The 72,089-nt window shown below is 39.9% G+C and overlaps 3 protein-coding genes and 1 long non-coding RNA gene across 5 annotated transcripts; 3 read left to right on the top strand and 1 right to left on the bottom strand.

The window, feature by feature from the left end:
- The first annotated feature begins 1,931 nt into the window (after window positions 1-1,931).
- Window positions 1,932-6,033, top strand: LOC137282440 (uncharacterized). Its single transcript, XR_010956812.1, has 4 exons — window positions 1,932-2,089; window positions 3,032-3,119; window positions 4,098-4,233; window positions 5,319-6,033. It is a non-coding gene; the product is annotated as an uncharacterized lncRNA (long non-coding RNA).
- A 35,768-nt stretch (window positions 6,034-41,801) lies between these two features.
- On the bottom strand, window positions 41,802-46,694 carry LOC137282439 (protein Hook homolog 3-like). The gene is made up of 4 exons (XM_067814187.1): window positions 46,046-46,694; window positions 45,157-45,448; window positions 42,438-42,476; window positions 41,802-42,203 (listed from the first exon to the last, which is right to left on the bottom strand). Exons 1-4 carry the CDS (start codon window positions 46,370-46,372, stop codon window positions 41,917-41,919), a joined length of 945 nt encoding a protein of 314 aa, XP_067670288.1. The 5' UTR covers window positions 46,373-46,694; the 3' UTR covers window positions 41,802-41,916.
- Window positions 46,695-46,742: 48 nt separating this feature from the next.
- LOC137282473 (uncharacterized) lies at window positions 46,743-51,356 on the top strand. The gene is made up of 4 exons (XM_067814229.1): window positions 46,743-47,111; window positions 48,344-48,575; window positions 50,722-50,760; window positions 51,060-51,356. Exons 1-4 carry the CDS (start codon window positions 46,818-46,820, stop codon window positions 51,314-51,316), a joined length of 822 nt encoding a protein of 273 aa, XP_067670330.1. The 5' UTR covers window positions 46,743-46,817; the 3' UTR covers window positions 51,317-51,356.
- A 3,780-nt stretch (window positions 51,357-55,136) lies between these two features.
- Window positions 55,137-62,002, top strand: LOC137282442 (protein PML-like). Of its 2 annotated transcripts, none has more exons than XM_067814192.1 (6): window positions 55,137-55,181; window positions 56,669-57,726; window positions 57,986-58,029; window positions 58,231-58,279; window positions 58,741-58,800; window positions 60,595-62,001. In XM_067814192.1, exons 2-6 carry the CDS (start codon window positions 56,670-56,672, stop codon window positions 61,275-61,277), a joined length of 1,893 nt encoding a protein of 630 aa, XP_067670293.1. In that variant the 5' UTR covers window positions 55,137-55,181; window position 56,669; the 3' UTR covers window positions 61,278-62,001. The 2 variants fall into 2 exon arrangements, with proteins under 2 accessions (XP_067670293.1, XP_067670294.1); XM_067814193.1 differs by lacking the exon at window positions 55,137-55,181 and adding an exon at window positions 56,104-56,172 and having other exon boundaries at window positions 60,595-62,002.
- The last annotated feature ends 10,087 nt before the right edge of the window (window positions 62,003-72,089 follow it).

The following is a 72,089-nucleotide window of genomic DNA, read 5'->3' as shown; positions in this document are numbered from 1 at the left end:
CTTGCTTGTTTTGTGGCGTGTGACAGGCAAACTTTGTGTAAAGGAACCTCGTGGGAACCCACACTCATTCAAGAACACTGCTACACATACAACCATACAGTCAATCACAAACAGCGAGAGAGGGGGGCAGGATGGTGTGTGGGGAGTGGGGTGGGGGTGGGGTAGGGTAGGATGGGGGATGGGGGAGAGAAGGAAGGAAGGAAGGAAGGATGGATGGATGGATGGATGGATGGATGGATTAGGCTGGCTGGCTGGCTGGCTGGCTGGTGAGGTGAGGTGAGGTGAGGTGAGGTGAGGTGAGGGTTCAGGTTGTGTGTGTGTGTGTGTGTGTGTGTGTGTGTGTGTGTGTGTGTGTGTGTGTGTGTGTGTGTGTGTGTGTGTGTGTGTGTGTATCTATTATCTATTTCTTATCCAAATTCAAACTCCACCCTTCAAAACAAAGGCTGAACTGGCCATGTATGACGTTGATACATGCTCGTGGGTCGTTTATCCTTGGCCTCAGGGACAGTTTGCAGGCATACTTCATCCCTTGACCCACACCTGTCTCAACCTGAAATGCGAGAGTCGCCATGTGTTTGTTTTTCAGTACTATAGCACTGGGTATAGTGGTAATTTCGGTCCCTTCGGCTTAAATACTGTTTAAGATGCTTCCGCTTTCCCTTAGTCCTGGGTGTAAGATTCACTGACAACATAAATCTCAGTCGAGGTCGTCTTCACCATAGCTGTAAACACAATCCTGCTAGCAACAACCACCTAGGTCACTTTCACAATAAATCAAAAACACCACTCATATGACAGCAGTTTGTCTAATTTTATTAATGTATACATTGGCATTTCTTAATTATACTGAGTTCATGCCCCTCGTGTGTTTAAAGTTTCATTAACTCTCATGAATGGTCCTTGATTGTGGTTGATGTAAAGAACGTATTACGTCCTCGTAACACTCATTTACATTCTGTCTTTCCATTCATTTCCAGCATAGGTGTAGCAGTACACAGATGTCCCCCAAACAGTGTACACTCGTTTAGAACATGAGCTTCGGCTGTATTGCTTCTTGAACGCAGGAATGAATTAAAAACTGCACACTTTTATAGTTCTTCAAGTTAAAATATATTTTGTCTAAATTGAATTAAGGCATGCTATTGTCGCAATCACAACAAGAACAAAAAAACATTTCCGGTAGTTTCTGGATCGGATGCATAATTTAAGAAGTGTGACCCGGAAGCTGTCGTGTTTACCACCGATTCCATCGTGTGACTGCGCTTTCCGGAATCAGCTTAGGGTCCAAAAATTCCACAGCCCGAGGTCTTGACCAAAATTCTTGGCGTGAGCGCCAAATCGGCATCCCTGACTGGAACCATCGACATCGGTGCCAGAACACATCACAATCTGTGCCCTTTTTGGTTTTCTTGAAGGCACTTTCGGACACCTTCCCACCTGCACCACCTTCCCACCTTCCCATTCGCATGCCAACCGACCAATCCCCTTCGGCCACATCCTCAACCAGACCACTCCCTCCCCTCCGACACACATCCGAATCTTTCGCAACCAACCAACCAACAGGTATCTACCACGCATCTAGAACACACTGACCAAGTAACAACAAGGTTACAAAACCCGCAAAAGACTTCAAACTAACAAACCCCAACTCGCATTTCGCACCACACTGCCTTCATTTCATTCATCTACCATATATGGTCACGTAGTACTATCGCCTCCTCTCACCCACACACGCCTACTACGTTCGCGCTTTTCAGATACACTTCACCTGTATTCAGCCCTACCACCATTAATTGTGCAGAAATTCACTTTATTTTCTCTACATACACCCATATTTTACAACGTTTTCTCATTTTTATCAGAGTTCCAATTCATGTCTCCAACACATTTCCACTTTTCACATTAACACACAGCAGGTCACTGTAACCTGCATTCCCAGGCATTCCTCCGGAACCCGGAAGCAGCATGCCGCAAGTGCCAATCACAGGCCACATCCCAATGTTTACCTCCGTCAGCTGATCATGGCTGCGAAGGAACGGAGGGCTTCTTGTCACTTCCGGTCAGCGACGAAGGTGACATGAATCTGGAGGTAAGAACATTTGTGTCTTTCGCTCAACTTTTTAGTTTTCATAACGCCCGTATGACTGGCGTCTTTCTGGCATTGCCATGTTTTGCAAGGCCAGCTGTTGTACGTGTACCTCTTTCGTGGAAGACAGTGTCACCCATTTTCGTGCTTTTCGTGGACAGGATGCAGGAACTTCTTATGCTCTGCTGTGTATAATACATGAACCACCGTGCCTTTCAACGTAGAACCCAACAATTCAAACAGAGAACATATGTCATATATGTTCTCTCATTCCCTAAATGTTTTACTTACTTTTTGGTTCAGTGCCCAAAGTTATTTTTCGAGCGCTTCGTTTGTTTTGTATCAGTGTTTGCTTTATGTATTTTAGGAGTCTACGCATTGCACCAGCTAATATCCCCGCGGTAGTTCGTGGCACACAGCATACAAGGTCCATTGTCCCTTATGAATATTACCCACTTATGTCGTGTTTATGAAAGCCACATCTAACACATGTACTGCCCATATTGTGTTTCCTTCTCTATTTGTACGTCACCTACAGTACTTCATTTATACAGTTAAAAACACACTGCAGTTTCTCATCATTGCACATTGCTCTGTTCACGGACGTCTCTTTCTTCCATTCCGCCCTACCTAGATCAGTCCTGTTGCTGAACCTATGCCCCTCCCCTTCCTCACCAGGAAAACATGTTTACTGTGATACCAATACACATCTGTTTATTACAGGTGCTAAACTTGACAGCCAGTAATGTACTTTGTGATGTAATGTATTCTGTGTTCCCACCATCATGGAACCTTTAACACTATCACTTTCAGTCACATTACATGTTTATGTCTACACTTCCAAGAAAATATGCAGAATCAATGCTTTGGGTTGCAATGTGAGGGGTCATCTTTCTTTATTTGGCTACTAGTAGGTTATGCTCATTGTGTTGGATGTTGTTGCAGACCCTGACCTAGATGACTGTGCCGCCACTGACACAACCTCCGGACACGCATCTACACAGCCCCTGAGAGGGAAGATTGTGCAGTGCAGGTAAGTTTGTATCTCCTGTCACTGTGCCCAGTAGCGTTAGACGTGTGATGTACAGTATTTACTGAATTGTGCATCGCCTCTCCTACTGTATGTTACAAGGGATGCATTTTGCTGCCAAGCTCAGCATATCTTCACAAGCTGACCTAGACTGCTGGCTGTGGGGTATGGTGGTGAGTACCTCTGCTTTCTGCCTCCTGGGTTTTAATGGTGTTGTGGGGAGCACTGATGTCGGTGATGAGTGGAGACATAGGGGAACCCACAGACACTCTGTGTAGTTGTAGTTGTCATTGAAAGTGTCAAAAGCAAGGCTCATGAAGCTGTGGGTGGATTATAGGTCGTCACTTCTGGTTTTGTAGCTTGTTCTAATTTGTAGACGATGTGAAGGACTTCTTGTAGAGGGATATTGGTGAGGAGAGTGATGACATCATCCCCAAGAGTAGGTCACCCCAACTGTATCCTCAGCCCTTGGATCCCCTCTCCCATCCAACACCCCTTTCCCATCCTCAGGGTTAGTTATGTTAGGGCCAGTGTAGGTCACCCCAACTGTATTTACTGTAGTGTAAGGTGCCGACTTCACCCAGCCACGCTGTGTGTGAGAACAACCTTGTGGACTTTGTAAGATGTTGTGTTATATTGTGTGCTATGCTATCACCCCTGCTCACTGTTGATATGCTATTGTGTGAGACATGCTGGTGATACCATTGGTATCGGATGTGCAATGTGTCACCTCGTCCTCCATACATGATTGAATTATTACACATCCATCCCCAGTGGATGTGTTTCATTGTGGCCATCCTAAAGTGGAATACTGCTGGGTTCTTCTACAAAGATGCATTGGAATAGTTCCACCTGCCTCAAAAACAGCTCAAGGGCTGTTAATATATCTCATATGTGGCATGTAATAGTTTCTTTGGGTACTGGTTCAGATTAATCATTACTGTGAATGTATGACTTGAACGTCACTTTTATCAACTCCAGAACATCAGACGAACTCCACTGTACCTTGTCGGAAAGTCCAGAGTCAAGGTGTAAACGGGACTGTCCTCAGTGCTAACACTGGCCACAGCAACACTGGCCACAGCACCAGTTACAGTGTTCATGTTCACCCTTGGAGGTAGGTCATGTGATCGCTCATGATTTGACTTGCCTCCCTTACACTATTTTGTTTCTAATATTTCTGTGTGTCATATTTAAATTGTATTACTAAATTTCACTCATTTAATCCAATTCAATTGTTTACAACCTACTGAGGCATTACAGTCTGCTCTACACAATGACATTTTTCATTAATAACTCATGACAGAGACATTTTTCATTAATAACTCTTGACAGAGACATTTTTCATTAATAACTCTTGACAGAAGTTTGGACATTGTATGTTTAATGATTGATTGGGTTTGATTTCATCCCCCAGTGTCCACGTGTAACCCTTGAATGTTTCTAACAATTCATGTCCTTTCGTGCACACATTATTACCCTGAACTCGTCATCTAAGCCTCTGCCAAAGTCAGCAACCCTTACATTACCATTACATCCTTGTGTAACTGTGAAAAGATGATGAAGGTTGTTACCCTTCCAACTGAATATGTTTATTCGCCCTGAAGAAATATTACTTGGCTGGACTTGAGACTAGTCTCCAGACACAGACTGTCAACTTTTCAATTTGTGCAGGCAGCGTACATGGTTCTTGCTTTCTTTTACAAACATCCATTTCAAACAAATGTCCATTCCTCAGATGTATTCGTCATAATATGTCCAGTGTGATGATATCTCTCTCTCTCTGTCTCTCTGCATATTTAAAACGCATATGCACATCTTTATACATGAACTCACACGTTCACAATTTGATACTAATGCTGAAAAACTTACACACAAACTTGGTACAATTATCAGTTGCACTCAGTACACACACCCATGCTACCTAAATGCAGCCACTCTATACATTCGTACCAACTTATATACAAACAACATGAACCTGTTACCTGCACACTACATAACTTTTGAAAATTGTTTTGTGTGTTGTGTTGAAGTGAAGTTAAGAAATTTGTCCTCTGCAATTCCAAATGTTTTTAATTTCAGTATGTCAAGAAAACATTTAAAGCTTGTGTGGAAGGTGCCTTAATGATGGTACATGTTGAGCCTCTCATTGTAAATATTCTACTTTAGTAAGAAGATGACTTTGTATGGTTACTTGAGCAGTTGCAGGTTGGAAGAGGCATGGATGATGCCAATTCTGCTGCATTTGAAGCCAGGAGGCGGTGAAGGAGCAGAGACATGGACGCGAGACATGGACCTCCAGAGAACGTTCACCCTTGTCCACGACCTCTTCGATCCCAACTGTTGAATATTCCCCATTATCTCTCCAATGAAAGAATAATTTGTCCACATCATCATGTGCGAGAATCAGTCATTTTTAGCAAAATGCATATTCAAGGCCTCAGCTGTGAGACAGAAGTGCTCCAAATACCTGATGCAAGGGAGATAACTCCATCCTATTTCACAGACCATTTTGTCCACCTACAACTGTTAGGGTTCAGTTGTTTGACTTGTAACAACTGCAAAGTCTTGTGCTCATTGATCACTGTATCAAAATATCATTTGCCATGACTCAATATTCTTTTTGTCCAAAATTTTGTGTCAAGACTGTTATACATCAGGCTTCTTTTCATCAAATCTTGCATCCAGTTGTTATGCATAGCTACAACTTTCCTAATGCAAGGGAGTTAACTCTATCAACTTTTGTATTATCATTCTGTCACCTTTGAATTATTATTATCCAGTTGTTCGATGCATCTGCTTGTATAATTATGCCATTCCTACTCTCACGCAAAAGCCACCAAAACAAAATGTTATATATTGTTTGTACTCTGGCCTAAGGCCACTACTGCTAAAATAAACTGAACTTGAACTTGAACTTGTACAAGTAATTTATGTGATGTAGACAAATCTAAGAAATTTAAAGTTATGGAGGATGCTACTCTGTCTGAATCTTTAGCACTGTGTATTCTTGAGTCCACAAACACACAAGACAGGTAATGTCAACTGCCAAGGGAGACAACTCATCATTTTACCACCGCTTCATCTACTTTCGGTTCTGAATCATTTTTATTGTTCATGATGGATATTGTGACTCGAATTTGAATGTGTCTGCAGTTGAAGACGAACTGCACATTGTTACTTCATGTCATAGCTGCATAACAAGTTCACAAACAAGTATTTGCCAAGTGTTTTTGCAAGTTGAGCTCATAATGCGAAGTTACAATTTTTAGGACTGCATTTTGAAAAATGCACACAAATCACACAGCTGTCTGTGCACAGTAAAGGGAGACAACTCACCATTGTACGAACGCTTCATTTACTTTTGGTGATGGAAAACCTTAACCATTATAAATGATGATAATATACTTTGTGACTTACACTTATGTACACCATCACTGAAAAGGAAAAGGCAATAACCAAGACAGAATACTGTAGGCCTAAACAACAAGGTGGCCGTTACATTTGCAGCAAAGGTACTGGTAAACACATATAAGATGATCCACGGCCTGACAAATGACCCAAATGTGCATACTTGGGAACGCCCCACAGAACGAGCCACTTGAAACAAGTGGGAAACAGGTTGTCTGATAAATATCCAGAAGTTCATTTTCCCCGTGCGTTTCACGCATGAATTGTTTTTTCCTAACAAAATTGTTGAATATCTAAAATGCTTGTCAATGCCCCAATCATCTATTTGTCTTCGTCTTAACTAAAGGTTAGCGTGGAATATCAGTATCTTATGCCTGAAATTGCAGTCTTATCATGTTAATCAGTAGCGTTGTTGATTTCATGTCATGGTTAGCATGTATTGCACGTGCATAATCGTCAAGCTATCTATAGCAGCCAAGTGTACTCGCCCAATTCGTTGCACCGCCTCTCCTGTCACAAATGCGTTTAGTGCGCAGGATCATCTAATGTGTCCAGCAGTAGAGTGATCTGCAACTCAAGAAATATAGATGTGTTTAATGCTTCATCAACGGACAGAAACATGTTTTGAGTAATTTATAAACACAAAACTGAATTCAGACTAATTAGTGGCAGTGTGTTTATTGAGTCTTTGAGTGAGTTAGTGGGTTTGTTTTCACGCAAGTACAAGTCCGGGGAGTTATGTGATGCTCTAGGCAGTACTCTTTCGCCAATAGAAACCGTCCAGACAATTACACATTCATTTCATCAGAGAAAAGATGTTTTAAATAGAGACAGAAAGCTGAGGCTGTTAATCTTATAGTGAGTGAGTGAGAGTGAGTTCTGTTTGATGTTGCTGTTTATAGTACTCCATTTATATCACGACCTTGGGAGGAATGCCTAGATGTTTTGTTTTTTCCTTCTTTTTCTTCTTTCGCATCAACTGTATCATTCCAGCATATAAAAACTGTTGCTAGGACAACACAAGGTCGTAATGGAATTGAACCAAAACAGACCATAAGTGAAACAACAGTGAACACCAAGAAAGCAAAGCATGAACATACTGAGGAACTCAGGAACTTGATTATGTCATCCAATTAGTATTTGTTTCAAAATGCTACTCTGCATATACATTGTCATCTGTATGACGGTGGTCTGTATATATTTCAGTCTGGAGCAGGCATTCTACTGACTGACATCATGAGTACCGATTCACTGGAAAACATATTAGTCTGTTTGGATATCGCTATCAGCACATGATAGGGTAACGTTTTCTGTTCAGTAACAATGCAGTCTAAGTGCTTCCATGGTGGTATATTCCCGTCAACATTTGTTGATCTGTCTTTATGGACTGGTCTTTATGTCTATTTGAAAGCACTTGGTTCTTGTGTTACCATTGGTAGACGGACGCGATCAATGCTTAGAGAACATACGTCTCAACTTACCCACTAACTCAAACACTCTCACATATGAAGACCTGACAGAAACGTCAATGATACCATAACAGTTAAATATGTCTCAAGCAGCTATAAACGATAATTTTCCAAGGGTTTAGAAAATGTCTAACAAGGGGAGGAACGGGATTGTGACATTTTGCAAATGTGAATAGCATTGGACGTTAGTTCTCAGTTCGCCTGAATAGAGGACTGAGCACAAAAGACAAATTTTCATCATTTCAATCCGACTGTCAAGTAGGTATGCGACAATCGGTGAGTGTATTATTTTTTCGTTTCGAATAGGTCAACACGGAGTTTTCCGAAATACAGTGAATTGATGCACGACTGATTTCGTCAAAATCACCGACTGTCTCTCGATTCAAAGTGATGAACACTTGAACGGAAGAGATATGGCAGTGGAAGTATCTCGACAAGTTTTCACAAACGCACGTTCCTTCACAAACGTACCCGTGCCCGAGAGAGAGAGAGAGAGAGAGAGAGAGAGAGAGAGAGAGAGAGAGAGAGAGAGAGAGAGAGAGAGAGAGAGAGAGAGAGAGAGAGAGAGAGAGAGAGAGAGAGAGAGAGAGAGAGAGAGAGAGAGATGGAATGTTACTGGATGTTACGTTAAGCATGAAGCCATGAACCAATCCCAACCGTACCAATGTGTGTCAATATTTCAATATAATAAATATTTCAAGTATAATACTCTGGGCAGGGCTTCAAGGATCATATTTCTCTACCTCCTTAGGTCTTAGTGTAGCATTTTCTGGCATATTTACTCTTGCATCTCATATGGCATTACTCTTCAGTTAAGATGGCCACATTGAATACAGTTTGCAATTACAGCATTACTTTTTTTTGTTATTCATTCATTCATTCATTCATTTTCTTTGGGGGTGGGGTGGGTTCACACCAAGTCTGTTTACCTGCTAATCCCATTTTACCTACTTTTCAACTTTGAACCTGAGATTCAACACCTAGCACAAGTTATATTGGCCGACAAGATCTACTTTAATGTAGAATGGTATACGTTGAAATTGTAGTAATGCCAATATTAATAAAACATCACCGTCAATAATGCAATCTAGTCTTCAATCCCAGCAGAACAAACATGATATATTGTGATTTGAGCAGTATACATTCAGGTTCTTACCGGTGTGTTTAGCGTCATGTACCTCGTTTAAAACATTGCTTGCCTATTGGCATTTAGCTCGCCAAACTAGTATGAATTACAGTTACTATCTTTTTAAGCGTAAATCCATATTGTTTATCACAATTCACGCTCTCATGTAACCAGATTGTGTAAGATGGCGCCGATTCATACGTGGTAGTTAAGTAAAGATAGATAGTATTAGATAGTATATTTCAAGGAAACGATATTTCGGGCATACAACATTTTTTCCCGATTTTCAGAGGCGAGATACTCGACACTGTTTTCACATGGAACCTTTGCATTAAGGTTTCAATAGGTTATATTCAAGTTATTGCAAACGAGAGTAGGGTGGTAAACAAGTCATGAGGTTTCCTTACAAGGTATTCCTTCTTTTAGAACTTTAATAGCCACTTTGATAATTTGGCACAGCGTTCTCTGAATCTTTCATTGTCATTCAGAGAGATTGCTTGTTTCAGTGTATCTTTGATCTTTTGGAAACACGTATTTACATTTCAATAACTCATTGTATAATCCGCTAGCTTTAGACACTTTGTATTCTTCATACAAAACACATTCAGACATGTACGTTTCAGTTTAAACATTACGGAGAACAGTATAACACCCCTTGAAATCAATGCTGACACGAAGAAAGGGTATTCTTTTAATGTTTTGACATAAATTCAATCTAAAATATTTCCTGGTAAAATTTTGAAAAGATAGATGAAACCAGAGATAATTACATCATGGAATATACTGTGACAAGATCCAGTGGCGGTTTTGGAGGTTCTTTGAGAAGAGGATTTCGATTGTCGGAACACTGGCAAGTGCAGAACCTGCAAGTCTTTGATTTCACCAGTAACTCCCTGGCTTTATAGTCAAATCTGTCTTTTCTTTTTAGTTGTCTTACATTTGTAAATAACCATATTCATTTCAGTGTTAGAGGCTTGCCACTCACTCACCAACTCTGTCATTTGCAACTCTTAGGAGAAAACTGTTTAAATAATTATCACCCGACAATGCATGATTATGTTATTTCTCAGCCAATTCAGTGTTCAATCGGTACTCTTTTATGCAACATTTGTTGCAAAGACGTCTTTTTCTGACAAATACAGATTACAAAAAGGATGACTCCAGCTGAGTCTTAGTGCAATTAATCAACATCAGTCTGAAGATTTTCTTAGAAATTCATTTCAGACGAAAATATACTGTATTGGAATAATTACAAAATGTAATTAATCAAACGTGTTTTCTTGACGTTCATCAATACCAGCCGTAAAGACTGCTTTTGAAGAAGATTAAGTACAAACATCAATTACAAGAATGGATATATCTATATTTGCATTTCAGAGCAACCGTTCGAGCTTCAAGGTTACGGATATAAATATAATATGTGCCTAGCTGTCGACAGTCTCCTAATACATATCCAGATGTTGGCACTGGCAACCAGCATTAGACAGTCTCCTAATACATATCCAGATGTTGGCACTTGCAACCAGCATTAGACAGTCTCCTAATACATATCCAGATGTTGGCACTTGCAACCAGCATTAGACAGTCTCCTAATACATATCCAGATGTTGGTACTTGCAAGCAACATCAGACAGTCTCCTAATACATATCCAGATGTTGTTACTTGCAACCAACATCAGAGAGTCTCCTCATACATATCCAGATGTTGTTACATGCAACCAACATTAGACAGTGTCCGTTATACATTTTCAGATTTTCTCCCTTGCAACCAGCATTCAGGAAATATTATAGACAACTGATCATGGCCTATATCATTTTGTGAAAGGAAACCTGTAATCAAATAACTGAGAAAAATATTTATTTGTTTTTTCAAACCAAGTGTATGTTGATAACTAGCAGCCAGTCTTTGGATCATGCGAACGCAGGGTCTGTTGCCTGCTTGAAAATCCAGGAGGCGCACTTTATAACCTGATGATTTTTGGTTGGTGAAGACAACAGTTACAATACGCACATGTCCATCTCAATGGCAGAGAGTATTCCTCAAACGGCATATGCATAATAATGTTACAGCACAATTGATAAATTTATTCAAATTACTTTTATAGATACTGCGTACATGGGACGTACATGAGTGAAAATGGTCCAAAAACGACATAAAATTCCCATGTGATCAATAAATCAATGGTCAAGCAGGACACATGCGATACACAACGAAGTCTTTCAGTTCATATTTACGTGTGTATGTGATTGCCTTTGTTTTGACATTACCAACTTCGTGTTGAATGAACTGATCACGGGCTTGACATTACTAGGAACTACAAAGGATGTCACCGTTTATAGAATTCTACATAAGATGCAATGTCAAATTCATTAAAAACGCAAGCGACCTCGGACGGTGGTGTATGGAATGAAAGTGTTTCGAACTGTCTTTAAAGCCCTAGCATAGAAACTGGAGTAAATAACCAACACCGATCTTTCTACAGTTACGAGTGGAGCTTCTCCACAAAGGTTTCTGTAGGAATGACGAAGTCGCGGGGAAAGGCGACCGCCCAACAAGTGACCTTGTCCCTAACACAAGCAAAGTGAAGTCAATTGTTTATGTGATAAAAACATAGCAGCATCGGATCTACGCGTACTTCCTTTGTGTCATCAAATTTGAAAGTGTCCTCCAGATACCTACAATAATACTGTGAGATTAGAGCCAAAGATTCTCGTCAAATTTAAGGTAGTTTCATAGAAGACGTTTTTCATGAATACAATGCAGAAAGGAAAGTAACTTGTTCAAACTCTTATGTTGATTCTGATAGTCAATCTTCATCTTTCGACATGTCATCCATGATTCTGAGCATATGAATATATAGCGCCGTGTTTTATGTAATCAAGGAAAACAACATTACATTTTTCAAGCTATGCGTTCGTGTCTTATCAATGGAAAAGATGTCACCTAATGACCAGTCATAACTGGTCCAAAGACATCACTGTTTGAGCCCCAGATCTCCAGTGGTGCAATGGTCCAAATTCAGTGTTCGTAAAATATTTCATGGCTGACGGATTTTGAATAGGACACAGAAGAACAGAGTGAGTTATATTTTACGCCAAAATAGCCGAAACGTAAATCAATGGTGGACAAGATATATTCTACCTTGTGTACACATAACCCTCCTGGTTTGTGGCTCACATGAAGTGTCTGGAGAGCATGTGGTTGTTTATATGATCATGTCCAAAGACACTTTGATATAGTATGTGTTGTTACTCTGCCCGGTTCCCAGACTGAACGGAATAAAAGAAATACGGTTAGTCTCGGAAATGTCCATACTGTATTCAGATGGGTTATCCAAGTCAATGTGCATCCTGATATCTCAGGGGTTTAGAAATCCCACTGGAGTAACTGTGGACAAGCAACCCTCCTCCGTCTCATCGAAATACCCACACCCATACACGCATATGAAACGCAAGTTTCTAACCAGGAATTTTTGCAGCGTTTTGGAAGGGCCGGGTATATACACATCAATAGAAGGATTCGCCAAAACGCACAATACCAGTGAATGTGTGGGTATCAAGCTCACACGTCTCGTGTAATGGAACATGCACGAGTGGCCACCTTTCTTGGTAGACATGAATCTGCACAAAAGTTGGGTGTACCTCTCCTTGTTCAACAATATCACCTTTAACTCAAAGAAAACAGGCGGTCAGGTGTTTGGTAGCTGGAGTGTCTGTCCAAATTATTGTCCGTCATTTTGACGTAAACATAACCAAGATTTACCGTTTCTGGCATCGATGCAACGCTACACAACCCATAGATGACCTTCCTTGGAGCAGTCACCCAAGGGTCACCATCCCACACCTGTGAGATCAGTTCTTGTCAAGCCATTTAAATGCACCTTTCGGAAACTTAAAACTATCACCAGTCTCGATAGCCAACGAAATGTCTTCATTCATTTTTTTGTCTGTCCGACCCTGTTTGTATTTCTTGTATTTCATGTAGAAACTTACATATATATTTTTAATACATGACTTGCGTTACCTTTGCGTGTGAGTAAATTTTGGCTGCACTCATCTATCATCCAATACATGCCCTCAACTGTTGCAATTGTCTTTGTTGAGCATAACATAGCAATTTAGGACAGCTAAGTCTTTGTGGCGTGTGATCTACATACCCTGAACTAGGGAATGCAGTATTACTTGTCTCGCCACTTCGTGATAAATTTTACTGGGGTCGGACTTTGATTTAACAATTCCATTCCAAACAGCATAGCACCGGGTTGAGTGTTCAGACTGATGTTTACGGAAGATAATTCCGTGAAGCCTAGTCAACACTGACAACCCCTGTCACCGGTTAACACATACGCTCTTCGAAACAGTCATAATTGTGGTCATAATCCTTTACATGGATGGTCACTTACTGACACTGTTCAAACTTGATTTTACTGTTATAGAGTGAAGAAGCATCAGAAACGTCACAAACACAATGTAAACACCATTTTAATGAATTCATTAAATGTCCGAAACTTTGAAAAAAATATTCCAAGACAACACGTTTTGTAAACCTATAACAGAATACGTGCATTAACTTTACAGGAGAGCTAAACATTCCTGTTCAAAGGATGGTTGTTATTTTTCGTCTGATTTGGGATATTTTGACAAACATTCTGCACGCAGAGCATGAAACGTCCGTCCTGAACCATCATTATTCTCGCGTACGAATGAAACGCATTACTGACATTATTGCGGTTATTAAGGAAACGCAATGAAGGCATACTTATATTTTCACATAAGCCATTTCACAAGATCAATGTGTTTACAGATGGTATATTTGTTCAACGTTTGTCTGGTGCTGTACATGTTCAAACACAGATCATTTATAATATGATCATAAAATTGTTAATTATTTTTCAAATGAGAAGTTATTTCCGTATAACACGAAAACCTCCGAATCAACAGCATTTCTAATATTGCTTTGCAAGAATCATAGATAGCTTCGTGTCTTCATCTCGAGTTCACGGACTTTCACTTCTATCAGCTCACGCTGTTTAACCTCTAACAACCGAAGCCAGTTTAACCGTGTCCTGTATAAAGGAGTTTTGCAAGGTTCAAAGAACACATTATTTCCCAACACTCTCGAAGACATCTCCAACGATAACTTGATTTGGTTTGGGTTATGTGTCCCATATTCATCTAGATCGTCATTTTTTGTGGGTTCAACGTGATACAAACAGGGCTTCAAGCAAAGACGTCGTTCAGATTTGTGAGGTAGGTCCTGGCTGTCAAATGCGATTTGGGCTGTTTCTAGGGTGGAAGTGAACAATTATCATCACACTTGAAAGGTATCTTGAGATTATGTCACTGAAAGAAATCCGAACGTTTGATAGTCTAGAATTTCACAGTCCCTCCTTCCAAGGTGATCTTTTATGGTCATATATACTATTATCAGGCTATGTCAAAAAGAACTTTACGCAATATTTCTTGGAATTTGACTGTAAATATTAACATTTAGGTATGCATATAATGGAGAAGTGGTTATTCACAAATTGTATTTTTTCTGTTCAGTGAGCAAAAATGGTAGCCGTGAAATAGATGGATATGTTTATTCTGGTAACTGATGTTTGTACTTAATCTTCTTCAAAAGCAGTCTTCACCTTTACTATTTATGCGCTGCTGGTATAACATTTGATTCATTCAATTTCGTAATCATTTCAATGCAGTGTAGTTTCGTCTGAAATACATTTCATAGAAAAAAGAATGACTTTGATTAATTACACTCCATAGCAGCTGAAACTATTACTCTTCGCAAAGTGCATTTGTCGACAACCTTGCAACAAATGTTGAATCATAGAAAACTGAATTAACAGTTAATATGATGAGAAATAATGTTAGCATGTATTGCCGACTGACAAATGTTCAAGCAATCTTCTTCAGAGAGAGTTAATTCCCAAATTTGATCAGCTATTGGCAAGCCTTTAGCTTGAAACAAACATAAGTATTTACAAAGCCTGTCAATCATTGGTGAAATCAGACACTATAGCTTCCACTTGCGTGTACTCCTCAACGTACTGCTGATCTTATGACCTCATCTCAATGCAGGCTTCTAAACCTTGACTGGATCTTGTCAATATTTATTCAACATCATACGTCCGCTAATAAGATCAATGATTTAATCAAAGTTTTCATTTTTTGTGTTGATTGAATTTATGCAAGATGTGTCAGCTTTTTCGACCAGGCATGGTATGTCCTTATAATAATATTCGTAATCAGAATGAATTTTGCTGTGCAAACCAGTGTTAAAATAATATTAAAACATATTACACTAAATCCATTAGTACAGAACTGTGAAATCTGAAGCTAACAAAAAAAAGGGAAATGAGCTTATAACATAAAGACTATTCAATAACTATCAAGAGCGCATTTAGAAGTCAGTCTATATAAATACATCTACACTTCCATGTAGAACTGTCAGATTAGCTGTTAACGATATACTGAAATCCATTAGAAACGCAACACCCAAATTCACACTCATCATGGGCAGTGCAAAATGAATTTTGAACCCAAACTTAGCTTGAAATAATCTGACTGGCAGATTTAAAATATACATACCGAGAGGCACGTACATTTCTGTGTGATCATGTGACCATTTAGTTTGCTGAAAATCACCTGTTCACGTGCAAATCGCGTGGAAAGGCATAAAACGTGACAGGTTTACAATGTAGTGACGGATCATTCAAATGCGTGAAAAAATCACATTTTTGAACAGCACTAAACTGTCGACTTTACACACTCTCACGTTCATCAGCCGTTGAGAGAACAATAGTTGTTTTTGCGCGTTTCTTGATTGACAAGTACGTTATTGATCAGGGAGAAAAGAAAACGCTTTTACCGGTGATGCTCTTTTAATGGATTCCAGTAAAGAGATCTCATGCTTGCACCACGCACAGCAGAAAACTTACATATTCTTTGCAGGAAAACAAGAATAAGTGGGACGGACACAGAGAACGCCTTCACCAGAAAGGCCTTTCCATTTCGGTTTGTGATGTAGGCTGGTGCACGTGAGGTACATATAACGATGCAATTGAGTCCGCGTGCATGCGTTTGCTGTGACGCGCCACGCGCTTCACCCACTGCACTTCTCTTGATTGCGGACAATCTGGGGTCTGTTCGCTCACAATGCAAGCGCCAGTGGGCGGCACTCATACATGCTTATACGGGTCAATTGTCAGGTCGGTGTTCAACTTATCCTTCTTTGCCACTATAATGCAAAATATTAGGGGTTACTTAATGTCTACATTTCACACCAATATTGCATTGACCTTTGGTGGTTCACAGCAGAGTAAACTGTTTTCATCTCACTTTACTCTTAGGAGATTTGAGATACATTCGTTCTGGAGTGAAACTGAAGTCCATTTGCCTATGGCCTTGATCACACTGAAACGGATCATGGGTAGTGACAAATCCTAAAATCGTCTATCTACTGATTGGTGAATGCTATTCTTTGCAGTTATTGTTTTGTGTAAACCCTAAGTTTAAAATAATACATCATTCGAAATTAGAGTATTTACATTTACATCTACATTTAGACAAAAGCAAATTTAAGAATGAAGATTTTTTTATGGATATCAAGTTCTTTATTATGAGTGTTCTCTTAATAAAGAAGTTGATGTCCATAAAAATCTTCATTCTTATGTATTTCACTTCTAAATGCCCTTCAAAGACTTGAAAGCAAATTTCAACACATAGTATACGTGAAGTATTTGTTAGTTTGTCAGAATGTATGGTCAGATATGGGTAGATGTGATCCTATAGTACTCTAACTAAGAGATAAGCTCTGTAAAGCAACTCATCATTCTTGATATGAAATTAATTTATATGAAACTGACGTGTTTGCAGTTTTAAAACGAATGTCTAACATTAGAAAAGTTAACAAAGTTAACCCAAATTAACGGCTGATTTGAAGAAAAATCTTTTACCATGAAGTGCCGTGTAATGTTCAATTAATCGTCTCTGGTGAGATGTAATTACATCACTTCATGAGCTAGAACTAAACCTTTAACAGTGAACACAAACAGTGGTATTTAAGAAGCTTGTCAATCACTGGTGGAATCAGACACAATAGCTTCCACTTGCGTGTTCTCTTCCCCAAGCTGCCGACCTAATGACAGCAGATCTAATCCTCTCATCAAAGGAGGCGTCAAACCGCGACTGCGTCTTGTCAAAGTTGATTCAACATCATACGTCGGCTAATAAAATCATCTCTGGTTTAATCAACCTATTCACAGAAAAATCTTTCGGGGTGAATTTTTGTCAAAGGATTTGAAGGATACATTTTCTTCGTGTCAGCTTTGGCAACCAGGCGAGTTATGTTCTGTTAATTGTTGCTTCTGAAAATAAATTGTGGGGTGTAGTTTGATCTTAAACACAATTAACAAAGGCCATTAAATCAATAAAATGATCTCAAAAAGGTAGTCTTCTACCGAGAGAACGGACGATGAAATAAAATTTATTCAAGAAATAGTTGTAGAAATAACAATTCGTTATAAAAATATGAATATGAATATTTTGGTAGAAGAATTAGAGTTCATGGGTAGGACTTTTTGGAAACGTTTTGTACAAGGTTCCGGGATACTTTCTGAGCATTTTAGTTTTCGTATTTAGACAATCGTGATCTAGTTGACTGATTGATACCAAAAAGTCATAAATCTGAACACAGTGAAGAGCGGATCCTGTTAACGTTTCCTATGCATATTGTTCAGGTGGTCAGTATAATCTTCAAATATGTGTTTTTCAGAGACCATCCAGATAAGAAGGCCCACAAAGCATACGCGCTGTCCCTATTTTTCCTGCTTCAGAGTAATGTTCAGGACATTTGCTAGGTTAATAAAAGTCATTGAAAGTTCAGTCATGAATAAATCAAAGAATAGAAGAAACTTCTTTTTTTCAGGCTCCATCTTAGTAGGGCATTTAGACACCTTTACTGTATCATGGTTTCTGCAATGGCACAGTGAAATATTTCAAATACATCCTTCATGACAAATAAACATAACTGGATTGTTGAAATTGACGAATTGTAGTAAATGCATTAAAATTCGTCATTATACATAAACGATCTGTTTTCTATCTGAAAACAAATTAATGATTCTTTAAAGTCACCATGTTAAAGGATAGAAGAATGTCTCGTTTTCCACTCAACTCCATTGGTAGTGTCAGGTTTTGAAGACAACCTGTTCCTTGAGCACCACAACGTATAGTTGACTTTTCTGTAAAACCACTTCATCTCATCTGACTTCAGATCTAAAGAGTTAAAATACAATCAGAAAGATCGTACTTCAATCGTGTTGCTCTTTGTAGTGACAATGAAGTCAAACTGCCTGTCGCCGGGATCCAAACTGATACTGGAGAAAATTTCAGAAAGAGCCTTAATCGGAAAAATTGTTTCTGCATTAATGGTGCAAAATATTCATTACATAAAAAAGAACAGTAACTTATGCCAATTTCACATGTATTTTTGCGTATGGAAATAATTATCTATTGATCTATAAATCATCAAAACATATGAAAATGTCCGCCATTACTGAATACGTCGCATCTCAAAGTATTTCATAAAATATATTTCAGAACACAAACATATACGTACGACATACCATTCCAAGAAAAATACATGTACATGATTTAGACATATCCTGCTTTCGGAAATTTGCGGGTCATAACGGTCTTACTTACTATTATTAATGCAAATAAAATTGAATTGTCCTAGTTTGGCATATGTGTTGCTCACAAACAATAGGTAACAGTGAACCTGCATAACTGAACTCCACTTTGTGCGCCTCTGTTCAAAAGCTGATGTCCTGACTTAATACTAGATTTTCGGGTAAGTAATGTTAAATACAAGAGTCATGCGTTAGGTATATCCAAGGTGAGGTAGATCAGTGCATTCTTAAGAAACAGGCAAGTGTTGATCAACGATATTTCCCCTTGGCCATTCACAAGAAACGCCTAAACTAACTACCATGCATGTGAATCTGAACCCCATCTGTATTACCAGCCTTTATATTAAAGACACATGGCATCCATAGTGTTTACATTCTTAGTTTACATTCCTTCATCTAATATTTCAGAATCACCATTCTGATTTATATAAAGAGTGCACGTTCTTACACAAAAAATCAAATAGAACATTCACATATAGAAAATGTTTAGAATACATCCAGCTGGATAAATTATTGTATACAAATGCACATTTACGACCTTTTTATTTCTGCAATAACCTGCGTGTACGCACCATTTACTAGAAGATTTGTTTCTTTGAGAATAGGATGAATAACAGAGGACTTATGGCATCAATTCGTGACACCAAAAGTGCGTGTGTCTATTATTGATGAATAGAGGGGACATAAAAATGTTCTGGAAGATTATAATTTATTAGGATTTGGTTTGCATAAATTACCCAAACAAAACAAACAAGAGATTGCAATAAAAAAAAATTACAGGGCCTATGTTAAAGAAACTGACAAGAATGGCACCGGTCTTGTAATATGACATCAGTGTTAACTCTGATAGGAAAGGAAAGTTTTGTCGATATGTGTGTTATCTGAAAGAGAGGGGAGTATCTTCGTATATGTGTGCCATTCAGGTCACACAAATATCATTTACATGGGTTGTTTATGCGTATAAGTTTCAATCTTTATCTATTTGTCATGCAGTTTGATGCACTTTCATAGAACACCTGTTTAGAGTATTCACAAGTTGACGTGATGTACATTGTAATTTGAGATGAATTCTCTTATGAAAACGTGTTCATACAATGCACCGACACTCAATATCATTTGGATAAATCTGTGTTTGGAATTACAGTACACGCCTTTGTAGCAGTGATATTCACTCAGTAGGTCCTCAGCAAACTGCTATACGTATTGCCTAAATGTTGGACAGAGTGTATTATTTAATCCCGACGTCAGAAGAGGCATTTTCATTTGCCACGGCAAAAGAATCAAAGAATTCAGTGATACACGCGAGAAAAACAATTGCTGTCTTCGGAGGATAAAACTTAATGTCCAAACAGAAATATCTTTGAAAATGTCACATGACCTGAGGTAGAGATCACGAAATGACAAATGATAATCACAAAAGAAGCAGCTAGGGAAGCAGGAAGTTAGTCGGGCTGCCATTAACGTAAACCTGTGATGTGCTATCGATTAGTTATGTCACACGAATGCGACGTATACTAAATAGATAATGCTAAATAAAAAAGAAATATATAAAAACTCGATAAAGGGTTAGAAGTTAAATGCACTTTGAGGAAACTCTACAGTCTCTTAGCACAGACAACTATAACGTGATGTTTGAAAAAGCACAGGCCTATTTTGTTGCCCACAGCAGATAAAACCGGGCCTGATAAGTGATGTATTATCCAAGGTTGAAGAGGTTATTATAAAATCAGAAGTGTTGAGCACGTCCTTTTCACAGAATGTTCGATGTCATAAAATGACCAACCAAGCAGTATACACCGACAACTCTCAAGGCGAGAATCTGACTTCTAATTTCGAAGTACTGAATATGGCGGACATAGCCAATTTTTATGTGTCGGGGACGCAGACGGGGGTAGATCACAGTAAGTGCCATACGTTCCATGTGTTTTCAGATGAACGATCGACTTTCCTTGTATGGGTGTGACGGAATCCTTCAGTGGGACAAGGAATCTTCACATATGGTGTTATCACTTCTATCTGGTGACTGAGACACTTGCTCTTGATACAATGGACTGTACAGTTCCCGCGGGTGCTGTGGCTATGGACATGGGTTCCATTTAAGGTAAAACAATGTTCATTTAGTTGATCTTTTTAGTTCATTTAGTTGTTTTTGCAGAACATAGAAATATATATATATATATATAAGACACAAAAAAACCAACAAAAAACCAAAAAAAACCCAAAACAATGGGGATTTTATATTTAAAGACTGATAAAATGCAAATGATGAAACCACCAAATGATGAAGAGAAGATGAAGGGAAAATGTGACAATATATGCCATTCCTTTGGGAATGTTTCATCTTTACGGATATACATTGCTTTTACTCACATGAACTAGCATTGACTAGCGGTATGGTCGCAAAATGGAATATCCTCCACTTTTTTAATGGCATATGATAGATAAAGTTTAATCAGTAAATCAGTAGATAAATTGTAATCTGTTTGTTACGTTCCTTGTATTTATTTGAATGCATGAGTATCCATAATATATGAGATGCGGACCCGGGCTGTCACAATATGTGATGCAAGGCAGGAAATTTTCAGAAATTCTTGTTCCTATTATACGGTGCGATATGTCTGTAATGTTGATGGCAGCGTCAACCAAAACGTCGCTCACCCTTGGTGGTGGCAAATATAAGCACACATATAGAGTGGGGTTACGGACCACTTAAGCGTGCATGCATGGGCTCACAACATACGTGTTATACTCTGAGAGATTACAGGCCCCGCTAAGTAATGGAAGGAATTAGGGCAAATTTGAAGGAATTGCATCTCAGATGTAAACAAACGTAGCCCACTCGCGAAACAGTTGCAGCCAAGTCGGCAGTTTAGCGGTAATAACATAAACACAACGTCCCTATTGGAAACAATATTGGTAATACTTGAAACAAGATCGGCCATCTTCGGAGATTTCTCGGCTCAGTTCGGTGATTTGCCTGAAACACACACACCAAAACATGGCGTGACTGGAAGGAGCACCCGTCTCAGTGAGATTTGGTTTTAGTTTCTACTGTTTTTATTTTCATAATTATCCTATGAGGTGTTGTCGGAGCTATAAATTATGTTTTTGGGAAAGGTCGTCACTTCAAAAGAGCGTCATAAGTCATGCCCCCGGATGCTTCCGATCTTCAGACGTAAACAACTTCCATGGGCATGACATGAATTTTAACCCTGAAGGACTATCCATCACCGAAAGTTAATCATCGCATTGAATCTTTCACACTTAAATATGTTGCAGTGATATCATTAAAACGTTGATATTTCGCGTTCAGTTATAACATCTATTGTATTGCAGGAAAAGTTAATACGTTACATGTTGAAACCTAGTGTATAGTTTCTGTTATCAATGTGCGTGACTAAGATTCGCATGGCATTGTTTAACGAAATTATTTCATGACGTATGCCTAAGAAACAGGTTTAACGAGTACTAAGAAACAGGTTTAATGAGTACTAAGAAACAGGTTTAACGAGTACTAAGAAACAGGTTTAACGAGTACTAAGAAACAGGTTTAATGAGTACTAAGAAACAGGTTCAATGAGTACTGAGACATGGCGTTTACAAATCAGGCATATCGCCACCTTGAATAAGTATGGCGAACAGTTTGGAACCAGTTCCCTGTATACAATATGGCTATTGCTTTATCAGTTGTGACACAGCCTCATGCAGTAACATGTGGAGGGTAAGACTGCTTACTTCATTCAGGTTAAGAACCAATGACAGATGAAAGAACGTGTGTCGTATTTTTTCAAGCATGTCGCAATACATGTTTGAATCATTATATCAACCGATTTCGAAACGCGTCTCTCAATGACATTCACCAGTTTCTCCAACGTCGCCTGTGGTTGTCGACTCAAACGCGGAGTCACTTGATGACTTTGATAGTTCCAGAACAAGAACAGGCTTGATATTCTGACGGGACAACTTGTGACTTTCAGCCAATGAAATACGCAAATAACACATTAGGACCCATCAGGCATTGTACGTCATGACTTACAGTCTCAGAAAGCCGTTAACTTCCATGGTGATATGAAATAAACCCACTTCTGTTAATGCGCCAAATGCTCAACTGAGCGGTTCCTTATTAAGCACCAATCAACAAATTACTCTCAGTGTCCTCTAAGACGGTTGCTCAGAATAACACTGACTGGTTTAAGTTAAGAATTTTTTAAGTTAAGAAATAATGATACTCTGATATCTGAGTACACAGTCAAACGTGTTTAATCAGCACCAAGACTCTTTCCAGATGTCAAAGCGCATATGTATAAATAAGCTCTCACGTCCGTCAAATGTTTTGAACCCAGACATCAAACTAAGACCTCTATCTTGAGACTCAGGCCAATTGCCTCCCTGGACTATTTAGCTCCATAGACTGGCGCGAAAGTTCCCTTATATCGATAGCGTTGGTATACCAAGGTCTAGATCACAATTATGGCCGTCGGTTTTGCGGACTATGCGAGTTAACCTATGACAGGGGTCCAATAGTGTCGGCTATCCTTTATAGACTGATCTTGTGTAATCTCCCGTCTGCACGTTTGACAAGGCGCTGTGCTATTTGCAATGGAAATGGCTCTGTCTTTTTTAATCGATGGCAGAACCTAGCAAACGTTACGGCTAACTGGCTAGACGTATTAGATATGTTGTAATAAAATATACATTCATAAAACGGTGTCTACATTGAGACAAGATGTAAATGTTAAAGGTGAATTACCGCAATTGACAAGTGAAATTGATTACCTCGTACTAGACACTTCGTGTAATGTGACGTGAAATGGGAAAGTCATGTCTGCTGAGCGGATATCGGGGATAATCAACATTTTTTTATAAGTTAAGGGTCCACATAATCAAGTCTGTTTCTTTAATATAATGACCACATACCGTTTTCACATCAAACTACAACAAACGTAATAGTGTGTGTCTCTAGGCAAACTAGGAACAACAGGACTCCTCAATCAGTCCCGTACTTGACTGTGTTTTTCATCCCCCGACAGAGTATCATGCCCACGTAAAACGGTATACTAATAACAACAGACCTGCGCTCATATCCCTGGTCAAAGGACACTGTCGTGCTGTCTGATACTTTTACACCCCCTTGGGGACCATACAGCTATTACTGACCTAAACACTCACATTGTCAGCACATCCTCGCGGGTACCCATTTTAGAGCTGGGTGAACTGAGACAATGTGGATTTAAGTAACAATATTGAGTTTTCTTATCAGCATTGCCCCACCACATGCCCAAAATGAATGATGTTTGAGGACCTCGGGTGATATCAAGGGCATTTTCTTGAAGTGTCATTGTCACCGAAATCAGTATATCAGGTAAAGTTAGGTAAAATAATACAATAAGTGATAAAATAATAATAAAAATATAAAATAACAATAACCATAATGTGTCCATTTGTGTTATGGCAGTCGCACGGGTAAGAGGATCGTAATGCCCATGCTTTAAGATATAATACGGTTAATCAAGTGCCGTGACGAAAGGTATACGAGATCTTCTTTGAACTAGCAAAATATAACACTGCTAAGTCTAGCATGTCTTGTAATGTCAAAAGAGGAAAATTTGATGGTGGAGAACTATTTCAAGGGGTTTGTTTTCATTTTAATTTCTCCGTTAATTTCCAACTTTCTCAATTCTATTTCTCTTACTATTTCTTTTCTGTCTCTTCCTCTTACTGTTTCTTTCAACTTTTAACATTTTTCTTTCTTATTTTTCTCTTTCCCTCCATTTTAAACCTTTTCATTTCCCTTTCTTCTTTATCTTTTTCTTTTCTATACTCCGTTTAATTTTCTATTTCCTGATTTCTATTTATTTTTCTTTTTGAATTTCAAGTTTCTTTATTTCCAGCTGCTCTGAGCTGTCCTCTGTAATCATGTCCAAAACTTCCTATCAAAAAACTCCCTCATCAATAGAGTAAGTCAAAACGATTTTAAAAATCTGAAAATTCCTCATTGCAGGTTTGGCCGCAAGTTTGAAATGTGAAGAAATTTGTAATACATTTGATTTGCAGAATTGACTGACTGTCTCATTGTCAGGGGACAATAGAAACTTCTCAAGTTCAATCACCACTTTGCTGGTTTCATAATTAACTTGTTGCAAAAGTAAAAACAAAGTGAAATGCATTTCATAACAGGCCTCACATGTCAAATAAAGTCTATCTCGGACGACCCCTAATTTCTTTAATAAAAGGCATAAATATCTTCTTTGAATCAGCAAAATATAACACAGTCAAGTCTTAAATATTAAGTAATATAACAATGAGCAAGCTACAATGAATCACAAATACAGATTTCTAGTACAATACAATTGACTCACAAATCTAAGGTAATGCTTCACAAATATCAAATATTAAGTCACCGGTATCTTGGCATTTTACAGTGAGAGCAGAAATACGAAATGAGAAGCTTGTTATCAAAGTCAGTAGAAAGGCAGACTGTGTCAAACGAGGGTGATGTAGGCGAAGTTAGACAATCAATGTTGACAGACAGACGATGATAGGTCGAGGCAGAACTCTAGATGAAAAGTGTAAGACCGTGTGTGCCCGTCAACACAACGACCAGCCTTTATATAGACTGACACACTGTCGAGAATATTTTCACTAAACGGCTGTATCGACATTCATATAAAACTTTCTCTGACAGGATTCACAATGGCAGGTAACTGGAATGCAATGAAGAAGGTCTGCCGCTAAAATACTCGCACATATATTGTACGAAATGTGATGTCATGTTAAGTATCACCTATCAATGATTATACAAATGAGAAAACCACTCTCTCGTAACACTAATAACCTCGTAACCTAATGAGGTCGTAATGCCCATAATGTTAGCATAGACTTACGACAGTTGCTTTGTAAAACTGGTAACTGAAGGGTATCTATGTTTGTCTGAATAAGAGCCTCTGATTATGACACTGCAATAAGACGACATCTCAGCTCCCGAGAACATGTGCTTGTCACAAGGCTGGATAATCTTTTCCCATCGAATTCTACAGGTTTAAAACGGTGACGGTATTAACGTTCGTTTGATCCTACAATTATTGATGCAGCTCCTTTGTTATGAAGAAAAAACAATAGGTCATTTAAAGACACCGCATCCTTCCTAGACAACATTGCCATTGATGACAGCTTTAATGGGGACTTGTTTTTATCATGTCATGCACTTACGTTCAAGGGTAAGTTTTATGAGTATGTAAATAGCGTCAGTGGCTTTCAAGTTGGGAAGTAAGAAAGCTGGAACAAAGAGGGAAGTAACCATCCCTAGGTTTAGAACGGTTGTCTGACTGTTCGTCAATTACCGTTCGCTAACTCATATTGACGGAGTTCCATGTTGGTCACATTTAAAAAGACGGTAAAGTTTTGGTTTTGCTATACCCAGTTGTGATTATTTTATTTTTCACTCTTTTTCTCGAAGGAGTATACCAGAGAGCGTCTGCTCTCAATACAGAACAGCTGTCTTCTGAAGAAGCACACACTTTACTATAATGTGTAGACATAGCTGAAAATGGATTAACATTCAAATCGAGTCTGTAGCGCTTTCATTGGGGATAAGAGTTATCTTTTTGCAAAGAGGTTATACTCAGTTCTGAATGAGAAACAACGGATTGTATCAATTATCCCGACATTAGTAGTCACTTGTACTCTTTCACCAGTGTTCCATTGTCCCAGCATTGATGCTCACTTACTGAGAACCCTGATATAACGCTCTCACAAGTTCTTGAGTTTCACACTTCAGTTCTGTTATTCGTCCAGTTTGACTACCCACCACTACATTTCCTTTGTATGAAATAATCGATAATTTATCCTTTCGCCAAATTTTCCCTGGTAAATATTTTTGAAACTGTTTCTTCTTCGAAAGGTCTTCAGATTGTCAAAATGTCGTTTCATGTTAATGAACCGAACTATTAGGTAATATTGAATTTGTATACAGAATCTAGCAGTTTGAAACTAGCATTCTGTTGGAGATCATATTCAGAAGAACAACGAGCTCTTGCTTCAGCCAAGTCTTGCACATGACGCCTTGGTATCTTCAGTATACGAGATGATGCATCAGTTACAGCCAGGAAGAGAATTTAAATAAACTGACAACTCTTCTCCTGATATCAGAGTTTCCAGAAAATGCAGTTCAAAAGCAATAATTTATTAACTTTTACAGTTGTAAACGATATCTTCTGACAGCAAGACGATATTCATATTTGTCTTCACTTAATATCTCCTTTCTTCTGCTTTGCCAGTTTGTCTCTTTTCCATTTATCTGATATCACTTTGAAATTCTCAAGAATTATTGTGAGAAGAGGCACGAGGGCAGAGTCAAATCATAAGGCACAAATGAACATATTCACTACTGATTGATATCAGCTTCTAAACGTTTTCGTACCAGCGACCGTCAACCCCCTAATCTATTGAGGTTTGTTCACGAGATCTAAATATGTGTTTGATTATTAAAGTCCTGTTATACCCAATTTTCCTTTTAGAAGGGGAACTGGGGGTAGGATGAGGGGCTAGGGAGTGGGATAGGGGTGGGGTGGGTGGGTAGGGGATGGGTTGGGGTGGACAATTAAAAAAATCGAATGTTCGTTCATAAGAATATATCTTTCCATTCATCTGTTTTAGTGTTTTAGTTACACACAATACTGCGCACCCTATCCGAAACTTATATTAGAATTAAGTTCACTGACTTTGAAAATGTGATATCTTCTATAGTATACCTAATCTGACACACACGAGAGTGGTGCGCTTCTCTTCCACACTCTTTTCATCTGTTTTGTTGACTGGTTTGTAAGTAATCCAGTGGTCAACATCATGAAGATTGATCTGCACAACTGGGATACTGCGACAAGTGCCAACAAGTCAGGGAAACTGACCACCAGATACCGTTTGTCACCTGTTGCGACAACCATTGGATATTGACGTTCAGTTTTAACCCCGACTGTACTTGGGCTGTGTATGTGTATGTGCATGTGTGCGTGCGCGAGCGTGTGTGTCTGTGTGTGTGTTTGTCTCTCTGTATGACTGTGACTGTTGTTATTTGGCAGTGTTTGGATGCGTGAGGTGAGATGAGGAAGTGAATGAATTTGGTTCAAAACCTCAGTAATCCAGTCATATCTCCGCTTGTCAGTTTCGTGTGAGGGAAAGGCCCACGTGATGCTGGTCTCAGACCATTACACCTATGGACTGGTATCACAGTCCCTTAAACAACAGGCATAATGGTGACTTGCATCTGTGTGGACGCAATTCTGCACGGTGAATTGCGATGATTTGCGATAGCGTCCCGTTTCACTGTGGTCAATTGGCATGTTTGCTTAAGTACTGCGTTCAGTATAAGTGTGTGTGCTTTCATGCATGATACATCCAGCCAGCAACCCAATCACGAGTACGTTAACTCTTTGATTCCTTCGTCTATTTGTGTGTTATTTCTGAAACATGTTGATTGGTGATTTGTATGACGCATATTAGCTTGAATTCTACATTATTGTAGTGGCCATCGGCCTTGGGCGTCAAGATTTTTGTTTCACTTTGTCTCGACAAAGAAAGAGGGAATATACTTCGGATCACATTGGCGATACCGAAAAAACACGTTTAAGCTGTTACGGGTAGTATGGCGAGTAGCTTAAATGTGGATTGATACAGAACCATATATATTAACTAGGATGAGCTCGACGCAATGCTTTGAACAGTGAGGCAAGATGGCTCCGTATTCAAAGAGTGCGCCTTGTGTTGTCAAGATTTGGATATGTGTATACGCAGGCACGAAGAAAGGTCTTTGTGTTGTGGCTGTAATTGTCCTTATGATAGATGTGAAGGAAAACCAACTTTTGAATTGTTTTACAGTTCAAGTTGAGGCTTAACGCCTATATTATCTATGATATCTGGTTCAAGTCAAACTATAATAAAGTTAACATATATATCATTGTCCACAAACTGGTATTTTGTTCTGACTTCAAAAAGATATGCCCCAAGAGAGGTTGAATTCAGTAAAATGGGTTCCCTGTGTGAGGAAGCTTGTAGACAATTTCACAGATATAATCACTGAGAAATACATTTACCAGTCGGCCGAGGAAAGATACATATGAAATGGAAGCCAGTGAAGGTCATGAGAATATGAACTGTAGAATAACCACGTTCGCTCACAGATTGATTGCATAAGACGTCGAGTGTTAGTTTGTTGCCCAAGAGAGACTGATTGATTTGAAAGTAAACACAAACATGTGTATGGGGAGAGTGATAGTTTCATGAATATTAAATAGTTCTAAAAAGCAGGCATACTTTGTTAAAGCAATAAGTCACATGTAGCCTGACAAGCTATAACAAGGACATTGATAAAATTCAGTTCTTTGGTCATACATGGATATCCATCACGGGATATGAATTATTTTAGAAGGCTGACATTCTTTTGTAGTTTGTGCAACCTGAGCTCTAGACAGATGAGTGCCATAAGAAATACACACACACATGGATTCTGGTGTGTCATTAATGAATACGATGCCAAGCAGTATGCAAATGAAATCTGCGGGAACTCTTCAACATTCAGTCCATTCCGTATGAACCACATTATATCTGTTAAAACTGATAACTGTTAAAGGTTTTAGCATTACGTACAGTCTACGGACATTTGAAGTTCGTACTTATAACCTTGCCTTGCAGAGAGATTAATAGTATCTCGATGATAAAGCCATAGGAGGGTCAGATAAAGAGCAGTAACTGCTATCATTGATGCATAGACATCATTCGCTGACTGAAGAGTTGTCTCTCATTTTGGCTACGATCCCAAATCTTTAAAAGCACTTGTGACCATCGGTAAGGTTCGAACATAATAGTCCGACTGAAATAAGTACTCCTTGTTCACACACCATCGTTGCAGAATTTTTCAATCCCCTTCTAAGAAACACAATTATAATCTTGTTCACTATTCAGCTGTAACATATAGTCAGGTTTTAACGATGACACATGCGGTCGGTGTGTACACAGGCACGCCTGAAACAAATACACTACGTGAAAACTTTAATGAATAATAATATTTAGTCACAGGTACCAACTTAGCTATATCATATTGATGCATGAGGTGAAAAAACTTGGAGGACAATTCTTACTCTTCTCCCTCATGAACCTGGACGTACCATTCAGTAGACTGCATTGTTTCTTAGTGTAAATACAAACGTCCTTCATATCATCAAAAATCATCATGAACCACATAAATGGACATGTTTGTAACAAATACGGACAAAATATGCATGGCCCAGCAAATATGACAGTTCTCTGTCAAACGTAAACGTAGCCAAAACATCTTGAGCCTCACTGTGCCAATACTTCCTGCATGCAATGTATGATTTTAATTTAGACTTTGAAACGTTGTCTCTGTCACATGTCTACTTCTATACACGCCACAAATATTTGACAGTAATTGGCGAATGTCCTTCATGACAATGGATCTGTACATCATCCACAGGAACTGCTCTTGTGGTGTTTAGTTTCACCTAACTTTGTAGATTTGTTGGACTTTTTCACCTTTAAGACACCCTCGGGTGGCGACAGGTTATGTGGAGCTCTCCGGTTTAAAATGAATCACACTATGGTGTATCAAAATACTTTTTACGTGTGTCTATCTGTATTGCGAAAGGATCGGCACACGAATTTAGCCTGCGGACAAAACAAAACCTCTCTCAATGACAGCTCTTCAATCAAAACATTTTTACTTGGATGTGATATAAAACAGGGAGTTGACTTGAATGTGGAATCGTTTCCATTTCCCCATTAGTTTTTGTGATGAGATGATATTTTGTTGGACAGACAGTATTTACAACAAGTGATTAACTTTCTCCTATTATTTAGTTACAAGACCAAAGATGAGTGCAATGCATTGCATGGAAGAAGCCTCAGGGTGATGTTGCGTAATATATACTCACGGCAAAAAGTATCGCGGCACCCCATGCTTTTCATCATTAATCACTGCGAACGGACCCCGTTTAAGCCTCAGTATAACTTTCTATTGTAAGAAAACTTGATCCACAAGGAATAATTAACAGCAAGCCTAAACGCTAAAACATCGAGCAAACTGTAAGAGACATAAATATGGCACCAAACTGACTCTTTTTGTCATGCGTTTGACGTTAATAATAGCGATCATGTGCAAGATTGTTGCATACAAGCCTGCAGAAACCAAATGAGTATCAATAATCACAAAGCCAATGTCGGTGGCAACCTCCACCAACGGCAATAACATCCCTGACACTGATCCTTGTTGACTCCATCAGACTTTTGACGTTGAGGGGTGGCGTTCCGTTCTTCCTTCAGTGCTGCTTTAGGTCAATTGTTACCACCTTGTAAGGTAAGAAATTATAAACGGGACGTGGCCATTGCTTTCTCGTGGTGTCACGACCCTGACTAGGATGTCAGTTATGCCCTTGTCCATTCAGATTGTGTCTAGTAGTCACTATGTCACGTTTGCAGTCATATAAGCATCACCACCACACGTCAGTGAACCCCAGTTCCAAGATATTCTCCTTCGACGACAAAGACGAGCTCGACCTAACTAAAAAAATCGACCCTTCCCTATGTTCTTAAGTTCAGTAATGTTGAGCTTGAGAACAAACTGATTTATGTTCATGGATAACAACAGACAATTGGTAGATCGTCTGGCTCTACATTCTGGCCTATTTTAGGCAATTTCAGACCATTCTGTTGACCAAACGACGATCTGGATGCCGCATAACATGAACAGATTCCGAAATATAGTGATTTTGTAAGCTCTGTATCACCCCATGGAGTTGTTGGCAATCATAGATCCCACGGCAACATTGATGGTCTTACTAGGATTAGTTTGCGTTTGGTTTGTAGCCAGTCTGCAGCTAGTGGACACATTACAACATTCTTGCAATATCCCTCACTAAAATGTCCCATATGTTCCCATCAATAACGGAATTAATATATTTTCGAAGCTGTGGTGCTTTCATAACAGTTTACTGTTACTCTATATTTGCCTATGTTTTTGCATGTGGCACACGCAGTTTTCAAATCGTACCACGTGTATATCTAAGATCAGTGTATGGTGGACTTGAAGGTTTAAAAGACTCATACACAACAAGACAATTATGATATGAATGTGAATAGAGGTTACTATGGAGGTTCCGTTTAGAGATGTTGTGAAAAACGTCTCCATGTGTATATTTAGGATGATGTATTATATGGTTGAGGAGCATTTTCACATAGTAAGGTATGACAGAATATACTGTTCCAAGTATGAAGACTGGTGTACCTGACCATATACCCAAACTGTAACACAATTAGATCGAACAGTGTACCCTGCACATTTTCTTTAAGCTCCACTGAAAAAGAAAAGAGAAAACCCTTCTTTATCATATTCGTAACATAAGACTGAGATAAAGAGATGAATGTCCACGACCCGCAGGATCAGTGTTTGCGTACGTCTCTCAGACATTGAATCCGTGTATTGAATCCGATTCTGTTAAATATCTACCATTATTGCCCCATGCCCAGATCAATTCTAAATGCCTTGTATTGGGTCTGTTACTCTTACTCTGACAGTTTATCACAAAGGTAACTCTTATGGAAGGACTCCTTATGTTTGTGTTCTAGTACTCTTTTCTCTATACGCCTTTTGTATTATAACATTTCCCTCTGTTATCCTTCAATCTTACTGTTTCTAATATTTTTGTGATGTAATTGTAATTATCTTTGGAGAGGGTTTTTCTAAGTTGAAAGAACTTGTCCCCAATCTCTTTCACGTTGTGAAAAAAATATGTTTACACCAAGCTATGTTTTGAAATACGAGAACGGCTTGATTCCTACCTTCTAGAATATTCTAATGTTCATATCGATCTACACATTTCTTCAGAGCAAATAAGAAATTATTCCTTCGAATCTGTCTGTGTTAAAATACACTTATTCAGCCCTTCCCCCTTCGTATGTTGCGACATGGGAGCGGCATCTTGACACATGACAATGTCAGTATTACGAATCTGACTGTTTAAGAAACCCAAGTGTTCCATATCACTGTACAAAATGCGAGCACCTGCCTGTTTCACTGTCCTCGACCTGTCACAACATTGAAAGGTTGAAAATAATCTCAGAAATAAATTTTATTTGATATCGAACGGCGTACAACAACTGCTCTTAAGAGTGACACCCTGAAGACGTATCTGCTTTAAGTACTATGGTTGTCATTGATGTGGAATCCAGCTGCAAGAATACTTGATTAGAAATCCCTTCTTTGGAATTTCATCTTTGACATTTCCGCTACACACGACAGGCATATGTAACAGCTACGTGGACTACCTGCGTATCATAATGCTGTGAGAGTTTCCCTGAGAAAGATTAAAGCTGAAGGATTTGTAATGTTTACGATGCGATGTCAGTATTTCAATGTGAATTTTGAAATCAAAGTTGTAATATATACGGTCCCTGTGAATGAATCAACTAATATAGGTCATGGTTCTCTTCAAACAGCAGAGCCTATTACAATCGACAACGGGACGCCAGTTACATTTCTGTCTTGTTTGCTCTGCTTTACTCTGCTCTACTCTGCTCTACTCTGCTCCGGCTCTTGTCAATGTCCGACAATAGCATGTCACAATTCTACCGGAAACGACATCATCTATTCAAAATGACATTTTGAGTCATTTCTGTGCATGAGTTAACTACATATCAGCGTTTAAAAGGACGACCAGAGAAGAGAAGGCACACACATACACACGCACTCCAGTTCCTGAAACATATCACTTGCAAAACTACACGTAAGTCGAAATTTAGTTATGAAAACATAACTTCCATAATTCAAGGCACTATGATTGTTAACGCAGCAAGTTAGCTTTTATTGCCTATCACAACAGTATACTCCTTCCTTTGATGTATGTTTGTGTTAAATTAAATTTTGTAATTGGCAAAGATTCTACTTTGGGTTTTAATAACAACGTGGGGGGTTCTGTTGTGTGTTCTACACATTTGTGTGGCGACAATGTTTGACATAATCAGCTGATACACAGTAAGTGACACTAGAATTGAAAAATATGTGGTATATTAGATTGCAGTGATACCACTCGGTATCAGTCCAGATTTGTACATTTCATACTAAGCACTACTTCAAGATTGACAAACTTTATGGATAACAACCTCACGATAGTGCATCTCATGAGGAAGGTGAGGTGGTTAATAATACTTGATAGGATGTGTCTCTTTTCAAGAGGGGACAGGAAGTTGATGGTATGAATTGCCACGTCTCCATGTAGACGGCAGATAGAAGTTGGGGAGAATAAGAATTTGGTGATTCAGTGTACACTTTGAAAATAATCTCAACATGTACGTCAATTCATGACTTCAAGTAACAACATAGTTCGACACTTGTATATCAAGATATATTTAAACACTTAAGAGACTGTTTTGTTTTTCACGGGAACCTGAACAGAAGCAGTGTCACGATAGATTTGAGTGAGGTTAAACGTCCATTTGTTTAGTATTACAGGTATGCAAAACCACAGCTTAATGTACGGGGAACGTGGGGTGTCACAAAGGTCGGAACAATGTCATGACTGACGGATATACTTTTGAAAAAAAGATTTATGATTAGACTTGAAAAACATATAGAGCCTTCACTTTTGTGCGTACCTACTTGAGTGTGAACGATGTACTAAATACCCGTCTTACTTGTGATTGAAGTTAATGATGTCAGTTTACTTGTATACTGTAGTGGTCTACTAGGTAATAAAATGCAAACTTAAATCAATCTGGAACTCAGTGTGTCATGTTAGAGGCGAGTGTCGTAAAACGCATGACTCACAGTATTCTTCTTACATCATACCACGCTCTTATCGGAACAAATGCACAATGACATAACACATATCAACACTGTTTCTAAATATACAGCTGTCCGTGTCAAGAAACTCCATCACTTATAGAATAATATTATGTATTTCTCACACGGATCACTCGATGAGGGCAAATAAATCTATAAAACAAATATCTATTTTACTTGCACATCAATTACATATTGTACACCGGAAAATTGTAATTAATTCATTCATTGAACAGGCGAATATATTTTGGAAATAATTATCGCTGATTGTATATGTTGTAAATTACGTAAAACCACTCTAGTAAATATGTTTATGTGGAAAGATGACAGAGCAAATATGACAGAAGACTATATAGAGTAACTTAAACAAACTCACATCAGTCTTGACAACTGGAATTGAAGAATCCAGTTCGATACAAATCTTGGATCTGAACAAATTAACGTTAATAAACTAGAACAACTGAAAAGGTTCACGAAAAGTAGCAATATGTCCATTTGGCTCGGAAGGGACTACTTTCATTAGCGCTTCATGCAAAGTGTTCATCTGTGTTAGGGTGTATTTTATTTGATATCAGGCCGTTAACTTCAAACACAATGAACGAAAGATTCGTTGGATACCAGCTGAACAGCAAGAGTCTGAACACGATCCTCCATAGAATGGACGTCGTCAAGTTTAACGTGTGCACCTGCGAGGACAGGTGATTTCAGTTGCTATATTAAATCGTTATCTCTTTGATAGTCTCATTTCCATACAGAAAGTGTATGTACGAGCAGCTGGAGGCGGTGTGTTATTGCACCATCATACAGACATACTAGAACTAGCTGAACATGGCAAAAAGTGCATACAAAACATTGGTTACAATTTAGACTCCTGTATAATTTTAACTACACTTCTACCATGACTGGATTGTGATTGGTTAATCAAAGTTAACCAGAGGTGTATGATTTTCCAACACAGTACGTATTGTAAGTAACGCGGTTATTAAGATAACCTCACGCTCGGTTTTATGTCAAATTTAGAAGAATTATAATATCGTTATATGCGTCTGATTTTCCAACACACTATGTTTATATCCAAACTACCAGAAGATGGAGACTCATTTTATTGGTAGACAGATCAGCTTTTGAGATCTTTGGTCCTTATGATGAATCTGTAATAACTAGAGCCACGGAATCGTTTATGTTCCAGAGCCTTATTATTAATTACAAACTTGTAAAACACTGTATACATGTAGAGATATAGGCTTTTCATATTCATTTTCGAGTTTTCATTCGCATGCCATAAATGTCACGTTTCATAGCTATTTCGGTCGAATACTTTGACACTGCATGCTAACTGGGTTAAAATGTGTTCACGATTCATAAATTTCATGCTCCATACCATGTTGGGAAGCTTTAAGTAGAAAAACTAAAGATCCTGTTGGTGTTAGGACAATAGAACATTTAACACTCATTTCTAAAACGAAGCGTTTTCATGTTCTGATGCATGTTGTCAGTCTCAACGGAATCTGGAATTCTTTACAGATATTGAGATTTACAAAATATTGACTTCACTACTAAACTACAACATATAGAGCAACAAGGGAACACATGTCCTGGGCATATGTTCATGAAGTGTAACGGCGACGGTTTTTTTAACATGTTTTCTTTGATGTTTCCTGCTGATATTACCAAACAAGCAGACAAAGCCATCGTAACACACTATGCATCAATGAAAAGTACACACTTGTGTATCGATTGTCTGTCAATTGATTATGTTTCTTGGTGATGAATGTAACCAAACATTCAGAAAAAAAGCCACTATAACACTCTGGACATCCATGACAGCTACACGCTAGTATATGGTTCAAGTAAATAAGAATGTTTCCGAGAGATGACATTTATCAGCTTTGTCGATCGGTTCTTTTCTTTCACATCGGTTCTTTAAGTGTCATCTGTCAGCTCAGTATAAACTGTTCGTTCTTCTTCTAGAATATTGTCCCCTATATAGTTTCAGACAGCAACGATAGTAATTTAACAATGTTGTCATGTAACACACGAACGTGAAATGTTGCAGAAAGATTCGCTAATTACCTGCTTCTTGCTCGCGTCCATGGAAAAGTTTCTTTTCAAACAATTAATTTGTTTTCAAACTGAATTAAACACCTGTCATTCTTGGATTCACTTTATCCAGACAAAAGTATGTGGAATTAGCAACGATTCTACATTCTTTGATTATACGGCTTGTCACCAGAAAACGTTTTCTTAACGTTGCCCGAATTGGCGTAACTAGGATAAGGCTGGATGCCAACAAGAAGTACGTTAATACATCCAAACAATGAATATCCTTTGGAGACATGTTGCTCTAGGTACAAAATAACATAATTGATGACAATATCATTTCTTTCTTTCCCATTCTCACAACATCATGCGTTTGTTTTCTCTATCAGTAATAAATACGGTAATGTACCATTTTGTGTTGATCAACTTGGTTTATCCTTCACCGATCAGCAAGACGGGGAGTGGATGATCCTTGATCAGGAGCTGCTAAGACTTACGTTCATGAGAACATTCCAACCAAAAAGCATAATATTATTTATTTACATGATAACTCAATACCCGCGGACGGCGAGTGACTCTCCAGATATACTTGTGGTGTTAACATGGAAGGCTTGTATCTGTCTTCCAATAATACCTCGTTTGACTTTGTTCAATGCATTGACGTTCGTTGTTTTCTACTTTCTACGGGGATTGAAAAAAAACAACATGTTCAGCTACCCAAAGAGAAGAATGCAAACGGAAACCGACATATATTGCAACCATAAGAAATTCTACACGAATGTTGCCCTTTGATTGTCACGATATTGATGCCAGCAAGACACTGATTGGTATTAGAATTGCAAAAGTTGGTTTTCTGGAGTTACACAGACATAGACGAAATTCTCTTTAAAAAGATAACATCTGGTATTTACATTATCTCACATTCTCATATTACTACACCAACAAGTACCCACATTATCCCCCTATTACTACACTCACAGGCATCCACAGTATCTCGCTTTACTCTGTAGCTACACCCACAGGTATGTGCACCATCTCGTTATACCTCACCACTACACCCACATGTACTTACATTATCTCGGTTTACCTTATCTCTACACCCACAGGTATCTACATTATTCCGCTTTACCCTACCACTACATCCACAGCCATACACATTATACCGTTTTATCGCATCCCAGGTGTCCACATTATCACTCTTTACCTGATCACTGCACCCACCGATATCTATACTCACCCGCTTTACCCTATCCCTACTATCACATGTATCTACATTATCCCGCTTTACCCTATCACTACATTCACATGTACCTACGTTGTCTGAATTTACCCTGACAATACATCCACAGGATGTCTCTCATCCTACGGTTGGCTATTTTGTCTCTCATTACCCTATCACTATTGTTACGAGGGTGTATTTTCTGCAATTTGTGTCATTACTGATTAAGTACCTTTTAAGGTAGTGTTTTAGAGTTGCCTCCCATTTGGCTCTCCTCTGCACATGAGTATGTGTTTTTGACTGTTTTAAACATGAGCCTCTTCGCCAACGAGTAGACATTATATTTGTGACCCATTACTATAGATTTGACTCAATTGCATTGTACTAGAAACCTCTATTGTGAATCGTTGTATGTTGCTCTTTGGTCAATACATATTACTGAATATTTTAGACTTGTCAATGTTATATTTTGTTGGTTCTGAGGGGATTTCCTATACATCTTGTCACGGCAAATTATAAACCGTAACACTACGCCCACAGGTATTACATCAGTGCTTAAATGACACCCCTGGCCAAATTGGGCACTTTGGCCGCGAACGAAATCCTATGAGAATTATTCCACAGTACCGTAATGCTCAACACCTACAGGTAGTTTATGTATTTTGTGCTAGATATGTTCACACATTTACCACACAAATGATCCTCAGATTTCCAAGAAGTTGATGTTGCAAACGTCGGTCCAATATGCACTCCCGCAAACATTAACTTGTCAAAGAAAATCCAAAAGACAGTCTGATCTGATCATCAGGTAGTCGTCTGGCTGAAGTGACCTCGGTTCTCAAAATTGTTACGCATTTTGATCAACACAATTAGTTATTTTAAAAAATAATTTAAATAGTTAAGTTTCCACACATCCAGACTAATCGATATTCAAACAACATGCCTTTGTGTCGGCACGACAGGGAAATATTTGCTACGAATCTGTATTTGACATATAATCTATTGCGTCAGCGAACAACGGGTCTTTCGTATTCTTTGGAAATTCGGGCACAGAGAGACAGGAACTGGGTGAAATTCGATCTTAAGCCAGCAAATATTTATTTCCATTGATCTGCCTTCGACAGACACAGTATATTCGCGTATATCACCGGGCAGTTCTCCATTAATCGACGTGTGGGGAGGAGGCTTGGTGTTAATTGCATGTCAGATGCAGTCCTCTAGTAAGTTTCACAATACAGATGCACCGCTGTCAACTGGTCGTGAAACGTGCGTGTGTGTTGATTGACAGGTTCCTTCTGCATGGAACTCACTCCGAAACAAAAAGACATTAATAATTGTAAGTGGTATTGATCGTTTCAACTGCCTAACGTAAACATAGAAAGTACATGTCTACATTCACACATCTGATTCCATTACCAATATGTCATTCTATTGTCACCTTCTAATGAAATAGAGTTTGCTTCTAACAAAAGCCACGTTTGAACATGTTTGATTACCAATAACCTTTGATTCATACAAACATTTACATTGTTCTCCGTACGCTAACATTTACCTGAATTCACGTTTTGACAGTTATGTAATGAATCACGCCACAAGAACAAATGATTTATTATTATTATTTCTTTGAATGTTGTTTTGTTTTCTGGCGGCTGAATGTGTGCACAATGGAGTTTTGATCAATCCAATGATTAACCCGACAATCATGACATCATGACGTAGCGACTTTTGTTAAAAAACGCATACTGTCCCTCGACCTTCCCCGCACCCATCAGACACGCACACGCACACGCATATATACGGGCGCACAAATGATCTCCAGTTTCATAAATCATACCATAAAGAAAGCAAGTATTTTATCTCAATAACATGATCCACGCTAGATTTTAGAAAATGATATTAATTATAATTTATATGCAAAACCATGGTCAGTCAAAGCCAGAGACTACTGACATCGATTTCATAGTCGTACAGCATCATGGGGTACTTGCATTGATTACACAGGGACATACAGACGCACTGACGGCGAGGATGGACGGGGATGCACTCTTCTGTTCCGCATGGTACATTAATTCCCTCAGCATCTGCTCAGTTTCATTGTCATGTGGTAATTAGTCCATGCCTCATATCGAGTGACTCTTTTTGTAACGTGATGGAGTAGGCAAGGCTCGCTGTCATTGCATCTCAACTGTATAGATCGATGTTGAACTTTTCATCACTGGATTGTCTGGTCAAAACTCGATTATTTACTAACAGCCGCGGGAATAGTGCTGAGTGTGACAAAAAGTTCACTTTAAGATGAAACACCATGGCGTAATACTTTAACCAGACTCGAACTGATGTTAATGTTCATTATTATTTCTGAAACTTCCTGACTCTGGTTTCCGCGAAAACATGAAACATTGAGAAGATTTTACTGCCGCTTGCCCTCCGCGAATAACTGTTCCTTTGCGGCTTGCTCAGCTGGACCTGATCAAGTGAATACTAATACATTCCATGACAGTGTCACAACTGGATGGGTCTATTATTGTGAAGGTGTGCACCTTTGTCAGTTGATTGTCAACATGTCCGAACAACCGAGACAAGGTGGTCTATTCACATCTCAGTGTCGAGTCAGACAACTGTCATGAATGTCCTGATTTTCTTGATAAAGTAAGCTGCAGATGGTTGAATGGGTTTTTGTTTAGATTTATACACATTGAACGCAACATTAATAACAATTATATTAGAGGATATTCCCCATTTCGATATTCCACCACACGTTCCAAAATGTCTCTGTGTGAACTAAGGACTAGAATTAACATATATTTATGGCGTCTTCACCGGCTGAGCAGGATCCGCTTAACTCTATGAGAACACATAGCATTATCACTAGTTGATACTGATTTATAAAAACATGCCCTCCCACCGTACTTCATGAGGTCAATCACTGGGTTAGCGGTTCCAGACCTGATTGTATACAAACACTGTCATGCAGCTGTAATATTTCTGAATTGTCTTAAACAGTCACGTACTGACGACACAGCCAGAACTTAGGGGGAGTGAAAAGATTTGTGCCGCTTTATTTACATCAACAATAATCGGTCTGATTCTGATTCTTTAAGATGGATTTGTTCGAAACAAACGTCACGAAACCGATTGAAGAACACAGCAAACTGCGCTGTCCGATGAAATACACTTCTGAACTATCAAGTCGATTGCAGAGTTTAAACGTTCAAAGTTGCTTCATATGAATCTCGTAGGGAATATAAGGTACTTCACCTCCCTTGTCAGCCAGGCCATAAAATTCTCGTTATTAATTTTTATTCCTTTTTTTCATTCACCTTTGATTTCAAGCGCCACCGATGAACGCATTTAATCTTTCTGATTGAGAAATGATTTAAAAATGTAGCTTAACGCACGCTCTTTCGTGTGGTGAAGCTGAGAAAGATCTTTGAAGTCCCGCTGACTGACCCCAAAGCCATGAATTTTGTTCGTTTGTGGCAGAAATAGACAAGTGAAATATACATCTCTGCCAGTGATAAGTACATCAGATGACATCGCGATGACTACAGCACTGTTTGATCGGGCTCGGTAATTGATTTGACAGTCTCATTGAGACATCAGTAGAGGGTACCATACTCAGGATTGATACGTGAAAGGTTAAAGTAACCGGCTCAAGTGTAATGTGTCTGGCCAATTAGGGTAAAGTGCAACAAATATTCTCCATGCAGAAACGATTAAACTGAGCACAGACAAATGTTAAAACATCTATATATAAATCCCCCCTTTACGGAATTTCTTATTTCATAATTGTCTTTACGAATAACTATCTCTTACATATGATATTTGATGATATTTCTTTCCACTGCGAGTGCTCCAGGCTGAATTTAAGGATATTATTTTTGTACATTTTGCTTCATTGTCTTTATTCCCAACAGCTAAACGAGCACATGAAGAATATCTTAACACACTTTGGTGAACTTCTTCTCAGACAATGTACGGTCATGGAACTGACTACACGAGACATGCCAACCACTGGACATCTAGTTGCACAAGCTCGCCTTTCCCATTGGCATTACACTGTAGTAGGAACCCCGAACTCCTGACGTCATTGATGGTCAGATTGAATTTGACGTCATAGTCTTTGTCCGCTTCCATACCAACCACGCCGTAGGAAACAGTCGGTGGTCGCATGAACTGCTTGGTGAATTGAACCCTTTGATTCTCGGGCCACTGTTCATATCTGGTATTCGAGTACCGATAGTTACTGCTACCTCTGAAGAAAAGCCTCCCTGACTGGCCTGAAACAACAGTATAAACGATGAGCCACAAGATATAGATCAAATATTCCATAGCCTTCCATAACATCGACTGTGACAGCTTTTGAATAATTTCTTGCCGCTTTCATGGCGTACTGCCACAATTCAAAGTTATATATTAATAGAATTTATAGTATTTGTTTAACATTCACCAGACAAGTATTTTCCAAGGTAAAATGAGTTCAATAAGCATAGCATTATTCGTATACTACTCACAGGCCACGCTGTCGAGTCTGCTCGTTGACATTTTCAGGTCTGAAATTCAACGAAGTACAAGAAACCTTAAACATTGTATTGTAATATTGACGAGGGAAATTTGTGTCCACGTGGGCGTTGATACTCAAGTTTGTTCCGTGAAACACATGGTCACATGCATTCTAGTTATAGACGGTTTCATTTAGACAAGGGTGAGTGAGTAACTTAGTGTTACGCTGCTCAACAATATTTCTGTTATATGGCGCAGGTCTGTAAGTAATCAAAGACAATTCAGGGATGAATAGCATGACCATCAATCTACGCTATTGAGATTCGATGACGTGTGTGACCACCCTGTCCCATTAGTCGCCTTCCTATTACAAGTATGGGTTCTGCCCCTGAGCTTTACGGGTCATTTAGATAAGGGTGAGTAAGTGAGTTTAGTCTTATGCTAATATTCCAACTATAAGGCGGCGGTCTGTAAACGCTTGGATCAGACAATCCGGTGATGACAGCATGATCATCGATCTGTGCAAATGGCAACCGATGATATGTGTCAACCAAATCAGCGAGTCTGACCACCGTTCCGTTAGTCGCCTCTTACAAGCATAGTCGCCTTTTATGGCAAACATGGGTTGCAGATGTTCTGTTTCAAGTAAGCTTATTCTTACGGAACATTAATCTGGGCATAAGTAGCGATGATGATGATGATGATTATGATGAGGATGATGGTGATGTAACGTTGACAGCATGACGACGGACCTAAAAAGATCAAAATGATTGCAGATGTTCTGTTTCAAGTAAGCTTATTCTTATGATGATGACTTAAAAAGAGCAAAATGAGTCCCCTGAACAGAATGTTCACGTCCCTCATAGCGCTACCGCACCGAAACTCGAGGACCAGTAAACAGGAAACCATCTCTGCACTCTACATTTCTCTGGTGTCCCACCAAACAAACCAGAGATGGGACCCTTCGGAGAACATAGAACCCATCCAAGATCACCTTGTACACACTGACTAAACACCACGGGTCTTGTTCGAAGGCAAGCTAAATTCGGCTGTGAGCTGAAGTCATGCCAATGTATGCAATTCTGACAAAGCAGGAAAATGGTGCTCCCCTCAGCTAGCACTGCATATGGGGCTTGACTATGATGAGCTAACTTGTACTTGTCAGGTTCGTTTGCATCAACCTTCAGATCTTTCAACGAAAGACACACAGGAGCATGGGCATCCTTTCTGCCTGCACTACCTGTTCCAGTTTGTGCTGATTGACCACGCATGGTTTCATAAAATGAAATCCTCGACGCTTGCGATGACGTTTTCTCCCATTCTGGGCACCATGCTTCTCCCAAAATCCCCTTGATCAACCATTGTTTATTATATTTAGGTTATTTCATAATCAAGGCTGTGATTTACCGAAGGGAGAGAAACAAAGACCATCATTTACACCTATAGGAAATGACATAAAGACATTATTTCCCTTATCCTGAAAGCAGACTGTTTTGTGCATAACATGAACTGCTGCGTGTAAGCTGCTTCACCATCGACGGAGTGTTAGCATAGCATACCCTGGTAATGATGCCGCCGTTTTCCTAGGAGATAATATGGCATTATATCCGGGATGGCATTATAACCACGTAGGACAGTAAGAGGTCCTATGCAATCAACGAGGTGGCTGACTTGATGTCTCCTCTAGTATAATTAATGAGCCTTGACAATCCCAGCGTCTGGGGGTTGCAGGTGACTTGTTGGTGTATTGTCAGGTGTTATCCTATCTGGTATTATAAGACTGTAATTAATTCGAGTCATGTCAATTAACCGATTTAGATATGTGTACTACATGTCGCCAGTCATTGACATTGTAACCAGGGAAAAATGAGTTTTTCTTTCAAAAGGTTTATCAGCTGGCATTTTATGCAGTTTTGCATTATAACCAGGGTATCATTTAGGCAGGAAATCCGTTCTGGCAAAAACATGTCAGGAGACTTGCACTAAAGCCAGGGTGAACTGTAACTCCGAGTTCAACAACATATTGTTTGGAAACAAACATGGTTCCAAATTGTGCAAACCATAAAGGATCTTATCGTGCAGACTTGCTTAAAAATATGCTTGAATCAAAATTCAATTAAAAATTCAAATTCAAACCGTAGGAAAGCCTATATACAATGCAATAAATGACGTTATAACACAAAGAACCATCACAGATACATTCCACTGAAAGTATAGGAATCAGACAGGATTATACTTGCAACTGCAACTACTATGAACCATTAACATGGGTATGCACAATGACAGTCTACATGATAAAATATGGTTACTATTGTTATGTCGCGTTTTACCTAATTCCCTGAAAAAGAAGCTATCAAAATCTTAGTAATTGAACAACGCCATGGTGTAGATACACACACATTTGTTTCATCAGACACGGGTTAGTATACATTAGGTTGACATTATGAAGGAACCTTACAACGTTCAGGTCAATACAGAAACACTGGTAACTCAGTAACCATGAAACATGATAAAGTTTTGACGGATTATAATTCCAGATTCATAAGCACCATATACTGCTAGCGGATTTCGCCAAAGTGCCAAAACCCTTCGTCATTTCCGGCTTTACTCAGTGAATGTATACGTCGTGATATAGCAAAATATTGTTTACAGCAGAATAATACCTACGTCACTCACATCAAAACAAACAATTCTTTCGATTACAACTAGTGGAGAAACAATTCTATGTACCATCTCCTTTGCTGGTCAACTCCCTGATGTCTTTGTTGAGCTCCTCCATTGTCTGATTCAACATCTCAGAGTTGAATGTAAGACGGTTTGTTTCATTAGTGGTGTCCACCAAAGATGACGTCATGTTCTCCAGCCTCGCTTTGAATGTGTCATGGCAGTCGGTGACGTCATCCAGAGACTTCTCAACTTTCATCATTTCCATCTCCAACATCGTTGCAGTCGCCACGGCATTCGTCATCTCTGCCTCGATGAACGTTGTAGTTTGCAGCAGAGTTGATATCTCCTGTTGCACCTAAATGCAAACGTTCCGTCAATACTAATGTTTAAGGGCGGTGGGGAAGCCAAGTGGCAGTAGCGTTCGATCGTCACGTTATTTGATTTCCCATACCTGTTTCTGGCATAACACTATTAGTACTATTCCTGCACTATTACGGCGAGGGACACCAGAAATGGGCTTCAAACACTGTGAGGGGAATCGAACCCTGTTGTGTGGCGCGTTGAGCGGACGCTTCTATCACAATACTCCAGATCTTATAAAAAATCTAACCTCTTCTATTCCACAGAAAATCAGCATGTATATTACTGGGATGAAAAAGTGGTGGAACGACTGAGCATAAATCTGTCACCACAAGCTATCGGCGCAAACACACACACACACGAGAGCAAATATATTACTTACAGAGTTGTAGAGTGAGTACTGTGTTGGGCCGTTTTTAGCACTGTTCCGACAATATTACGGCGAGGACCACACACAAGACAATGGACTTCACACATTGTGCCCATGTGAGGAATTGAACCCGGTCTTCGGCGTGACTTGTGAACGCTTCAACCATTAGGCTACATCACACTACTACTTACATCTATGTGTATGTGCCGGTATCCCACTTACCATGGATCCCTGCTTAAGGTAGTCGGTTTCCAGCACTGCCGTAGTGTTAACCAGCTTCAACAAGGCCTCCAGTCTGGCAACCTTGTCCCGGAGAAGCTTGTTGGCTTCTTCCTGCTGTTCAACTTGGGCTCGGAGAGATCCGAACTCCTGAATCAGTTGTAGGAACCCGCCCATACCGCTCTGGAGAAGTGGGTCCAAGGTCATCGATAAAGTCGTCCGTGCAGTCGTTGATTCAATCGTAGATGCACTCATTGATGTAGTCGCGGAATTCGTTGTCCAGATATTTAAGCAGAGGAGTACTATATTGATATACGTAACACCACTCATAATGCCGAACACTAACACCAACTATTTCGTAGACCGACTACTAACATTTGTCTTATCATATGTTACCTATAGATAACCCCAAGTTCAGTCAATGCTCTGTTCCAGAAAACTGAAATAAAATAACTTCAGGACTTATCCCAAATACACCATTAGGCAGCGGAAACCGACACAAATTGGAGAAAGGTATGAATCGCTGTTCCCACACGAAAATTAAGACGAGAAAAAGACATATAGGTGTCTACGCCATATTGATACTGTCGTTTGCATGTTCTGCACGCCAACATGCATATGCCCTCATTAAATCGCTATCTCTGGCGACATTAAAAGACCCATGTCACTATGTGCACAGGTGCAGATTTCCCACACCCGTGACACACTGATAATCTGAAGCTTTGTGTCTGTGCTATACACCATTCAACCATTCAGTCATTGCAGAGTTGTACAGATGAGTCTCTCCATCTTTGTGTTTGTGTCCTTAGGAGTGATGACAGCACAGTCCCTCCCGTCCACTATGGATCCGTCGTTTCAGTTGAGCTTTGACGGGTTCATGCTGTTTCTTAAAGAGTTGCCTGCCCTTCGTCAGCGGTTGGAAGCGGTGAGGCAAACGGGAACCTCTCTGTCATCAAGAGTTGTTCAACTGGAAAATGCCATCTTGAACGTCAATTCATCAGTGGTGACTCCCCGAGAAAATATTATATTGATTGGGAAGCGAATTCGGCACCTGGATGGACGTGTAAAGGTTGGAGTAGTTTTGTTTCTCAGTCATAATGTTCTCCTAACATGAATCCGTAATAGTTAATGCAGTTGGGTTAGGGTGACTCACATGGTGATTGTTGTGATCGTATGAAATACCAGTTGCGACCATATCAGTTCCAGATGAAGCCACCCGTCTCATCCTCATATTGGCAGTCAAAGGTCAAATTTCCAACATTCCAATAGAGCTATCATGCAGATTTTAAACAGAAGCATCTCTACCTCGATCTCTAACACAGAAGACCACCACAAAGACATTTGACGAGGCTTCATTTGGGACTACATTTGGACGATGGTATCGGTGCTCATAATATTGACCATTGACTGCCCCTGGTGTTGTAATGTGATCCATCATGACACTATATAGTCATCACCATTACTGCGGTAGTGAGGACAGGGCGTCAGGTCGGACGACATGCCCTTTGACCAACAGCCCGAAACCACTTTCTGATGGCTCTGATGGAGAGTCTGACTTTTGCTGATTAATGCCTGCATCTGGATCATAACATTGCATCTTCCCAACCGAATTAAGACTCGGTCATCATTGGTCATTGGTTTCCCCTGATCTTACATGTCTTTAACGATACTGTACAGCAGTGAGCTGTGACCACAATTGCTATGAGGACAATGATCAAGTAAGAAATGATGGCATCACTGCGTCAGCCATGACAATAACCACCCTGCCATGTCACGAGAAGTTATTGAATTCGTCTCGCAAACCAGTTCAGAAAATGACCGTGAAAATATTGCCATGTTGGAACCCCAGTGTGCTTGGAGCTTAGCAGCACGAGAACATGCGACCCTTAGCTTTTCGAGTGCTTTCCAAAAGGCTTTCAGTAACGCCAAGATACGGTCGCTTGTTTGATCCAAAACTTACGAAATTGTCATTTCTTTCAGATATGTAATTTTAATGTTCATGTGTATATTAATGTATTGGTACATGATGGTTACATTTTATTTAGATTTTATGGATTATCACAACTTAGGAAATGCATGTTGTGTCAAAAAGTATATATGTTGTAGTATTAAATAAACTACTTCAAAGACGAATTGGGTAAAATCATTCTCTTCATTCTGTCCCCGATTTTTCACTTAGTATGTGCATATGCACTACTTGTACAGTGTGGGGATTGTGAAATATCAAACACATCCTAGTACATAATATGTAATATTTAACTGACAATATGCGATGTTTATGTTGGTGGCGTGTGCATTCAGAACATCACTGGGGTCATCAATTCGACCACACAACGTCTGCAGCTGCTGCAAGGGTACACCAATTCTACAACAGAATCACGGGTCAATTTGACAGTTCTAGCAGATGATTGTGACCATGACCTTTCTGTTACACATGACGTCATAGACAACATAACTACGTCCCTGGATGAAATGTTCAACGCCACCAGCAATCAGATGTCGGAGAGGAACGTTCTACTGAAGACCTTCCAAGGTATGGCAATATCACTGTAAAGGTGATATAAATTCGTTGATTGATTTGATCATTCAATCCTTGTGCAATTCCTGTCTTTTTTTCCCAGAGAGGGGAACACATTATGGTCGGTTTGGAACAATAGCTTATCTGACCAAAGTATTTGTGTGTGATAGCGATGAGTCAATGTTGGGCGTTAGGCAACTTTGGCTTTCCTGTAAAGTCTGTGACTGATAGTGATGTACTACAAATCTGCCTAAAAGTTCATTCAACTTGAACCCAGTGAAAACGCGTGTGACATGCATGTGACACGGGTGTGCAACGGGTATGCATCGCGTGTCAGTCACGTTGCACACGGGTGTGCAACGCATGTGCATCGCGTTTGAGTCCCGTGTCACAAACGTGTGCAGCGAGACGCACACGTTTGTACCATGTGTGTAGCACGGGACCAGGTTCACTTGAGTTTGATGAAAAAGCACCGATATTGTATGCTGAAAAGTTCTATAGGTTTTGAATTCGGATATTTACCAGAGGTGGTCAGTGAGGAACTACGTGATGGAAATTGCTTTGTGTATTTCTATGTTTTGATTTTGTATTTTATACATTAGTATTTCATTGTGTTCTTTTTGCAATTTGTTATGTTTAGTTTTTGTTTTGGGTTTTCCTTATCATGCTGTTTTCTTAACATCGAACTAGTTGGTTGTGTGGAATTATATGCGAACTAAAAGGCCAATGTTGATAAGATATATGTTGTTCAGTGGGTTTAAACGTGGCAGTAGTAGTAGGTTACCTTGTATGTGTCCAGAGATCAAAGGAACGCCATTCTGTTATGTTACTAGTGTACACATTATAGTCTTTTTAAAATACCTCGGATGTATATTAAGACATGTTTTCATCTGACGGACTCTCCAGTGACGCTGAGAACAGATCTTTCTGTGTTTTTCGTGGGTATATAAGGAGACCTGGTTATTGTCTCTCATCTCTCAAAACATCCCAAGCCACAAGACGATTAGCATTGTGTGTGATGACCATTACACCCTTAGGTCTCTGCTACAATTTTCTGTCGATTTGGATAGTAAACTACTGGACAAGAGAAAATGAACGCCGTTTTTCATTATTGTTAAGTTCAAAGCAAAACATACAATCATTATGGAGCATGGTGAATCGACTGCCGTCTGCAAAAAACACTCGCTGATAATGTCGTACCAGGCAGCGACGTAGAGTCCATTGTAACCTACGACGGCGATATTCCTTGGTCACCACGATGTCCCTGGTTTCCACACAGTACGACGACTAACGGGATGTCCTAGAGCCGTTGCCGCCGTTTCCATTGCCGGCATATGTGCAGATGACGAGGACGCAGATGGCGGTCTCCATGTGGGATCACCACACGTGGTCTGCCTGATTGTGGCATGTCTTGGGTACTGCAAATCTGCCTGTGGCATTGTAACAGTAATGGTACCACGTGCACAGTTCAGGGCCCTTGCAATATGGCTGTTGGCGCTCTGCCTCATACCTGTGGCCCTCTCTCTCTCGCGCGCTGTTACTCGTGTCATAACCTCTGTGGTTTCTGTCAGCCCAGATATAGGGCCACCGATTCGCTGAATTCTTCAGATTAGTTCGCACTGGCTGCAGGACCAAGAAGGACGGACTTTGTCTTTATCATTACACATATGTGTTGCTGGTGCAGCAGTAGGTTTAGGGGGTCTAGTAAGACGGGGTTGGTTTGGTTTAGAGTGTGAAGAGGGTCCTTCCAAGAACAGCATCTGTAAGGCTGGACCCAGTTTAAGTTATAATCCACACAATTAATAAACCTTTAATAATAGTCAGTTGTATCCAGAGCTGTACTGTGATTGAGAAGAAAGACGGATGCAACATTCTCATGTCGACATCACGTCGCTGGTCATTCACAACTGTAAGCTTGACAGTTTCAGTACCAGGGTTGCTCCAATAGGCTTATTGCAACGGTCCACAGACAATTGCCTCTTCTTCAAGCTTAACTATTTGAGGGACATATATTCTTAGCTCATGTTTCTCTCATTAGGCAATTCATACTTATGAACGCATCCTTATGTCCATTGGTTTCTGACTGTTTTGACGAAATGTGTGTTTTCCCAACTGCGTTAATGTGTACTATATCTATGTATTCACTTTTCTGTCCACACAGCGCTGTCACAGAAAGCAGAGAAAATAGAGCTGATGGGATGTAAGTACTTCCAAAAAGAACAGAGTGTTGCCAAACTGTTCTCAGAAAAATCGTATGTATTGCATGTAATTAAGAACCACTGTTAGGCCATTTAATGTTTGAAGTATCCATATGTCTTAGAGAAATCGTGATGATTTTCTTGTGCTGATTTCTTTGTTTGATAGACCCTCTTAATAGAGCATGCATTGTCCATACATTACTATGTATACTTATCGTGGATTTCCAGTCACAGCCAACTGACTGTTATTTCTGTTATGTCTGTCTGTATGTGCTGACGTTGTACTGACATTTTAACCCAGGTGATTCCGGATTTGGTGACGTTCGCAGCGGGTTACCTAGGACGTCGGCACTACGTTATTCCCACCCCTTCTACGACGCCCCCAGCACCATGTACAGCCTCACTCACATGGACATCATTCACAGTAGCAGTTCAAACTACAACGTGAACGTCACTGTAACCAACGTCACAAAGTCTGGAATGTCCGTTACAGTACAGAAAGGAAGCTACACTCAAATCCGCGACTCCGAGTATAACTGGATGACTTGCTACGTTTGAATATGTAATCTGGAACAGAATAAATCTTAATACTTCATAATCGTCCGCTATTTCAACTGGAAACGCTCATCACTATATATGTCTTCTTGATATCATATACAAACCCGAGAAAAAGGCATGTAACCAAAATATTATAATTATAATACAACAACGCTACCTGCAGATATGTTTTGTTTGATTAAAGGTTCCCTGTTTTCCTTAGTTAGAGTTAAAGACTGGCATAGATCTGCCAGTATGTCGGTACAATATTACCAAAGTCACAATTTAGAAGTTGCATAGACGTACTTGTTTTTCTGCCTAATTAAAATGACAGGACTGTGTCATTAGGAAAATAGTGAAGATAGTGACATCAGTCCAAACCCACTCACCATGGTGCATTTGTATAGCATGTTCTTCGCCATGAAAGATGTAACCGTTCTAATCTGTCAGTGAGGGTTTGTCTCGGTAGGAGAACCAACAGCCTGATATGAACACCGCATTACACCGTGAAAGCTATGACAGGAACAGCCCTTCAGACCGTGAATGTCATAACCATGACGAACCATGACAGCCATGTCACAAGATGAACACCGTGATATGAACATCCTGAGACATCACGAACAAGACTAGTCACACTATGCTTTCCACAGATCGGTATACGCTCTGTGATCTCCAGAGTGTCCGCTAATCTTTACACTGTACTTTTAACACACTACCGTCTTCGTCTACATCTACCGTCGTATGTTCTACACTCTAAACTATATCAACTATACAACACAACGCTGTCCATCCTCTACACAATACCCCATACCCGATACAAACATTATGTACTTTAGACCATCGATATTACCATGCGCCCAACACAGCACTATATGTGCCATTTCACAAGTGACAAGTTTATTGTGGAAAGGCCTCATGGCCAAGAGCACATAAAAGTATTTTTCAGTAGTACGCACGCCATCTCACATAGATAAACTTCTTTTCAAATATATACACAATTGTTTGTATTTGTTCTGAATTGTTAGAAGTCAAAAGTTGATAAAAAAGTTGTTCTCTTAGATGCTTATGATATGGGCAAACTAATACAAAGTGTTACCCATCTTCTACAACACCCATTGTACAATTAGACCATAACAGTTGGCAAGTATCAATACCGTTATCATACGTTGCTTTGCACATTTTTAATTTGTGTGACTGGAATCTAAATTTACAAAATATTCGTAATACATCTGTATGACTAAACAATTCTATAGATATCGCTCCGTGTCTAGCAGAGATCTGAAACTAGAGCAACTAAAGAGCAACTAAAGAAACTTACACAAACTAGATACCTCCCAACACCGCCAACATCGATATCGCCACCAGAAAAAAAGAAGAAAAAAAACACGAGAGGGAATGTACTTGGAAATATTCAAGCACCTTTTATGAAATAAACTTTTATAAACTTTGAACTTTCTCAGTGTCCCCTCTACAAGTACAACCCCATATTTCCGAACCATAAATAAGATTGGCATTATTTTGGCATCAATATTTTCTGAACTACACTTAATGGGAGTGAATGGTAAAGCTTAATTTACTTATAAACCGGAAACAAGGCCTTCCTAGTTTGAACTGAAACAGTTCCGCAAGCCTTGGACCAAACTAACCTTGAAGAGAATACAATACTAAGATATTTATAGTAAGTAAATATTTTAACCTCCTTACCCCAGTAAAACCACTTCTCTAGGCTCTTGAAATATCCACCATTTTGAAAGACTATTATATTTGACTTGTCCAAGTTAACTTCTATACCCCACTTATGCAGAAAATCTAGTTTTTGCTGTAGCCGATTAACTGAATCGTCATCCAACACTACATCATCAGCAAACAACAAGAAAAGTTATGTTCAAATTCTTCCGTACCTCTTAGACTACTGTTTCTAAATTCTATTGCTAACTTGTTAATAAAGTGTGAACAAAACAGGGCTTAACATACAGCTTTGATGAACGCTGTATGGTGTTGAAAACGATTCAGTTTTACACATATTCATCACTATACATGCCTTAGTTTTACCCTACATGTCACGTAAGAAGTTACACATTATGCCAACAACACCCATATTATGTAAGATATACAGCAAATTTTGTCTGTCCACAAAACCAAACGCCTACCGGAAATCAGTGAAGTTGGTTTTCAAATTGCCTCTGGGTTTGAAGAACGTTTCTGTGATGCCGACGGATCGATCTCAGATGTCTTTGAATGACTAACGCTTTTTGATATCGTTAAAGTTTCTGAACTGGAGCTCATTTGTTGGGTCGTCGTCTTTACTTCGGTTGAGAGCGACATGCCCATGTGTACTCTGTCTGGCAACTGACAGAGACAAGTTTTGGTTTTGTAGCCTGGATAGATGTAGAAACAGTGGTAGAGTATAATGGACCCGACTGTTCTTGTGAAAGAATGTTCTTCTTCGCTTCTGGGAGGGACATATTCCGTTCATGCTTCAGTTTAGATAATTTTGATTGTAATTTCCATGTAGGACAATCTTTTGAGGAAGAAGGATGACAACCAGAACGATTTACACAACTAGGAGGTTTGTAACAAAGACTACCACTTTTACATGTTCCAGCACAACGACAACAAGCAGCCTTAGTTTGGCACGATCTAGATCCAAGACCGTACTTTTGACAGGTGTAACATCTTAAGGGATTAGGGATAAATGCATCCACCCTTATGCATCCACTCTTCAATGCCCTTAGCTATCGCGAACGGATTCAGCTTTGTAGGACCACCTTCGGGTGAAGTCATGGCAAGAAATCGAGGCCAGTTATCAGTATTGATCAGAGGTGCAGGAACCTCATCCTCAGATGAGAACGAATCATCTGACTCATAAGAGCGTTTTTAAGTGGGGGTGCCATAGTGTAAATGTATATGATTCACCCTCCTAGCTCCCAACCCACCATGGAGTTTCAACAAGGACGATGTCTCATGTCAGTGGATCTCCAGCAGACGACACCAAGGATACTAAGAGGGTATACTCAAACAGGAAAAATCGAGAGAAGATAAATCCCACCAGACTGGCCCATGTGCCACCGCCTTCTGGGCAAGAGATCATAAGATCATATTTCAAAATATGTGTTAAAAGAAGACAATGGGCCAAGACAAACATTGAGACAATCCCAAGTCAAAGCTGTGCAATTACATAGATAATCCACGCACAGGGTTGGCGTGACCAGCCGATTGGTTGAACCGGGTCCCTTCAACCACCCGTCTAGGGGAAGTCAGGGCCAAAGCGGTGTGTTGAGCAATAAGAACAATGGTCCTGCTCCCATGCCCTCAACCACCAGGATCCCTTCCTCCACCGACACAGGGCCGCAACCCACGGCAAACGGGTTGGTGGACCAAATATCCCCTCGGGTCCACAACGGGGGTGAACGGCTCTTAGCGCTACCCAGCACCCACCACGAGGACGTGGCCTTTCACGGGTGCCTGCTGCCTGCTGGTTCAAAGGGGATTTCTTACAGCTTTTTGTCACGGCAAAATTCTTCACCGTAGCAATATATATCCAGTACTTGGATCTCCTCCAACATTACATGACCCGTCATGATACAGCTGTAATACTGTTAATGTAGATCTCAGTGTCACGGACAACACAGGGACCAGTCATGATACAGCAGTAATACTGCTAAATGTAGACCTTAGTGCCACGGACAACACAGGGACCAGTCATAACACAGCTGTGATACTGCTAAATGTCAGTGTCACTGACAACACATGATGTAACCATTTTCTGTCTGTACGTATTGTTATGTGTCATGTGACCGACGTGATCATAGTTCGTTTGTCGTGCGACTCGATACTGAACATGTGGCCCGGAAATGACATAATAACAAGGATGCTAAACCTCCAGGTAAGTGTGCCCTGTGCAGTCTCGATATATGTGAGTAATTTTGTCTTGATAGAGATGTATCACCTTGTAAGTAAGTGTAGGAGGGCAATGTGCACCATATGAAATACAAGTTGGTCATTATTTCAGTTTATACAATCGAACGTCGAGGAAACAGCTAAACCTTATATTTTCACGCCTACTTCGGACGCCATTACTTGTTGCGTGTTCATAATACATAAGTCACAAAACAAAAATAGCAAAGCGTAACGAGTTGAGAGTGCAACATGGCATGAATTAGTACAAATTATCTTAAGGTAGATTCCATGTCTTTAAGAAGATCCACCAGGAAGATGCTTGTCACGACGAGACTTCAGTCGACCTTGAAGTATACGATGTCGTCCATAGTAATTCTTGAAAGTGGGCGTTAACATAGCCATGTACCCGACGTGTAGGGCAGGCTACTTTAAGAGGTGTCAGTAAGACAGACAAGCATTTAGCGACGGTCTTCAATTGCAAATATTGTTGTTTGTGGTATACGTAGTGTGTGGGGGCAGAAGAAGGAGGGGATAAATAATCTATGCTGTTAGATAGCCAGCCGTGAGTGTGGGGCAGAAGCAAGTAGGGTAAGTAGGGGATGGTGTGAGGCAGAATTATGAGACTCGGGTGGATAGCGGACATTAGACATTACATCAGATCATTCAGTTTGAACTGGTAATGTTTAATCGTGTGACTGAATTTCCTAAATTCGATAGCAAGGAAACATCCGGGTAGGTGTGTCCTATCTGGTGATACGTGCATATGCGCGAACATCGTAGATAATGTGATATCTACTGCAGTCTGCCTTGAAGTACACACTATCTTCGATTGTAGTGCATAAAAGAGGCGTTATCGTAACCACGTGATATGTAGGATAGGCTTTCTACCTTCACTGAGACAGGTCTATACATTCGGCAGCTGGGTATTCGGGTGTATTGATCACGGAAAAGGGGTTTCGGCTGCGATAAAGACATAGGTAAGCTACGCTGCGAATGCAGGGAGGTGGCTCAGGGTGTGGAGACGCAGATCAAGTGGACGTATAACGTGTGCAGTTAGGTAGCTCAGGATATGGGTTTTGTTGTGTTTGAGTGACATACCAGCAATCAACATGAGATCCAATGTCTTTTTTTATCTCTCCATCCCTGTCTTCCCTGTCCTCGTCTCCCACCTTCCCCCAGCGGTTTCTCCTACATATACCTATTCTTCAGGCTGAGATACATCTCTCCCTTCTATTACCCAACTTTCTCTCATTCAGGTACGCGCTCCTCCCCCTCCCTTCTGCACATGTACCACCCTAACCTTACGTGCCCATCCTTCTACTACACACCTGATTCCTTCTACTTGTATCCACTTCTCCTACTACATATACACCTCTGTTATATGTAACCCTTCTCCTATCACACACCCCTCCCTCCTTCGACACATCTCTCCCTTCTACTACACATCTGTGCTATCCATATTATATGTTTCAGAATGGACGCCTTCCCAAAGTGTTCTGTCTGTCACCAACAGTTTACCCTGAAAGGCCCCGACCCCTACCTACTGCCCTGTCTACACGCCGTGTGTGAGATATGTGTGACATCTGCAGCTGGTGGTGTGATACAATGCTCTACATGTCAGAGGCAGGTCAACCTCACAGACACAAGTCTCCAGAAGGATGCAGTGAGACAGAAGGAAATATTCCATCTGACAGCCAAACATCGCCCTACAGAGCTTCTCTGTACACACGAAGATGACGGCAACCAGGCTGTGTGTTGGTGTCAGGAGTGTGAGGAGTTACTCTGTGAATACTGCCAGAACATGCACAACAGTTTTAAAGCTACCAGACGACATGTTGTTGAAACCATTGTAGACGCAGCACCAGGAAGCATACATACTAAACCAATCTGCAAACTTCACATTCCTTATCCTCTCGAATATTTTGACAAAAACTGCAACATTTTAATCTGTGCCACATGCAGGCTTGGTGACCATGCTGAGCACGATGTTGGAGATGTAGGTGCGGCTGCTGATGCTGCCAAAGGACGGATAGAACAGCATGAGAAAAACGTGACTGCACATCATACTGCTCACAAAGCATATGTGAAGAATATCAGCAAAGTTCAAAATGACATCGAGAAGACAAGCAGTGCTCTGAAGGAGGACATCCATCAAACTTTCCATTCTCTGAGGACACAACTCGACCAGAGGGAGGAGGAGCTGATCAGCGAGCTTGAGAATCAGACGAGGCAGGAACTGTCAGATCTACACACCGAGCAAGTTACCTCTGAAGGTGAAGGTGAACGATGCAAGTGGACCTCAGACTATATCAAAACCGTGCTCAGATATGCTTCAAACTCGGACTTTCTCACACTGGAGGGTTCAATACAAGACAGAACGAAGACGCACCTCGGATCACTTCCACCAGAGAGGCACAGGACACCTGCAGCCAAATTCAACACGAGAGGGCTGGATAAATTGAAATCCGACATCTCTGCCTTCGGATCTGTCTATGGACATGGATCAGCATCTGATAAACACACACATACAGGTGCTTACTTCATACTTTAACAATACGTCTTAATGTTTACAGTGATACTGATAAAGATTTATCAAACGTGAAATGTTTGAAGCATTTTTTTATATATATTTTCCAATTATATAATGTCACCTTGAGATGGCATATCGACGCTGTATTTAGACATTTCCAATAATAATTCATTGAAACATTTAAATCAATTGAGGAAACATTTGCTGGTTATCATGACATAAAAGGTTTGATTAATGAACAGCTGTAGGTTATCTTACAGACAAGGATACACATTTAACTGACACGAAGAACGCACACAAGCAGGTAAGTACTTCTTACTCTGTAGCCATGCGTATACACATCGAGCTTTTTTCATTAGGTAAGCAACATCAACACTCCACGATTACCGATGTACATATTTTATAATCTTCGCATTGTCTGTAAAATGAGCGTGTATATTAAAGCTGAAACATGCCAACTGTAAATCTAAGATCGCGACGTTGAGCTATCTTATTTCGTTTCAAGTCGAAGTCACCGGAGGCTGTCAACGAATCGACACCACTGACAGAGTTTGGTAAGGTTATTTTTCATTACCTTGAAAACAATCATGAAAATAGAAAACAGCAAAACTGTTTTACATCTCTTTTTTCTCTCCTGCTATGTTATCACAATAGATACATAGCTATTCTGATATATCAGAAACACATTCCCAAACATCCTTATGATTTGAATAGAAATATTAACGACATTAGCAAATACACAGCTTGGTAATGAACATTCGGATTTTGTATAATATGTTATCCTGGTATTGTGACATGTGTACACATAATGGACAAGGATCCTTCATGCTATCAATACCCAACAGCAGTCACATTTTGTGTTTAATCTTCACTATTAAATAGACCCAGATGTGTCGTGGAAATAGTATGCTAAGATGGAGTACCTCCCAAGTCCTGAACATCGAAGATGCTCTTTATTTCTTCATGTCTGTAAGCACTGTTGGTTTTGTTCTTTAATCCTAGAAATGTTTTACAGATGCGGGGAGTAAAACCTACAGTCTGGTAACAGGACCAGGCACCATGTTGACATTGCTGTGTGAGTAAAGTCAGTCTCGTGATTGGTGACTTTACACTACTGATGTGCGCCCTTCTGAAAAGGGATAGGTTACTGACTGTCCAAGCGTGCAACCAGTGATATCCTTTCGGGGCCCAGTCTAGTGTCGGACATGCCCTTATCAAAGACATGGGACTGGTTATAATGTATGTATGTTTTCCATCTTCTGACTGCATGGTAAAGCATTGGAGTTAGACTCATTAAAGCATTGGCTCCTGGGGTTTGAGGGTGCGAGGTCTACCATGTCCAAGGATAAAGATACAGAGAACTTGAGGTGTCAGGAAGTAATGGGTGTAAGGGTGCGAGGTGTACCATGTCCAAGGATAAACATCCAGAGAGCTTGAGGTGTCAGGAAGTAAAGGGTGTGAGGGTGCGAGGTCTACCATGTCCAAGGATAAAGATCCAGAGAGCCTGAGGTGTCGGGAAGGAGTCCACCTGTGACTGGCTGCAACAACCTTGTGTGCAGACTCTTCCAGTTTTGTCGCAACCCCTAGTGTACATTACAGAACCCTGTACACTTAAAAGAACCCACCAATGCGTCAGTAAATGACCAAACGTTGGACACATGAAAACGTGCAAAAACCTCGCGGGTACATCAACGTGCAGTACATTTGTTCAAAGTACTGTGGCTATGTGTCCCAATCCACACAGTTGTAAATGGGTACCTCATATGGATTTGAAAACTGCAAAAACTTGGTGCACCTAATAACTGCAAGAGTTGTATGGTACAAAGGAAGTTCAAATTGATAATCAATTCAGGGCCGTAGTTGACTTTCCTTAATCAGGTTGCCACTATCAACGTTAGAAAAATCTCATGTCAAAACTTTGATGCATATAAGGTAACCTGTAAAGAAATTACCCTTTGGAGGTTATACTTAAAGAGTATTTTTGCAAAATATGTTAATATGCCTAAATAATGAGTTTTCCCATATATATCACGTAGATAATACAATTTTGTGTTTCTAAACCGGAATAAACGTTGAAACTGCAAGCTCAGTATTCAATGCAGTTTATAGCGTTATTTACATGAATATTATTGGAATGGATCTAACAAATTGATTGATAACGACACTTTCTCCATTCGCAAGTGTTAAAGATTTGTTTGGTGAAATATGATCTATGAGTACGTAAATGTCAAATACGTAAAATTAACTGGCAACATTGAGTGTCCTCCCGGCAAAAGTGTATACTTTTCATAAACTTTGTAATGAACTTTGTAAATAAATACGAATATGATCAATTTGAAAAAATGTCAAACATTAAAATATTTAGTGTAATGATAAATAACCATGTGTCCAAGTCAATACACATAACTTAACAAGCTGTTTCCCGCCCAGCGAGTGTGTACAGATTGTGGTCAGTGATTGAAGCGGACGTAGAAGTTACCTGTTGATAACAGACACTCATGTAAAAATATCGTCAAACAACTACTACGACGGTCTTATTGTTCACTAAATCGTATAAGAAGAGTTTAGAATATAAACAATGAAAGTTTTACCATGATATCAAGTTTATACAAATGTGTTTTCAGGCGCCAAATGTCTATTTCTGACTACAGAGAGCACACCAGTTCAACGAATAATTTCTTACAAAATGTATCGTAGAGTGTTTATTTCAATGTCAGTCGGTGTAAACTTGCATGAAGAACATTTAGAATACAAACACATTTTCACAACGTTGTAATATCTTTAATCACAATTATGACATTTAACATGTCTAATTTGTTATCTGAAGTCGAGAAATTTGTTAAACTGTATACAGAATGTATATTTCCAGGTCCTCAACTACAACTGGACGCTGCTCGAGCCAACACAGACATGTGCCACGTAACTACAGACGGTGAGCTGGTCAACTCGCCGCCCGCCAAGCAACACAGAGACAGCAGCAGGTTACGGAAATATCGGGGTGCACGTGCCTCCACCTGCATCCCCCTTCCTCCATCCCCCTCTACTGTCATCCCTGCCCCACACACCCCTCAGTACTGGGAGACGCACTCTAGGGTGGGTGTGGTGAGTGGAGGGTTGGGGTGGGTTGTCCTGGAGGTGGGTGTAGTGGGGGAGAGCCAGGTGGACAGTGGGTGGTATGTTTATCTACAGCAGAGCTCCTGGTGTGTCAGTGTAGAGAGTTGTGACACACACCTGGGGAGTCTATGTACCAGGGTGTGGCAGCCGGAGGGGGAAGGAAATTGTTACAGAAACACAATATCAAACACACCCGGTACACAGGCCACCCTCCACTATGGCGTTGTGCTGGATGTGGGGAGAGGGAGACTCTCCTTCATCGACCTTGACAGAGAGGTTGTTTTAGCCAAGGTGGATGTTGAGTGGAGGGAGTCTTTCCTTCCCGTGTTTAGTGTTGGGCCGCCAGGTCTCTACACAGTCAACATGAAGATGACAAGTGGGGTAGATATCACCATGACTGACACCAAGAAGGCACTTATCTATGACGCCTTGAATTAGACAATAAAATAAACATGACATTGTGTAAACATGCAAGTGCGATTTATTTATTTAAACTGTCAAATGTAATCGTAGTGATTGAGGCGGACGTATAAGTTGTCTGTCTATGTATTATTTGTTGTGTACAAGAATGTAACGAGGTCAGCTAAATGTCTTGTTTTTCTACTTGACTGGATTCTGTGGGATATTACAAACATTTTGCATCCACACATGACTATTGTCATGATTTTATTCTTTAGTAGTTGACCATTTTATCATACATTTCATACATGTCTGGGAAATGGAACAACAAATAACTGATGGCAAAAATTCATCAAAAGTTGTTTTAAATCATGAATTTATTCAGGTATTTGGTTTCTACTCTGTAATGTAAATGTTTTGAAATTATTGCAGTTGTGAATCCACACACGTCACATTAAGATGTCAGTTTCGAAATGTGGTGAAAGTGATTGAAGCGGACAATGTGGTGTCATAGTGTACGTGGCGCGAAACATATTCCGAAACTCAATCAAGTTCACAGAATCTTTTTTTTCTCTAATTATCTGGGTTTTGTTGTCAGTAAGAAGTGTCTCACGGATTAAATAAGGGAGACATCTCAGACTTCGATTGGCACAAATCACTGCTTTCTGACCAGATATCTCGACGTTTGTGGATAAGGGAACAGAAGCTGACAAGAGATTGCGCTACCATCTGTAAAAACAGCGGAAATAAACTTGTAGCATTATTTTTGTGACTTTCCGAACACTGGATAGTTCTGAATATGTAAGACCATTGGTTAGGTGAAAATTTCATTTTATTTGGGAGTATATTTTATTGGTAATATACCGATTCCTTTCCCGGATCCGAACCCAAACCCTCAGAGTGAGGCTCCTATTCGCCAACATGTGTGATTTGTAAAATGCTCATGTTAAATCATTTCGTTAACTTAAACAGATTTGAAACTCAATGGTGAGTGAGTGAGTGAGTATGGTTTTACTCCGCTTTTATCTAAATTCCAGCACTATCACCTGGGGAGACACTAGAAATGTGTTTCGCATGTTGTGTTCATGTGGGAAATTGAACCCGGGTCTATGGCGTGCCGAACGGACACCTTAACCACTAGGCTACCCCACTAGCCCAAAGATCATGAAATACGTGTGTTCTGAAATAATACGTTTGTGGCTGGACTTGGAGACACACAGCTTTGTGTAAAGATTCTAGCCTTCATGGTTTAGATGATATACAGGATATATACTACAGCTAAGACTCACTTAAAGAACTGACTATATGTGGTGCATATATATTTGGTTACATCCAAGACGAATTTCTCCACTAACTTTGGGAAACCAACTGCAAACCATACACATGTGAATTGCATTCGGATCATACTTCAAATTGCTGAAAAACATGTGCACATATCTTGGATACGAACAACTGCAGTTTGATGTAAAGGTTTGTTATGAATTTGACAATTTTTATTCAGTTTCATGATTTATTGAACTCATGACAAAACCGTTCCAACGTTACGAACACGTGTAAACAGTATCTTTAAACAGTGTGGACTATTTTACAAAATGTAGTTTAGAACAGTTGAGTTAAGTGGCTACATTAACACTAATCGGTCGCAACCTCCGATTTTATTTACATACAAAAGAAAGGACACAGGTATAGAGATATGTGGTATGTGAGGTATGTGGTATGTGGTATAGAGATTATCATTTATTTTTTTAAGGTCGATGGGATGGACTGAGAATAATCACAATACCAACAATCGGTTCCATGTGATCACAGAATTTATCAACAAAAAGGCGAAGACAAAACATCAAGTTACAAGAATTACGTTACGTTTCAAACGTTCAGTAGCGTGCGATCACATACAGTTGCCAGGTAACGCCACCTCATGGACAGCCTGGTGCATGTAACTACATTAGCAGAGTCGGCGCCATTGTTCCTTCACAGCAGCACCAAGATCCGGTAAATTCTGGGTGGCTTCCTGAGAATACGCAGACCTCTACGCAGAGCATCTCAGTTATGTTCGATTGGATTGAGGGTAGGTGATATTTACAGCCAGTCAAGGACGTGGGTTCCTGCATTCTGCAGATAATTCCAGGTCAAGTTGGCAGTATGAGGTCTGGCATCGTCCTGTTGAAAGTGCATACCTGTACCATGTGCTGCCATAAATGGAATCAGGGGAAAACACATGGTACACTGCAGCATTAAGGTTCCAACGGGTAAACGGGTAGTCGGAAGCTGCATTATCACATCCTGAAATCCCACTCAACAAAAACGCAAACCATGACACTTCCACCACCAAATCTTACCATCAGAATATTTCTTGATTCATCGTTGAAGACAGGCGATCAGCAGTGGTGTCAATTTGCTGTACTTTGTTCGCTCATTAGACTTGTTCAGTGTCTTCAGATACGCTGTCCCGTGATCATGCGACAATGTTTTCACAGTGTTCATTCCTGTGTTAACAGCAGCAAATGTTTTTCTGTGGTCTTTCGGAAAGTCTTTGTAAATTCTCCACAAAGTAAAATACAACAGTATCTCTTGCTACATTAGCTTACGTATACACATATTGGAAGTTTGTATACATGAACAGAAGATTTCATAAAGGTCATTTTCGTCTTAGAAGGCATCAAGTACCCCACCAAACAGAATCACACTGACATTTCAAGTTCATAATATTTCGAAAAACTTTCATGAGGGTTAGTGAGTATGGATTTGAAAAATGGGTCAACACCACTTGCATGGCCGAAGCATAGGCGGTTCTGAAACAAATGTCCTAGTTTTGAATGCAGCAGAAGTTTGGCAAGCCGTTCTCACATTTATTAAGAAGTTAAAGATATCTTCAGTTGTTTTTAAGATACGTGTATTCTGCTTAGGATATCAATAATGTTTTAAATATATCGGAAAACAATTTAACATATGTTTGATTAATTTCGAATATCCAAGTAGATACCGCAGAGTGTTATAGAGATATCAGAAAACAATATTTCGTGATTGCTCAAAATGTATTTATGTGTTATCAATAAAAAACAATTTTGATCATAGAGTTCAATTCAAGATACCAGTATTTCTTAATAAATGGGTGGGGCGTTGGATCAGCTCTGTGGGTAAGGCGAACTGAAAACCCGGATTCGATTTCCCACCTGGATACAATGTGTGAAACCCATTTCTGGTGTGTTCTGCTGTGATACTGCTGGGGTATTGATACAAACGACGTGAAACCAACCTCACTCACTCCCTTAATACATGTGAAACCGGCACATCATGCTCAGGTTGTGTCTGGGAAACATGCCATCAGACAACCGGAAGGACAAACAGCAGAAAACACAAGGGGAGAAGGTTTATGACCGGAAAGGTGAAAATTGTGACGCCTCTCAGATATATGAGTGCAGCCTTAGTGGTACTTGCATTGCAATGTTTTGGATGAAGGAACACGGTGCACCTCAATAGGAGGCTCTGACAAGTCACAGTGGAACAACAGGATTAATGTAGACACCATATTTGGGCACAGACAGAAATATAAATAAATTTTTCTCACCAGGTGAAAGATTTATTTCTGTATCATAATACCCATTATAGTGAAGCACACCACAGGCTGATGTTATTGAAGTAAAACACAACATGTGATGACGTCAATACAGTTTATTGATTGTGACAGATACAGCCATACCTAGCATAACATACGACGATTTGTGTAAAGTATTTATATGACCTATAATATGGTATAACTAGTCAGCAGTATAATATCGAAGTTCAGTGACACAATTATGCTGGTATAACAACCATGGCAACTGGACGGCCAGCAGTAAAGCAATTTATCACCAACATGGGATATCAGTCTTGAAAAGTGTGTATCACAACAGAACTGATTTCATTACAGTGAGAAGCAACCAAATCGTCCTCTAAATTATAATATGTATTTAATATTATATTTGTCCCTATAATGACACTGTGTTTGGTTATATACAACAAGATCTAATTTACATCTAGGCTTAAACTAGTCATCATGAGCTTTAAAACCGTATAAGGAATAAATCTGTGACGAATAAATATTTTGGCTGCTATATTTTTTTATACTACACTGACTCCTTTTCATTGTACATCTCTTGAATACACGCGTGTAATATATCAAAATGACACGATTATTAGAACCATGACACAGTGATTCATGACCATCAGACAGGCCACATCAGTAGGTGGTTGATTACACAGTATTGTCACGGTTGCATTATGTCTGTTGTCATAGTAACGGGCTGTCACCACTGGTCACCAGCTGACATACAGTACAGAAATCGAATAATCACGTGTTAAACCTTGGGCACATGAAATCTGCATATGAGGACAACAGACAGACAGACAGACAGGCTGACATATTTATTCAGTAATGTGGGCCTAACGGCGTGTAATACAGTTGACAGTTACAGTATTTCACAATGCCATGTGTTATTTTCAAGAATAATGCTTAAACAGGTGCTTCAAAAATAGAGCAAATGATTTTATAACGTGTGGATCTTTAAACTGTAGTACATTCATCATGCTTTGTTCACACTGAGACATGGCATTCAGCTGCGGTAAGTACTTTTGGCGAATTTCATTATATTTTGCACACTGCATAAAATCATAGTATTCAACTTCAGTCGCACCAAGATTTCAATTTATACATACACAGCTAGTTATGCAATTGTCTTTATCTCTCCTGAAAGAAACAATTTTAAAATTATGTAGGGATATTCTAAATTTACAAACTACCCTCAGAAGAGACTTATCATGCAGCTGCAAAATCTAACATTCAGGCTCCAGAATTCCTTTCAACTTAGAGTAGTGCGTTAAATAATGCGAGTTCCAAATAGAATCATGCCAAGTTTGTTTGTACATATCAGTTAATCTTTCTCTAAACTGCCGTATAAACATATCCACATCACCGGCAGTTTGTGTTATCCACACAAATGAAAAACTTGTTCTAAACAATATAGTTCTAATGTTGGACACCCGATTACATTTTCCATTTTCATCTGTTTATTTTTAGTTGCACATAACATTGATATGGATACCGATTTACTTAAATCTGCAACAACTTAATCCAATACTTAATACATCGTACTTGAGTTAGTATGAGCATATCACATCTACCTGTCTCACCAAGTATAGCCTTGTTAGATGCAAACTTTCCCACCCTTAACTATCGTTCAAAATATGTAGTTTGCACTTGCTCTGTTACAAGATGGTAATTACTGCCCCATATGTCACGTGCGTATAATAAAACAGAAGCAATTTTCTTATCACATATTTCACAGGCTGTATTTAATGAGATATATCTTCTCTTTCTAAATAAATGAAATACAGAAACCATTGCTTTAGATGCCTGTGCAGCAAGAGTATTACAAGCGTTTGACCATGAGAGCATTGAGGAGAATATCAACCCTAAGTACTTGTAATATGTAACATTTTTTAGTTGCTTATCCCCAAAGTATCATTTCTCTTTTCTCTGTGATGTACCACCGTTTCTAAATTATATGTTTATTATTTTTTTTGTATTCACTTCAAGACTCCATTTGTTACTAAAATCATCTAATACATTCAGTTATCGTTGCAAACCTGCTGTAAATGAAAACATTGTAACATCATCTGCAAACAATAGAATCATTATGTCTTCAATATCTTGGCTTATGAATATTCCACGATTGTATTTATTATACAAATTACAAATTTTGGTGTCATTATCTCCAACGTAGGACACACTATCTCCTATGTAGCACTTAGTGTCTCTACCACGTAGTACTTAATATGTCCTTTCAAAGTTTCGGATTATGACGTGTGGTTATTAAATTGAGAAATGTTTGGTTATCCAGGACGTTAGATAGTAGAAATGCACGTCAATGCACATTTATGACAATACTGTAGTGTTCATACACAGTATGTGTGTGTGTGTGTGTGTGTGTGTGTGTGTGTGTGTGTGTGTGTGTGTGTGTGCGTGTGTGTGTGTGTGTGTGCGTGTTACGTTTGGGTGACATGGGCCTTGATCTGATTGCAGCTATGGGTGTTCTCTTTCTCACTCTGTATCACACACCGATAAACAAACGCACGCACGCACGCACGCACGCAGACAGAGGATGGGGAAAAAGTTTCTGATATGAAATTCTCGTTATAAGACGTCCTCCGAAAGTTTTCTTGCCTTCATATCAGGCTAGATTGGATCATATATAACGCTCATTTGCGGTTTATTATTTTCGTAATTGTTTACAAGATGACTTGACTCTGGCGGAAGAGTGTTGAATGCGGCTTAAAGCAATACGGAATAGCAAACTCATTAGAGTTGTTTGTATAAGTATAAGGATAGATTGTAAGGATAAGTGCGCATAGGCTGCCACCGACAGACACGTAGATAATGACTAATGTGCAACGACCTCTGAAATATCCAGGGCAAAAAAGAAAAATGTAACGAAGTCAACAGTGAACTAACTGAAACGCGTAACAATAGGGCAAACTGCAAACATAACGCGAGGCAGTGAAGAGCAACAGTGCATGCAGTGTCTTCGTGGCAGTCGTCACTGCCTCTGGGGGACTTCACGCTCCATTTCTGCCCCCAGGATGATGATGTCCAGGGTCCTGAGAGTAAAGATAATAAAGAGTTTAGTGTTTGAAAGAGTTGATGTTAATAGATATATACTTGCCTTTATGGGCTTCTGTCGGAATGGTGGCAGTCGCCCATCGTCCCTCCCGTCCATGCAGCGTCTTCGTGGCAGTCGTCACTGCCTCTGGCGGACTTCACGGTCCATTTCTGCCCCCAGGATGATGATGTCCAGGGTCCTGAGAGTAAAGATAATAAAGATGTTAGTGTTTGAAAGAGTTGATGTTAATAGATATATACTTGCCTTTATGGGCTTCTGTCGGAATGGTGGCAGTCGCCCATCGTCCCTCCAATCAATGCAGTGTCTTCGTGGCAGTCGTCACTGCCTCTGGGGGACTTCACGGTCCATTTCTGCCCCCAGGATGATGATGTCCAGGGTCCTAAGATTAAAGATAATAAAGAGTTTAGTGTTTGAAAGAGTTGATGTTAATAGATATATACTTGCCTTTATGGGCTTCTGTCGGTATGGTGGCAGTCGTCCATCGTCCCTCCCGTCCATGCAGCGTCTTCGTGGCAGTCGTCACTGCCTCTGGCGGACTTCACGTTCCATTTCTGCCCCCAGGAATATGATGTCCAGGGTCCTGAGAGTAAAGATAATAAATTGTTTAGTGTTTGAAAGAGTTGATGTTAATAGATATATACTTGCCTTTATGGGCTTCTGTCGGTATGGTGGCAGTCGTCCATCGTCCCTCCCGTCCATGCAGCGTCTTCGTGGCAGTCGTCACTGCCTCTGGGGGACTTCACGGTCCATTTCTGCACCCAGGATGATGATGTCCAGGGTCCTGAGAGTAAAGCAAATAAAGAGTTTAGTGTTTGAAAGAGTTGATGTTAATAGATATATACTTGCCTTTATGGGCTTCTGTCGGTATGGTGGCAGTCGCCCATCGTCCCTCCCGTCCATGCAGCGTCTCCGTGGAAGTTGTCACTGCCTCTGGGGGACTTCACGGTCCATTTCTGCCCCCAGGATGATGATGTCCAGGGTCCTGAGAGTAAAGCAAATAAAGAGTTTAGTGTTTGAAAGAGTTGATGTTAATAGATATATACTTGCCTTTATGGGCTTCTGTCGGTATGGTGGCAGTCGTCCATCGTCCCTCCCGTCCATGCAGCGTCTTCGTGGCAGTCGTCACTGCCTCTGGGGGACTTCACGCTCCATTTCTGCCCCCAGGATGATGATGTCCAGGGTCCTGAGAGTAAAGATAATAAAGACTTTAGTGTTTGAAAGAGTTGATGTTAATAGATATATACTTCCCTTTATGGGCTTCTGTCGGTATTTTGGCAGTCGCCCATCGTCCCTCCCGTCCATGCAGCGTCTTCGTGGCAGTCGTCACTGCCTCTGGGGGACTTCACGGTCCATTTCTGCCCCCAGGATGATGATGTCCAGGGTCCTGAGATTAAAGATAATAAAGAGTTTAGTGTTTGAAAGAGTTGATGTTAATAGATATATACTTGCCTTTATGGGCTTCTGTCGGTATGGTGGCAGTCGTCCATCGTCCCTCCCGTCCATGCAGCGTCTTCGTGGAAGTCGTCACTGCCTCTGGGGGACTTCACGGTCCATTTCTGCCCCCAGGATGATGATGTCCAGGGTCCTGAGAGTAAAGATAATAAAGAGTTTAGTGTTTGAAAGAGTTGATGTTAATAGATATATATACTTGCCTTTATGGGCTTCTGTAGGTATTGTGGCAGTCGCCCATCGTCCCTCCCGTCCATGCAGCGTCTTCGTGGCAGTCGTCACTGCCTCTGGGGGACTTCACGGTCCATTTCTGCCCCCAGGATGATGATGTCCAGGGTCCTGAGAGTAAAGATAATAAAGAGTTTAGTGTTTGAAAGAGTTGATGTTAATAGATATATATACTTGCCTTTATGGGCTTCTGTCGGTATTTTGGCAGTCGTCCATCGTCCCTCCCGTCCATGCAGCGTCTTCGTGGCAGTCGTCACTGCCTCTGGGGGACTTCACGGTCCATTTCTGCCCCCAGGATGATGATGTCCAGGGTCCTGAGAGTAAAGATAATAAAGAGTTTAGTGTTTGAAAGAGTTGATGTTAATAGATATATACTTGCCTTTATGGGCTTCTGTCGGTGTTTTGGCAGTCGCCCATCGTCCCTCCCGTCCATGCAGCGTCTTCGTGGCAGTCGTCACTGCCTCTGGGGGACTTCACGGTCCATTTCTGCCCCCAGGATGATGATGTCCAGGGTCCTGAGAGTAAAGATAATAAAGAGTTTAGTGTTTGAAAGAGTTGATGTTAATAGATATATACTTGCCTTTATGGGTTTCTGTCGGTATGGTGGCAGTCGCCCATCGTCCCTCACGTCCATGCAGTGTCCTCGTTTCAGTTGTCACTGCCTTTGGGGGACTTCACACTCCATTTCTGCCCCCAGGATGATGATGTCCAGGGTCCTGAGAACAAAGATAATGAAGAGTTTAGTGCTTGAAAGAGTTGATGTTAATAGATATATACTTGCCTTTATGGGCTTCTGTCGGTATGGTGGCTGTCGCCCATCGTCACTCCCGTCCATGCAATGTCCTCGTTTCAGTCGTCACTGCCTTTGGGGGACTTCACGATCCATTTCTGCCCCCAGGATGATGATGTCCAGGGTCCTGAGAACAAAGATAATGAAGAGTTTAGTGCTTGAAAGAGTTGATGTTAATAGATGTATACTTGCCTTTATGAACTTTTGTCGGTATGGTGGCAGTCGCCCATTGTCCCTCCCGTATCTCGGAGAAGCAGTGTACTGAAGAAACGGGTAATGGAATCACATTTTGAACGTATGTAGATTTGTTTAATAACAGTGTGTAAGTGTGGTTTCTGCCGTTTTTAGCAATTTTTTCAACGGGTCGTCATTGACACTCTTTAGGAATGTAAACAAAGTACTCATGTTCCCTCAATCACAAGCGAGTACTTGCGCGGGTTTGAGGAATATATTTGTGTAAATGGTAGACATACATAATTCCATCATAAATATCATGGCACTGCACAGACACAACGTAACCATGTTATTTATAACACTTTCAGGATTTACAATTCATTTGTATATGATTTACAAATCCCTTGAGATAAATCATATTACCCTTTATACAAAGATCATGCACATAGATACATTACCTCCTCAAAGGGACGCAGGCTGGATTAACATACTATATAAATTTATGATATAACTTATGGAACACTAGCATGTACAGATTTTGTTATACACTTCCAGAAATAATATGCATACATGATATATAAGATGCTTCTAACCCCTGTTTACACATACAAAATGTACATTTATATCCTGTGCAATACACTTTGTCTATACCTCTATGAAGCACACAGGTAAGTTGAATAAACACTACCATACAACATAATGCATTACTTACTAAAATACTACATTTATAACAAGGCTTAAAATGAAGGTAAGAGTTCCGCCCGTACCCCAGCCCACCCCCACACCCCTCCCAAAACATGTAAATTATACAGAGTAAATGGAGCCAGTGCCCTCTAGGATTTGAATAAAAATGTCTCTCTCGGCAATACAGTGATACATATATTCGGCTAGATGTAGAGCAAAGTATTGTCGCCGAGTGTGTGATGTCGGTAGTTGCCTTGTGATGCACCACCGCCGGTTTTCGATCAGGTTTGTACAGGCACCGGTGGTGGGGTTTGGTACTAAATACAAACAAGTATTACTGGAAATGGCGGATCATTTGCAAATTATTCGCACGCATATACTCTACTGCATACACTAACCTTAAAATATTGAATATTACCCCCAAACTTCTAAATCCCCATTAAACGCTTTAACCCCCCAAACATTTATACCATCGCCCCTTTTTAGAATATTAGATCGGGGAATAAATCCCCGGGACCGCAGTTCTTACTAAAAACAGAGGAGGGTACGGGTGGAACTCTTTCCAAAATGCATAATGTTCAATCTTAGATTCCAGATAAAGTAATACATGAACTTACCCTATGTTCCCTGGCGCAGAACATGTGCTCACTGACAGAAGGGAGAAATAGTCTGCTGATGAGCCAAACGTTTGAAGTTTGACCTCACATGACTGAAACGATCACGTGACCCCCGAGAACAATAAAACCCCAATCACAGGCCAAGCCCATGACTGCCCAAGTAACAATACCCAGGAACCTATATACAATAAAGAGGCTAAACTAACCAAGTGCTGGAGTTAACACAGGTATTTAAGGAAATTAAATGTTA

Source organism: Haliotis asinina, chromosome 4 (genome assembly GCF_037392515.1).
Source record: "Haliotis asinina isolate JCU_RB_2024 chromosome 4, JCU_Hal_asi_v2, whole genome shotgun sequence".
Taxonomy (NCBI): domain Eukaryota; kingdom Metazoa; phylum Mollusca; class Gastropoda; order Lepetellida; family Haliotidae; genus Haliotis; species Haliotis asinina.
This window is presented reverse-complemented; position numbering and strand designations above follow the sequence as displayed.

Excerpts from the sequence above, each read along its gene's own strand:
- LOC137282473 (XM_067814229.1), top strand. The coding sequence starts at position 46,818 with ATGAGTCTCTCCATCTTTGTGTTTGTGTCCTTAGGAGTGATGACAGCA. Across the intron at positions 47,112-48,343 it reads ACCTGGATGGACGTGTAAAG|AACATCACTGGGGTCATCAA; the intron begins GTTGGAGTAGTT and ends GTGTGCATTCAG. Across the intron at positions 48,576-50,721 it reads TCTACTGAAGACCTTCCAAG|CGCTGTCACAGAAAGCAGAG; the intron begins GTATGGCAATAT and ends CTGTCCACACAG.
- LOC137282442 (XM_067814193.1), top strand. The coding sequence starts at position 56,670 with ATGGACGCCTTCCCAAAGTGTTCTGTCTGTCACCAACAGTTTACCCTG. Across the intron at positions 57,727-57,985 it reads TGATAAACACACACATACAG|ACAAGGATACACATTTAACT; the intron begins GTGCTTACTTCA and ends GTTATCTTACAG. Across the intron at positions 58,280-58,740 it reads GACACCACTGACAGAGTTTG|ATGCGGGGAGTAAAACCTAC; the intron begins GTAAGGTTATTT and ends AATGTTTTACAG.
- LOC137282439 (XM_067814187.1), bottom strand. The coding sequence starts at position 46,372 with ATGAGTGGTGTTACGTATATCAATATAGTACTCCTCTGCTTAAATATC. Across the intron at positions 45,449-46,045 it reads ACCTTAAGCAGGGATCCATG|GTGCAACAGGAGATATCAAC; the intron begins GTAAGTGGGATA and ends GTTTGCATTTAG. Across the intron at positions 42,477-45,156 it reads GTTGACCAGCAAAGGAGATG|ACCTGAAAATGTCAACGAGC; the intron begins GTACATAGAATT and ends GTTGAATTTCAG.